The sequence below is a fragment of the Zea mays genome, chromosome 4 (assembly GCF_902167145.1).
Source record: "Zea mays cultivar B73 chromosome 4, Zm-B73-REFERENCE-NAM-5.0, whole genome shotgun sequence".
Taxonomy (NCBI): Eukaryota; Viridiplantae; Streptophyta; class Magnoliopsida; order Poales; family Poaceae; genus Zea; species Zea mays.
This window is the reverse complement of record NC_050099.1, coordinates 178,260,472-178,329,877: the sequence shown is the minus strand read 5'-3', so window position 1 is coordinate 178,329,877 and position 69,406 is coordinate 178,260,472. Positions and strand designations below refer to the sequence as shown.

The 69,406-nt window shown below is 48.3% G+C and overlaps 6 protein-coding genes, 3 long non-coding RNA genes and 1 pseudogene across 24 annotated transcripts in view; 5 read left to right on the top strand and 5 right to left on the bottom strand.

Moving 5' to 3' along the window:
- Positions 1-14,839: 14,839 nt before the first annotated feature.
- LOC109946068 (zinc finger protein 4-like) lies at positions 14,840-15,410 on the bottom strand (annotated as a pseudogene).
- LOC103654158 (peptide chain release factor PrfB1, chloroplastic) lies at positions 15,290-22,280 on the top strand. 12 transcript variants are annotated; one of them, XM_023302379.1, is made up of 13 exons: positions 15,290-15,397; positions 15,484-15,812; positions 16,085-16,280; positions 16,997-17,089; positions 17,424-17,471; positions 18,179-18,276; positions 18,370-18,547; positions 19,098-19,129; positions 19,957-20,037; positions 20,131-20,278; positions 20,953-21,168; positions 21,284-21,470; positions 21,855-22,280. In XM_023302379.1, the coding sequence occupies exons 7-13, from the start codon at positions 18,521-18,523 to the stop codon at positions 22,145-22,147; spliced, it is 984 nt and encodes a 327-aa protein (XP_023158147.1). In that variant the 5' UTR covers positions 15,290-15,397; positions 15,484-15,812; positions 16,085-16,280; positions 16,997-17,089; positions 17,424-17,471; positions 18,179-18,276; positions 18,370-18,520; the 3' UTR covers positions 22,148-22,280. The 12 variants fall into 12 exon arrangements, with proteins under 12 accessions (XP_023158147.1, XP_023158146.1, XP_035823338.1 ...); XM_023302378.1 differs by having other exon boundaries at positions 16,058-16,280; XM_035967445.1 differs by adding an exon at positions 19,671-19,785 and having other exon boundaries at positions 15,484-16,280.
- A 3,903-nt stretch (positions 22,281-26,183) lies between these two features.
- Positions 26,184-27,736, top strand: LOC103654159 (uncharacterized). Its single transcript, NM_001301463.1, has one exon. It carries the CDS (start codon positions 26,418-26,420, stop codon positions 26,913-26,915), a length of 498 nt encoding a protein of 165 aa, NP_001288392.1. The 5' UTR covers positions 26,184-26,417; the 3' UTR covers positions 26,916-27,736.
- Positions 27,507-28,030, bottom strand: LOC100284182 (40S ribosomal protein S30-like). Its single transcript, NM_001157078.2, has 2 exons — positions 27,933-28,030; positions 27,507-27,831 (listed from the first exon to the last, which is right to left on the bottom strand). The coding sequence occupies exons 1-2, from the start codon at positions 27,934-27,936 to the stop codon at positions 27,647-27,649; spliced, it is 189 nt and encodes a 62-aa protein (NP_001150550.1). The 5' UTR covers positions 27,937-28,030; the 3' UTR covers positions 27,507-27,646.
- Positions 28,031-28,135: 105 nt separating this feature from the next.
- LOC103654160 (uncharacterized) lies at positions 28,136-28,669 on the top strand. Its single transcript, XR_565938.4, has 2 exons — positions 28,136-28,332; positions 28,426-28,669. It is a non-coding gene; the product is annotated as an uncharacterized lncRNA (long non-coding RNA).
- Positions 28,670-28,731: 62 nt separating this feature from the next.
- On the bottom strand, positions 28,732-29,774 carry LOC100274905 (uncharacterized). Its single transcript, NR_147503.1, is given in 1 exon segment — positions 28,732-29,774. It is a non-coding gene; the product is annotated as an uncharacterized lncRNA (long non-coding RNA).
- Positions 29,775-30,519: 745 nt separating this feature from the next.
- On the top strand, positions 30,520-31,275 carry LOC100275260 (uncharacterized). Its single transcript, NM_001149392.3, has 2 exons — positions 30,520-30,808; positions 30,966-31,275. Exons 1-2 carry the CDS (start codon positions 30,569-30,571, stop codon positions 31,149-31,151), a joined length of 426 nt encoding a protein of 141 aa, NP_001142864.1. The 5' UTR covers positions 30,520-30,568; the 3' UTR covers positions 31,152-31,275.
- A 33-nt stretch (positions 31,276-31,308) lies between these two features.
- LOC100280316 (uncharacterized) lies at positions 31,309-43,610 on the bottom strand. Of its 2 annotated transcripts, none has more exon segments than NM_001153242.1 (11): positions 31,309-31,786; positions 32,383-32,479; positions 32,690-32,784; positions 32,905-33,065; positions 33,582-33,711; positions 37,400-37,575; positions 38,248-38,443; positions 39,325-39,446; positions 39,629-39,721; positions 41,235-41,303; positions 42,932-43,370. In NM_001153242.1, coding segments are annotated over 11 exon segments (1,254 nt in total). In that variant the 5' UTR covers positions 43,001-43,370; the 3' UTR covers positions 31,309-31,740.
- Positions 43,611-66,157: 22,547 nt separating this feature from the next.
- LOC103654161 (uncharacterized) lies at positions 66,158-67,867 on the top strand. Its single transcript, XR_565939.4, has 2 exons — positions 66,158-66,413; positions 67,518-67,867. It is a non-coding gene; the product is annotated as an uncharacterized lncRNA (long non-coding RNA).
- A 48-nt stretch (positions 67,868-67,915) lies between these two features.
- Positions 67,916-69,406, bottom strand: part of LOC100381886 (AP-1 complex subunit gamma-1) — a 14,130-nt gene continuing 12,639 nt past the window's right edge. For 3 of the 4 annotated variants that reach the window (XM_020551641.3, XM_020551640.3, XM_020551642.3), the window contains exons 19-20: positions 68,795-68,899; positions 67,916-68,360 (exon numbers count right to left, since the gene is read on the bottom strand). In XM_020551641.3, coding sequence (XP_020407230.1) covers positions 68,265-68,360; positions 68,795-68,899 — 201 coding nt within the window. In that variant the 3' untranslated portion in view covers positions 67,916-68,264. The remainder of the gene's footprint in view (positions 68,361-68,794; positions 68,900-69,406) is intronic. The other variant, NM_001318215.1, reaches the window with a different exon arrangement.

Sequence of the window (69,406 nt, the reverse complement as noted above, 5' to 3'; positions counted from 1 at the left end):
CTGTATGGCCTGCTCCTTCTCGCATCCTCCCAAAGTGCAAGAATCTGCCGGAGCCCTCAAGGGTGAAGAGGGGGAAGATGGTCCTGGCAGGGAGGAGTGAGATGGGCCACCAGCGGACAGCCCCGATGCCGCTGCTACTACCCCCGAGCTGAAAAACGGTCCAGCCACCAGGGAAAGTGGGCCGGGGTTAGAATCTGCACCCAAAGAGACATGAGTCATCACAGCCTCCACCATGCAGGCCTGACCATTTGTCCTGTCGTTGCTCTTTTTAATATCCACTGACAACTCAAGCATAGCCCCAATATTTAACTCCTTGAAAGCAGTGATATGCTCCTCTAAATTAGAGGGATCCTTCTGTTGGTCATCACCCAACTCATCCTCCTGTTGGTCACCACCCAACACTTCCTATGAAACAGCCACATGGCGGGGACAGATTGGCAGCGGCCCTAGCCTCTCATGCACGGGGCGCCGAACGGCTAACGCTCCAACAGGGCCTCCCTGCCCTACCAGAGAAGCTTGTTGCAGGCGACGTCGACGAGACCTAGTGTCCTGATCATCATCAGACGCCGGCGGCGACAGAGGAGGGGAAACATCGCCCGCCGGCGGAGAGATCAGAGACACCGAGGCCGTCACCCGATAAGCAAGAAGATGCTTCACAGTGGTACCCACTTCAAAACTCTGAACCGGCTCCGGAATCAAGAGATCAACAGCCGCCGGAATGAGCTCTGGATGCCGGCACCAACCAAGAACCCTGAAGGAAGAGAAGTCCAAACGAGCAGCAGTGTCAGGATGAAGCTCCAGAGCCGTGCAGTGCGCTCGCAACAAACTTCTTGCAGTTTCCAGACTCCATGCGTGCAGCGGGATTCCCTCGAAACTCACTGTCACGAAGGAAGGGAGGGAAACCGCTTCAGCGTGTGCAAGCTTTGACCACTTGATGAACTTGAAAGAACCAGAAGGGGAGTTGAGAACAGCTCCGTTGTTGAAGACACGCAACGCCGCTTGCTCATTTTGCATGATAATAGTGAAGTCTTCAGGCGCTGAACGGTGAACTGAAAAACTTGCAGGATCAAAATCATACTTCGCTGCAACTTCTACCGCCAAAAGCTCAGCTGACACCGGCGGCCGCGAACCAATGACCATGACAAACAGAGCACACCGTCGAAGATTGTTCTCCACCAGAGTTAAATCCCTTGCACGCTCAAGGACGCAAACCGGTCGTGCCGCCGAACCTGCAGACTTCACCACGGCCGGCTGATGGGAGGGTAGCCGAGCAGAGCAAATATCATCCACTGGTGGCACGCTAGCAGCGCCCCCAGAACGGGGCCTTCTCCCCCTGGTGCGATGACGACCCTTCTTGCCATGATGCAACGACTGTCCAGGCCCATCCTCAGCAGCAGCTTGTCGACCTTGATCCATGGGGGGGCGATCTTCCTCCAGACCAGCCTTTGCTTAGAGAACGGTTGTGAGGCCTCCACAGGTTGTCTGCCTAAACGCTCCCACACAGAGCGCCCGACGGACGGAGCTTTGGCCACGTCAAGCCTTTGATCGACGAGTGGTTGCAGGCCAAGACGTTCCCTCACAGCGCGCCCACCGGACGAAGCTTTGATCACGTCGTGCTTTTGAACGGCGCCAGGGCATCCAGCAGCACGGTGGCCCGGCCGTCGGCAGCGCAAGCAGCAAGACGGATGATGGCACTCAGCCGCACGATGGGACACCGCCAAGCAATTGAAGCACCTCCCCCGGAGATCCAGTGGGACCGGTCGACGGGGAAAGGGAGGGCGGGGGCGTTCAGCCAATCGACGACGACGACGAGACCACCTTGTCTCCACTTTAATCCTGCCCTCAGCGTCTGATGGTGGCGTGGCTCTGGGCTGTCGATGGCTATCGGGGTAGTTCTTCAGCCTCACGATCGGGAGGGGCCGCTCCGATGCGATGTTGGTGGAGGCTGCCGGCCGAGCACGAGCCACCGGCTGGGAAAGCACAGCCGCACAAAAGGTCTTTGCGGTGGTCGTCCCACCAGCACCAATGGGGTCGTCGATACGAAGCCTTCTCGCCGGCGAGAGTGGGTCGTAGTCCGCCCAACGCTGTGCCTTGGAGCGCCCGGCTCTGAGAGACGACCCAGCAGCAACGGACGACGAAAAAATAGGACCAGGCGCGCAGGGAGAAGAGGAGGCCACCGGGAAGGGAGCGGCGGCCGGGAAGGTGGTCACCGAACCCGGGGTGGGTGTCGGCGAGAGGCTCTGGGGAGGGCAATGGGCGGCTGAGAGCACCTAGAGGGGGGGTGAATAGGTGATCCTGTGAAACTTAAACTTATAGCCACAAAAACTTGTTAAGTGTTAGCACAATAATCGCCAAGTGGCTAGAGAGGAGTCTCAACAAAACACAATACCACAAGAGATCAAACACAGAGATGACACAGTGGTTTATCCCGTGGTTCGGCCAAGACCAACACTTGCCTACTCCACGTTGTGGCGTCCCAACGGACGAGGGTTGCAATCAACCCCTCTCAAGCGGTCCAAAGACCAACTTGAATACCACGGTGTTTTGCTTTGCCTTTCAATATCCCGTTTGCGAGGAATCTCCACAACTTGGAGCCTCTCGCCCTTACACTTAAGATTCACAAAGAAATACGGAGTAAGGGAGAAACTAGCAACGCACACAAGACTCAAAATCAGAGCAACAGCACGCACACAAGTCGCAACAAGAGCTCGCAACACCACTCAATGAGTTCACAACTCAACAAGAGCTCTAGATGCTATCACAATGAACCAAATGCGTGGAATCGATGTCTTGGTGCTTAGGAATGTTGTAGGAATGCTTGATATCCTCCTCCATGCGCCTAGGGGTCCCTTTTATAGCCCCAAGGCAGCTAGGAGCCGTTGAGAGCAAATCTGGAAGGCTGATCTTGCCTTCTGTCGACTGGTGCACCGGACAGTCCGGTGCACACCAGACACTGTCCGGTGCCCGATTTCTTTCCTTGAACGGCGTAGCCGACCGTTGACCGCCAGAGAGCCGTTGGCGCACCGGACATGTCCGGTGCACACCGGACAGTCCGGTGCCCCCTTCTAGTCGTTGGCTCGGCCACGTGTCCCGCGTAGATCACGCGGCCTACCGTTGGCCCGGCCGACCGTTGGCTCACCGGACAGTCCGGTGCACACCGGACAGTCCGGTGAATTATAGCCGTACGTCGTCGGCGAATTCCCGAGAGCGGCCACTTCGCTCGAGCCAGCCTGGCGCACCGGACACTGTCCGGTGCACCACCGGACACTGTCCGGTGCACCACCGGACAGTCCGGTGCTCCCAGACTCAGCAGAGTCTTGGCTGCTCGAGCCAAGACAATTCCAATTCGATTTTTTCTGTTTCCAGCACTTAGACACAATATATTAGTCCATAAACAATATACTAAGTCTGAGAAACATACCTTCATTCTTGATTTGTACTTTGTCCACCATTTTACACTTAAGCACTTGTATTGGACACTAAATCACCAAAATACTTAGAAATGGCCCAAGGGCACATTTCCCTTTCAATCTCCCCCTTTTTGGTGATTTATGCCAACACAACATAAAACAAGTAGAACAAATACAAAAACATTTCAAACAAGAACTCAAAATTGTTTTGGTTCAATTTTGGCATATATGGATCATCCTTTGCCACCACTTGGTTTGTTTTTGCAAATCAAAACTCAAATTTCTATCTCTAAGTCAAACACACATGTTAAGGCATAAAGAGAGTCATTTCAAGAGTATTTGATTCAAGATTCCAAAAACTCCCCCTTTTTCCCATAATCAGCATTTCTCCCCACAAGAAGCCAACTTTTGACACGATAGACAATAAAAGAGTTTTGACAAACAAAAAGCTCTATTCTACTATTTTCAAAATATCTCAAGTGGTAGCTGATCGCTCTATTCTACTATTTTCAAAATATCTCAAGTGGTAGCTGATCCATTTATCGCTTTGGCCTTTATTTTCTCCCCCTTTGGCATCAAACACCAAAACGAGATCAATCTTGGCCCTTTAACCCCATTGCCTCACCAACATCTTCAAATAAGAGTACAAAGGCAATAAGAGTTAAAAGATGAACTTGGAAAAGTTACTCTTTTCATCGGAGTGCAGTGGAAGTCTTGCATGGTCCAAGTCCACCTTTTCCCTTTTAATTCTCCTTCGAGACTAAAACACACAAACTCAAGCATATGGTTAGTCTCAAAGGGTCAAGTTGTAACACATCTCCCCCTAAAACTGTGCATCACTTTGCAACGGACTTGTGAGGTCCAGGGAGTGTTTGTACAACTTGAGCACCATACTAAACAACAAAATGCAAAAAGTAACATGATCAAGAGCATAAATACATGTATGCTACAATTCAATCCAAGTTCCACGAATCTAAGACATTTAGCTCACTACGCAGCCTGCAAAAGGTCTTCTCATCTAGAGGCTTGGTAAAGATATCGGCTAGCTGGTTCTCGGTGCTAACATGAAACACTTCGATATCTCCCTTTTGCTGGTGGTCTCTCAAAAAGTGATGCCGGATGTCAATGTGCTTTGTGCGGCTGTGTTCAACAGGATTTTCCGCCATGCGGATAGCACTCTCATTGTCACATAGGAGTGGGACTTTGCTCAGATTGTAGCCAAAGTCCCGAAGGGTTTGCCTCATCCAAAGTAGCTGCGCGCAACACTGTCCTGCGACAACATACTCGGCCTCAGCGGTGGATAGGGCAACTGAGGTTTGTTTCTTAGAGTTCCACGACACCAGGGACCTTCCTAAGAATTGGCACGTCCCTGATGTACTCTTCCTATCGACCTTACATCCAGCATAGTTGGAATCTGAGTATCCAACCAAGTCAAAGGTAGACCCCTTTGGATACCAGAGCCCGAAGCAGGGCGTAGCAACCAAATATCTAAGAATTCGCTTCACCGCCACTAAGTGACACTCCTTAGGATCGGATTGAAATCTAGCACACATGCATACGCTAAGCATAATATCCGGTCTACTAGCACATAAATAAAGTAAAGACCCTATCATTGACCGGTATGCTTTTTGATCAACGGACTTACCTCCTTTGTTGAGGTCGGTGTGTCCGTCGGTCCCCATCGGAGTCTTTGCGGGCTTGGCGTCCTTCATCCCAAACCGCTTTAGCAGATCTTGCGTGTACTTCGTTTGGGAGATGAAGGTGCCGTCTTTGAGTTGCTTCACTTGGAACCCAAGGAAGTAGTTCAACTCGCCCATCATCGACATCTCGAATTTCTGCGCCATCACCCTGCTAAACTCTTCACAAGACTTTTGGTTAGTAGAACCAAATATTATGTCATCGACATAAATTTGGCACACAAACAAATCACCATCACATTTCTTAGTAAAAAGAGTTGGATCGGCTTTCCCAACCTTGAAAGCATTAACAATTAGAAAGTCTCTAAGGCATTCATACCATGCTCTTGGGGCTTGATTAAGTCCATAGAGCGCCTTAGAGAGCTTACACACGTGGTCGGGGTACCGTTCATCCTCGAAGCCAGGGGGTTGCTCCACGTACACCTCCTCCTTGATTGGCCCGTTGAGGAAAGCGCTCTTCACATCCATTTAGAACAACCTGAAAGAATGGTGAGCGGCATATGCTAGCAAGATACGAATTGATTCTAGCCTAGCCACAGGAGCAAACGTCTCCTCAAAGTCCAAACCTATCACGTGTTCTCCCTTTAGAAGCTTGTGAAGATTCTTCATCCCCACATGTGCTAAGCGGCGATGCCACAGCCAGCCCATGCTAGTCTTAGCAATTAAGCATGCATCTAGACCGGCCTCTTCTTTTGCAAAATCAACTAAGTAAAGCTTGTCGTCTAATACACCCTTAAAGGCTAGTGAACCATCACTTCTTCTAAAGACAGACACATCTACATTTGTAAAAAGACAATTATATCCCATATTGCATAGTTGACTAACAGATAGCAAATTGTAACCAAGAGACTCAACTAAAAACACATTGGAGATAGAGTGCTCATTAGAAATTGCAATTTTACCTAACCCTTTTACCTTGCCTTGATTCCCATCACCGAATATAATTGAATCTTGGGAATCCCTATTCTTGACGTAGGAGGTGAACATCTTCTTCTCCCCCGTCATATGGTTTGTGCATCCACTGTCAATAATCCAGCTTGAACCCCCGGATGCATAAACCTGCAAGACAAATTTAGGCTTGGGTCTTAGGTACCCAACTCATGTTGGGTCCTACAAGGTTAGTGCAAATATCCTTAGGGACCCAAATGCAAGTTTTGTCTCCCTTGCATTTTGCCCCTAACTTCCTAGCAACTATTTTCCTATCCTTTCTACAAATAGCAAAGGAAGCATTTAAAGCATGATAAATTGTAGAGGGTTCATTCATTACTTTCCTAGGAACATTAACAACATTTCTCCTAGGCATATTATGAACAACATTTCTCCTACCAACATTTCTATTATGCACATAAGAAGAACTAGAAGCAAACATGTCATGAGAATCAAAAGCATCATATGCGTTACATCTCCTATAAGCTTTTCTAGATTGTCTCCTATCATGGTACATAAAGGCATGGTTCTTTTGCACACTACTAGCCATAGGGGCCTTCCCTTTCTCCTTGGCGGAGATGGGAGCCTTATGGCTTGTCAAGTTCTTGGCTTCCTTCTTGTAGCCAAGTCCATCCTTAATTGAGGGGTGTCTACCAATTGTTTAGGCATCCCTTGCAAATTTTAGCTTATCAAAATTACTCTTGCTAGTCTTAAGTTGAGCATTAAGACTAGCCAATTCATCATTAAGTTTGGAAATTGAAACTAGGTGTTCACTACAAGCATCAATGTCAAAATCTTTACACCTATTGCAAGTTTCAACAATTTCTACACACGATGTTGATTTACTAGCTATTTCTAACTTGACATTCAAATCATCATTAACACTTTTTAACTTGGAGATGGATTCATGACAAGTAGATAATTCACTAGAGAGCATTTCATTCCTTTTAATTTCTAGAGCAAGAGAATTTTGTGCATTAACAAATTTATCATGCTCCTCATATAAAAGATCCTCTTGTTTTTCTAGTAATCTATTCTTGTCATTCAAAGCATCAATCAACTCATTAATCTTATTAATTTTAGATCTATCTAATCCCTTGAATAAGCATGAGTAATCTATCTCATCATCATCACTAGACTCATCCTCACTTGAAGAAGCATAAGTACTAGCATCATGAGTGCTTACTTTCTTCTCCCTTGCCATGAGGCAAGTGTGACGCTCGTTGGGGAAGAGGGATGACTTGTTGAAGGCGGTGGCGGCGAGTCCTTCATTGTCGGAGTCGGAGGAGGAGCAATCCGAATCCCACTCCTTTCCGATATGTGCCTCGCCCTTGGCCTTCTTGTAATGCTTCTTCTTCTCCCTTTTGTTCCCCTTTTCCTGGTCACTTTCATTATCGGGACAGTTAGCAATGAAATGACCAATCTTACCACATTTGAAGCACGAGCGCTTCTCCTTTGTCTTTGTCTTGCTTGGTTGTCCCTTGCGACCTTTAAGCGCCGTCTTGAAGCGCTTAATGATGAGGGCCATCTCCTCATTATTTAGCCCGGCCGCCTCAACTTGCGCCACCTTGCTCAGTAGCGCCTCCTTGCTCCTCGTTGCCTTGAGAGCAATGGGTTGAGGCTCATGAATAGGACCGTTCAACGCGTCGTCCACATATCTTGCCTCCTTGATCATCATTCGCCCGCTTACGAACTTCCCCAGAACTTCTTCGGGCGACATCTTGGTGTACCTAGGATTTTCACGAATATTGTTCACCAAATGAGGATCAAGAACGGTAAAGGACCTTAGCATTAGGCGGACGGTGTCGTGATCCGTCCATCGCGTGCTTCCGTAGCTCCTTATTTTGTTGATAAGAGTCTTGAGCCGGTTGTATGTTTGAGTTGGCTCCTCGCCCCTTATCATTGCGAACCGTCCAAGCTCGCCCTCCACCAACTCCATCTTGGTGAGCAAGGTGACATCATTCCCCTCATGAGAGATCTTGAGGGTGTCCCAGATCTGCTTGGCATTGTCCAAGCCGCTCACCTTATGGTACTCGTCCCTGCACAAAGAGGCTAGCAACACAGTAGTAGCTTGTGCATTTTTATGAATCTGTTCATTAATAAACATGGGACTATCCGTACTATCAAAGTGCATTCCACTTTCTACAATCTCCCATATGCTAGGATGGAGAGAGAACAAGTGACTACGCATTTTGTGACTCCAAAATCCGTAGTCCTCTCCATCAAAATGAGGAGGTTTACCAAGTGGAATAGATAATAAATGAGCATTAGTACTTTGAGGAATACGAGAGTAATCAAAAGAAAAGTTCGAATTGACCGGTTTCTTTCTCTCGTATTCGTTGTGGTCGTCGTCCTTTTGGGAGGAAGTAGACTCATCGCTGTCGTAGTAGACGATCTCCTTGATGCGTCTTGTCTTCTTCTTCTTCCCATCTTTGCGTCTGTGGCCCGAGCCCGAGTCGTTGGACTTGTCATCCCTTGGCTCGTTGACGAAGGACTCCTTCTCCTTGTCGTTGATCACGATTCCCTTCCCTTTAGGATCCATCTCTTCGGGCGGTTAGTCCCTTTGTGAAGAGAACGGCTCTGATACCAATTGAGAGCACCTAGAGGGGGGGTGAATAGGTGATCCTATGAAACTTAAACTTATAGCCACAAAAACTTGTTAAGTGTTAGCACAATAATCGCCAAGTGGCTAGAGAGGAGTCTCAACAAAACACAATACCACAAGAGATCAAACACAGAGATGACACAGTGGTTTATCCCGTGGTTCGGCCAAGACCAACACTTGCCTACTCCACGTTGTGGCGTCCCAACGGACGAGGGTTGCAATCAACCCCTCTCAAGCGGTCCAAAGACCAACTTGAATACCACGGTGTTTTGCTTTGCCTTTCAATACCTCGTTTGCGAGGAATCTCCACAACTTGGAGCCTCTCGCCCTTACACTTAAGATTCACAAAGAAATACGGAGTAAGGGAGAAACTAGCAACGCACACAAGACTCAAAATCAGAGCAACAGCACGCACACAAGTCGCAACAAGAGCTCGCAACACCACTCAATGAGTTCACAACTCAACAAGAGCTCTAGATGCTATCACAATGAACCAAATGCGTGAATCGATGTCTTGGTGCTTAGGAATGTTGTAGGAATGCTTGATATCCTCCTCCATGCGCCTAGGGGTCCCTTTTATAGCCCCAAGGCAGTTAGGAGCCGTTGAGAGCAAATCTGGAAGGCTGATCTTGCCTTCTGTCGACTGCTGCACCGGACAGTCCGGTGCACACCGGACACTGTCCGGTGCCCAATTTCTTTCCTTGAACGGCGTAGCCGACCGTTGACCGCCAGAGAGCCGTTGGCGCACCGGACATGTCCGGTGCACACCGGACAGTCCGGTGCCCCCTTCTAGCCGTTGGCTCGGCCACGTGTCCCGCGTAGATCACGCGGCCTACCGTTGGCCCGGCCGACCGTTGGCTCACCGGACAGTCCGGTGCACACCGGACAGTCCGGTGAATTATAGCCGTACGTCGTCGGCGAATTCCCGAGAGCGGCCACTTCGCTCGAGCCAGCCTGGCGCACCGGACACTGTCCGGTGCACCACCGGACAGTCCGGTGCTCCCAGACTCAGCAGAGTCTTGGCTGCTCGAGCCAAGACAATTCCAATTCGATTTTTTCTATTTCCAGCACTTAGACACAATATATTAGTCCATAAACAATATACTAAGTCTGAGAAACATACCTTTATTCTTGATTTGTACTTTGTCCACCATTTTACACTTAAGCACTTGTATTGGACACTAAATCACCAAAATACTTAGAAATGGCCCAAGGGCACATTTCCCTTTCAGCGGCGCCAGCGAAGGAGGGGGTGGAAGACGAAGCGTGGGGGGTGGAGGCCGAAGCGGCCAGGGCGGGAGCCGAGGCGGCCATCTTTCATTCTCCCAATTAAATGAAATAAAAGTTTCCAACAAAAATAAGAGATCTTAGAATGACCTTAACCACCTCGTGGTCATCCCACTTCTTGCTCCCGAGACCTTAACCACCTCGTGGTCATCCCACTTCTTGCTCCCGAGGTTGCGCACTTGGTTCACCAAGGTTTTGAGCCGGTTGTACATATCTTGTGGCTCCTCCCCTTGGCGAAGACGAAAACGACCGAGCTCCCCCTCGATCGTTTCCCGCTTGGTGATCTTGGTGAGTTCATCACCCTCGTGCGCGGTCTTGAGAAGGTCCCAAATCTCCTTTGCATTCTTCAACCCTTGCACCTTGTTGTATTCCTCCTTGCTTAGAGAGGCGAGGAGTATGGTTGTAGCTTGAGAGTTGAAGTGCTCGATTTGGGCTACTTCGTCCGTATCATAGTCTTCATCCCCTACGGATGGTACATGTGCTCCAAACTCAACAACATTCCATATACTTTTGTGGAGTGGGGTTAGATGAAATTTCATTAAATCACTCCACCTAGCATAATCTTCGCCATCAAAGGTTGGCGGTTTGCCTAATGGAACGGAAAGTAATGGAGTAGGTCTAGATGTACGAGGATAGTGTAAGGGGATCTTACTAAACTTCTTGCGCTCTTGGCGCTTAGAAGTTACGGACGGTGCATCGGAGTCGGAGGTCGATGTTGATGAAGTGTCAGTCTCGTAGTAGACCACTTTCCTCATCCTCTTGTGCTTGTCGCCTTTCCGATGCGACTTGTGGGAAGAAGATTTTTCCTTCTCTTTGTGGTGTGAAGAAGAAGATCTTTTCTCCTTCCGTTTGGAGGAGTCCTTCTTCTTCTCCTTCCTCTTGGTGCGGGACTCTTCCGATGAAGTGCTCCCGCGGCTCGTAGTGGGCTTGTCGCCGGTCTCCATCTCCCTCTTGGTGTGATCTCCCGACATCACTTCGAGCGGTTAGGCTCTAATGAAGCACCGGGCTCTGATACCAATTGAAAGTCGCCTAGAGGGGGGTGAATAGGGCGAAACTGAAATTCTCAAAAATAATCACAACTACAAGCCGGGTTAGCGTTAGAAATATAATAGAGTCCGCGAGAGAGGGTGCAAAACAAATCGCAAGCGAATAATGAAGTGAGACACGCGGATTTGTTTTACCGAGGTTTGGTTCTCTCAAACCTACTCCCCGTTGAGGAGGCCACAAAGGCCGGGTCTCTTTCAACCCTTACCCTCTCTCAAACGGTCCCACGGACCGAGTGAGCTTTCTCTTCTCAATCACTTGGAACACAAAGTTCCTACAAGGACCACCACAAGATTGGTGTCTCTTGCCTCAGTTACAAGTGAGTTTGATCGTAAGAAAGAATCAAGAAAGAAAAAAGCAATCCAAGCGCAAGAGCTCGAAGGAACACAAGCAAATCTCTCTCACTAGTCACTAGGGCGTTGTGTGGAGTTTGGAGAGGATTTGATCACTTTGGTGTGTCTAGAAATGAATGCTAGAGCTCTTGTAAGTAGTTGAGAAGTGGAAAACTTGGATGACTTGAATGTGGGGTGGTTGGGGGTATTTATAGCCCCAACCACCAAACTAGCCGTTTGGTGCAGGCTGGCTGTCGTATGGTGCACCGGACAGTCCGGTGCACACCGGACAGTCCGGTGCGCCAGCCACGTCACCAAAGTCGTTGGGTTCCGACCGTTGGAGCTCTGACTTCTGGGCCCGCCTTGATGTCCGGTGGCGCACCGGACATGTACTGTAGGGTGTCCGGTGCACCAGCATGGGCGTGCCTGACCTCTACGCGCGCTGGCGCGCATTAAATGCGCCGCAGGTAGCCGTTGGCGCCAGAAGTAGTCGTTGCCCCGCTGTTACACCGGACAGCCCGGTGTACACCGGACAGTCCGGTGAATTATAGCGGAGCAGTTGAAATGAATTCCCGAGGCTGGCGAGTTCCGGGGCCGCTCTTCCTTGGAGCACCGGACATGTCCGGTGTACACCGGACAGTCCGGTGAATTATAGCGGAGTTGCCTCCGGAATTTCCCGAAGGTGACGAGTTTGAGTTGGAGTCCTCTGGTGCACCGGACATGTCCAGTGGCACACCGGACAGTCCGGTGCGCCAGACCAGAGGTGCCTTCGGTTGTCCCTTTGCTCTTTTGTTGAACCCAATACTTGGTCTTTTTATTGGCTAAGTGTGAACCTTTGGCACCTGTATAACTTATACACTAGAGCAAACTAGTTAGTCCAATTATTTGTGTTGGGCAATTCAACCACCAAAATTATTATAGGAAATATGTGTAAGCCTAATTCCCTTTCACCTTGCAAAAAAGTGCGACAAAAGCCTCCAAGCGAGTATTAACACTCCCTTCGAGGCTCGGGGGCTACTGTCGGGGACCATAATTAGGGATACCCCCAAGGCTCCTAATCTCAACTGGTAACCCCCATCAGCACAAAGCTGCAAAGGCCTGATGGGTGCGATTAAGTCAAGGCTCGGTCCACTCAAGAGACACGATCTCGCCTCGCCCGAGCCCAGCCTCGGGCAAGGGCAGCCGACCCCGGAGGATTTACGTCTCGCCCGAGGGCCCCCTCAAGCAACGGACACACCTTCGGCTCGCCCGAGGCCCAGCCTTCGCTAAGAAGCAACCTTGGCCAAATCGCCACGCCGACCGACCGTATCGCAGGAGCATTTAATGCAAGGATGGCCTCACACCTTATCCTAACGCGCGCTTGTCAGTCGACAGAGCCGAAGTGACCGCAGTCACTTCGCCGCTCCACTGACCGACCTGACAAGCGGACAGCGCCGCCTGCGCCGCTCCGACTGCTGTGCCACTCGATAGAGTGAGGCTGACAGCAGCCAAGTCCGGCCTCGGGCGCCATAGGAAACTCCGCCTCGCCCGACCCCAGGGCTCGGACTCGGCCTCGGCCCCGGAAGACGACGAACTCCGCTTCGCCCGACCCCAGGGCTCGGCCTCGGCCTCGGCCCCGGAAGACGACGAACTCCGCCTCGCCCGACCCCAGGGCTCGGACTCGGCCTCGGCCCCGGAAGACGACGAACTCCGCCTCGCCCGACCCCAGGGCTCGGACTCGGCCCTGGCCTCAACCGACGGTCTCCGCCTCGCCCGACCCAGGGGCTCGGACTCGACCTCGACCTCGGAAGACAGACTCGACCTCGACCTCGGAGGAGCCTCCGCCTCGCCCGACCCAGGGCTCGGACCGACCACGTCGCAGGAGGGGCCATCATTGCCCTACCCCTAGCTAGCTCTGGCTACGGGGAACAAGACCGGCGTCCCATCTGGCTCGCCCCGGCAAAGCAAATAATGATGGAGCCCCTCGTGCTTCATGACGACGGCGGCTCTCAGCCCCCTTACGGAAGCAAGGAGACGTCAGCAAGGACTCGACAGCCCCGACAGCTGTCCTTCCGCCAGGCTCCAACGCTCCTCCGACGGCCACGACATCTCATGAACAGGGTGCCAAAACCTCTCCGGCTGCCACGACGGCATGTACTTAGGGCACTAGCTCCTCTCTGCTAGACACGTTAGCACACTGCTACATCTCCCATTGTACAACTGGACCCTCTCCTTACGCCTATAAAAGGAAGGTCCAGGGCCCTCTTACAGAAGGTTGGCCGCACGGGGAGGACGGGACGGCGCGTGCAGGCCTCTCGCTCCCTCCCACGCGGACGCTTGTAACCCCCTACTGCAAGCGCACCCGACCTGGGCGCGGGACAAACACGAAGGCCACGGGTTTCCCCTTTTACGCCTGTCTCCCTCCGGTTTTTCCCCCTTCGCGCTCCGTCTCGCGCCGATCCATCTGGGTTGGGGCACGCGACGACAATTTACTCGTCGGTCCATAGATCCCCGGGGTCGAAACGCCGACAATTTTAATATGGCTAATAACTTTACTTAGTATCTTATTTTCATTTATACGCCTCTAGGATATATTTGAGTTCAGTAATTAATATATATTATCATAGGTTATCTTATATTTTACATATTATTTATAAGAATATTGATCAAAATAATTTATTTTTTTCTTGTCTTTGTTCGTAGTGTTATATAGCTGAATTTAAAATTCTATCAACTATATTAATTCTGTTATGATACAAAACTGTTAACAAACTAATAGATATATGTTATCTCCAAAATTAAGTAGATATCTATACTACCTATTAAGGCTCTAAGGGGTAGGCTGCCTCCCCTGTTCTGCCTTCAGCCAATCTACACCGTCCATCTATATGCGTCAAATCATCACCGTTCGTCCGTCGCCTCTGCTTGCGGGCCGTGCGCGTCGCGACCACTTCCACCACCTCCTCCACTCCCCTCCCGCTCCAACTCCTTCCCTAACGTAGGCGTCTCTGCGCTCGGCGCCCTCACCGCCTCTCCCTCCGCCTCTGCTCCACCTCCCCAGCCGCCCACAACCACGCGTCCTCGCCTCCCCGACCAGCCTCCACCGTGACATGGTTGCCGCCTCCTCTCACCTCCTCATCTCCCACTCCTCCTAGCGCAACCGACGGTGACAGGGATGAGGTTGGGTGCGGTGTGGTGCCGCTCGATGCGCTCTGCTCCTCGCCCACGCTCGCGCAACGCAGGACCTTCCCCAACCGCGACGACAGATCCTCATCCACACACCCGCGGGCGCCTCCACCTCCCTGGGTTCCCCTCTGCTCCTCGTGCCCCGCAGTAGAGCAGCCACATAATTAGGGTTCTTCAGTCTGATTGACAAAATGTCCACCTAGGGCTTTTCTCAATCTCAAATGCTGCGGAGGCAGGGAAATTTGTTGGCTTCCGTTGTGTTTTTTTGCTGTGAAATTACGGCCGACTGCGCGAGACCGCGAGTGACCGCCGGTCGAGCCCCGAGTGGTTCTCCTGCAGGCCTTCCCTCGTCTGGTCGAATCATAAAATGCTTACATATGATGACCTACTTCTTATTACAGTTTAATTTACAAACGTAGGGTTAGGTCAAGATTTTTCTCCATTTGCTTCTTGGACTCATCTGAACTTGCTGTGAAGCTTCCTGGCCATACTAACCCTCCAGGTTCTTCAACTGCAAAAGGCATCCAGCCACTCATTCGGCCTCCGTCGAATCTTGCTACGGGAACCGCAGCTCTTTCACCATGACCCTTCAGAATCGTGGAGTGCGAGTTCACTCTCGAAGGATGGAGAAAGGAAGCGGATGGAGGAAGGCCCATCATCATCTGAAGTCTGTATGTCTTTCTTGCTGCACACCTCCCCTCTTGTGCGCATTCTGGTGCCCACCGAGAGCCTGCGAACTGAAAAACTTTCTCATGCAGTAGTTGCAGGAGAAAGTCCTATGTGGAGTGCCCACTGGTTTCACCTCTTGAGGCTTGACTTCTTCACTTTTTGGCGCATCAAGACCCAACTTCAGCCACGGTACTGTGGTACTCTCATCAGCTAGACCAGCTTGGTTAACTTGGTCTGCTGACTTCTGCTCTTCCACCCCAGGTACTCTCTCCATTGCTCTGTTTAGATAGGGTTTTCTGAAGTTTGTGTTGTCATGCCTCCCCCTGCTTTGCTATTGCTATAAAAAGAAGCAGGGGTCTTCGGGCAGCAATAATTCAGCAGAAAAGGCGAGCCATCGGTACTTTGAAGTGGACCAGAGGATATGCTAGCTTCAGTAGTGGCAAACATGTTGGTCCTTGTTATTCTTCGAGATGATATACCTGTCATCAGTACTCAGTAGTGACCGGCTTCAACAAACTTCAGTTTCCTGTCCAGCTCACTCCCTATCAGGTTAGCACCTGCTCTAGATAGCAGCGTTATACATTTCTATCAGGTACAGTCCTGAAACCTCATGCAGGTGTTGTGCGCCTATCATCCGGGGAGCTACTGCTCACAATTATAATTTGTCTTTGTCGAGGTAAGTCTTTACTACTCCTTAAGACCCTAACGTAGGCGTCCACACTCATGCTTAAGTCGTGCAATTATGAATTAGTAAGCATATTTAATACTAGAATAGTTACTCTAGCCCTGTTCAAAAACCTGAGACTTAAATCACAATGCAGTGAGTTATATTCAACTTATTGCTCGACCTGCCATCCTATCGCTTTGCAAATTCGTGAGCGACCCGTCGTTGCAATCCAAATGTCGCCATGTTCCTTCCAGGATAACATGACGTGCTCCACCTCGTAGACGGACCTGTGCCACTACTCATCGTCAGCACGCCATGACAGCCGCAGCAACAAGGTCACCTCCTCTCGGAACGGTGGCCGGTTCCTCGCCTCCCGCCACAGGAAAATATCACTCTCAGATTTCTTCATCTATGGGTCGGCGCAATCCAAGAGTGACACACACCAGCAATGAATGGCTCTGGTATTGACCAAGATGAGTGAGTCTACAAACCCCTCGATCTAAAAATTCATGGCATATTTATTTTGACGAATACTAAAGAATTGCAACTACCATTCACTATACTTCAAAATGGAGAAGTTTCTACTAGCAAACATGGATGCAATTATGCGTCTTAACAAGCATGATGTGAAGTAACAATATACGGGCACCTGACTATAGTAGAGTTAAAGGTAGTTGATCATTTGATAGCAATGGTAATGCGGTATCCTCCCTGACTGGTATAATAACTCCCTCACGGGATGGAGTGTCTTTTAGATTGTGGTCGTCGTTCATTGGCCTACGTGCCGCCCTGTACGTATGCTAATGTAGTCTACTTTGCCACTCAGAGAGTCAAATGAAGGTTGCACCATGCAGGCATAGAAGGCAGAAATCAGAGATCCTTCGTGCCCAGTATGTTGACGTTAGAGAGCTCTGGTACAGACACCATGCATACAGATTTAGTCGGTCTAATAACATCGTTTCTTCTCCCATAATTTCTTTGGACTGAATTCGCATTCCTGCTACTCACTTACTCCTGAATCCGGAATTCCTGATATGGTGGTGACATGCCAGTAGCAGCAATCAGACTCAGCTGCTACTTGTTGGCCAGCTGAAATATGTAAAAGCATGCTACTTATTATTCTGTAGTTTGTAGTTTGGAGTGATGTTCTATCATTTAATCCGCAAAGTCTTGATAATACATGATCTGTGTAGGAACATGGAACATTGAGACGTATGTCAACCCAATGAATTGGATATTGAAGAATGGCTGGATATAGATGAACCAGCTGATATTTATGTTCTTAGGTAATTTTTTCACTCAGATAAACCTTCATTCTTTCATGTGAGTTAAACATGCTCTCGAATTTAAAAGGGGAAAAACAATAACGTAAACCTTTTATATATATTCTACTGATATTTGTGTCGTGCAATTGTGAATTAGTAAGCATATTTAATACTAGAATAGTTACTCTAGCCCTGTTCAAAAATCTGAGACTTAAATCACATTGCAGTGAGTTATATTCAAATCAGCACTAAATTTTTTCTTGCGATGTACTCATAGCAGTAGCACTAAATCTTTTAAGTGACTCATTCCATGACTTAAATGCATTTTTACTGATTACTTCCCATTTCTTGCTAGCTGTTTACGTGCATCTGTTCGATCTATGGCTTCTCGGCGCTCTCCCAGGTAATTTTCTCGTCTCTTCATTCGAACTCATAGCAGTATCACACAAGTTTTTCTTGATTAGTGGTATACTCAGACCAGTGGTATATTTAGAACAAGTTTTTCCTGATTAGTGTTATACTCAGATCAGCGCTTAAAAGTATAACAGACTTAAATCACATTGCAGAGAATTATATTCAGATCAGCACTTAAAAGTATCACAGACTTAAATCACAATGCAGAGAGTTAAACCCTAATGTCTCTTTATTTTTATTTTTGTATGCTTGATTATTTATTCTCTTGGTGTAATTTTCTTTTTTGTTTGCCTTCATCTGTAGTGAGACATGTGGCCTGCAGTGAGTTATATTCACTGCATCACTAGATTTTTACATGCAGCGTACTCTTAAAAGTTATTATTGTTATGTCTTGACCATTTGGTTTTATCATACTCTTAAGATGAATTCGATTGTTGTTAGATATAACCATTGAATAAACTTATTATTATGCCTTGACCATTTGGTTTTATCATACTCTTAAAAGCTACCTTTAGTGGATGTTTTTTGAAGCCACAATTATATTGAATTCATCTGTTTCTATATTGTTTGGCAGTCAAGTCAATGCCACAATTATGAGATATTGAAATCGATGGTAATATATGTTTTTTATCGACTAATTTATGTGTCTAACCGCACACACCACTTCTACGGTCGGCCTTATGGCTTCTCCAATAGGGAAGAATGTGCGCCTTCAAAGGAAGGTGAACTTAAGAGTAAAAGCAGCTAATGAGTTATAGTTTAACAAGGATGGCTCAGCTATCAAGAAGCTCCAGGTGAGCTCCACATTTTTTTTATTTATGATGATACAATGATGTGTTGTTGACCCTCAACCAGTCGCTAATCGTTTCTTTTTCCCTACATTTTAGACTGGAGTCAATAAGCTTGTTACTGCTACTTCCTAACTGGTGCATAGATAATTTAACGCCGCTTGTGCGGCAATCTCCATCTATATGTGACCTGCAAAAGATAAATCCTTAAATAGTAGGTCAATTGCGAAGCTTTGTTAGTGATGATCCGATGATCAAGAACCGAAGCACCTTCAAGGTACAGTTTCCTTTATTTGCTAAACTGTGTTAATTGTTTTGTTTTAGAAAAATAGTGTAGTCATGGCATATGTATGCATGCGGTGTATTAGGAAACCATGACTACAAAACAGTTATGGTTAAGTCCATATAACTTTTCTATGTGCTTGTTATCTGTTTTCTTATAGTGATCTTCTAATCTTTTTGTCGAACTCTACTGTAGAGAAAATAGAACTTTGATGTAAGTTACAAACAGGTGAACTAGACAAACCATTCTGTTGTAGTTGACAATCATGATATTTGAAAAACGAGCTCACAACTATATTTCACACAATTGATGCTCCAAATTATTTTTCTGTAATTGAAACCTAATGTAGGAATGTGTAGGATATTTGATTTGCCTATTAGAGAAAGATTTGATAGGATGTTTGCTTTGCTTGGTAGGGAAATATTTGATAGGATGTTTGCTTTGACTGATAGGAAAATACCAACATTCTCATCTTCTTATGGCCCTGTGCTTTTACTTCATGTGCTATCTGAATATAGAGTATAATGTAAAGCTATTTTTGCAGATTGGAACTGCAGAGTGGTCGGGTTCTCAGATGTAAGCTGCACAACATTAAGCTATCTCCCCATCGATATTGCACACTTTAACTTGTTACCATATTTAGTTCTTTTGTATGCCTTTATAGTGGCTTGTTAATTTACACTGCTGGTTCCTGCAACCTTTTACAAATTGGTAAAAATGAAAATTGAGAGAGGAAAATTTGTGCTGAAGCTTTATTCGTCCTTTGGTTAAGTGATTACTGAATGAAAACAAATTTAAAAATAGTAATAAGGTTTTTGTTCTATCAAACACAATCAAGATTTGTTAGCTTGCTTGCTGCTGCTTAGATCAATATTGGTTTCTCACATCAACTATGCTAATGTTGAGGTGATAATCAGTCTTTCACTAGCATAAGGATGTATATGCAGACTAATTTTTGTCTCCGTTGCATGGCATTTGTGTTGTTGTATACTGCTCAAGTACTGCTTATGAGATTGCTTGAACTTTATCCTAGAGCCTCAAGAGTTGTCGTTGGCCAAAGCTACATCTATCTTTCTTTCAGTGTTTTGCTGGAACTGATAACGTTTCGAGTCTGCAGAAGAATGAATCATAGAAAGTTAATGTGTGCATCCATGGTTGTGGTCTTGACACGGCGGAGCGGACCTCGCTCGGGAAGCTGCTGCAGCCGGTAGACTATTGATTGGAACTTTTAGGTACATAAGTTCTCCACATGTAGATGAGCGTTATCATCATAGATATGGGGTTTGTCATCAATCTTTGTTTATAAACATCCTATTAGTTATTATTTTTTATGTGCATTGTAATAATATGCTTGGAACTTATTACTTGTTTCTTTTCTTTATTTATTTATTTATTTATTATAGGTCAATCCCTGTTTTGTTCCCATGCTTGAAATTGATGGTCTTCATTTTGTTGGTTGTGACAAAAGTCAAAACCGGATGGAGGTACTAAGCAAACAACCTATGTTATTCTTGGGTTTTGAATTTCTTTTCCAAAAGAACCTGCTTGCACATATTAGCTGATTGTGGAGCTACAAGATCCCTTCTATTTAGGTGTTTAGTTGTGGAGCAGATTGCGGGTTTTGAATTTCTTTTCCAAATGTCGTCTTCACGCCCACCGCGGAGGGGTGGTGACCGAAGAGATAGTGGCAAAGGCGTCCCTTGTGGGCTCTGCTCCTATCTCGCGGTATGAAGCCTTTAACTTATGAGATGAGATAGGAGTCTGTGTTCTTATCCCAATATAAGGTCTACAATGGCACAATGCTTGTACCATCTGTTTTTGCGGTAACTTATTTTTATCATGCAGTGCATGTGATTTGAAACTTTGTGTTAGCCTTTATTGCTTTCTACCTTATGGCACCTGTAGTAGTGAACTGATGATATTATTGTGGACTCTGAAGCTTTGTTTGCTTAGAATGGTAATTTTGTTGTATTCTATTTCACAGGATAAAACCGAGTTGAGCAATTGTCGTTCATCTTAGTGCTAATTTATGGGTATTGCTACTTAACAATAACATTTCGTTATTGTTGTACGAAACCAGTGCTTCATGGTAACATATAGTATATTGCTACTTAAAAATGATTGCCAGTTTTCCACAACACCCATTTAAACAAGATCGACATATGTGATATATAGAAACCATAGCAACACACGTATATGGCTGCAATGTAGCGGTTCCGTTGCAACGCACGGGCACTCACCTATTAATTATATGGATCTGTCTGGCATGGTTGTGAAAAAATATAGTTATGTACTGACCTCATGAAAGAATGTCGATGACCAAAATTTTCATTTAAAAGCATTTGTTTGCTTACTCTGTGTGCTTGTATCCTACTAAAAAAATTGTTTGATCTATGCAGGATTGGGCTGACATGTTACTAAGGATGTATGTAAGATGGGGAGAGAAGCAGCGTTATAAGACACGAGTAGTTGAGAAATCACCTGGTGAACAGGCCGGTATAAAATCAGCAACTGTTGAACTAGAGGGGAGATATGCTTATGGCTATCTCTCTGGCGAGAAAGGGACACACAGGATTGTTCGTCAATCACCATTTAATGCTAAAGGGCTTCGGCAGGTAATATTTGCATTGCACTGTTCTAATTCTGTAAATTTATCAACATTTTGTCTAAGTTAAAGATATTGTACCTTTCTAATTTTCAGTTTTCTGCTATATGTGCTACTTTATGCAGACAAGCTTTGCTGGTGTTGAGGTTATGCCTCTTCTACCAGAGGAATCCATGGCTGTGGACATACCTGAAGAGGACCTGGAGATAAGCTTCACAAGAGCTGGAGGTAAAGGAGGCCAGAACGTGAACAAGGTGGAAACGGCTGTTCGCATGGTTCATATTCCAACTGGAATTGCAGTTCGCTGCTCAGGTATAATTTCACACCAGTTTGCATTTGCATTGTGGTGAACAACACATACTCAGTCTTCTCTATGTACATTGGATCTTAGGCAATCGATTACAAAAAAAGCAAAAAAAAGTAGTAAATGAATTGGTGGTAAGCAAAAGATGTGAAAAACTAATTGATGCCCTCCTGAAAGTACCAGAACTTCCTACCCCTGAATCGTGACCATAGTTGATAGGTAAAATCTTAGCTTTTACCAATGCTGGATTGCCACTCTTGCAGAAAAGCTATTTACAACTTTGTGTAGCCAGGATGTCTGAAATATCTTTGAAAATTGAAATCAAGAAGTCAAAGTAACTGCAGGTAATACGAGATAAATCTGGCATTTGTTTTTAATGTCCAACTTTGCAGAGGAGAGGAGCCAGCTGGCCAACAAAATAAAGGCCCTCAGCCGGCTCAAAGCGAAGCTGCTGGTGATCGCCCTGGAGCAGCGTGCATCAGAAATCAAGCAGATCCGTGGAGACATTGTGAAGGCAGAGTGGGGGCAGCAGATACGCAACTACGTCTTCCACCCCTACAAGCTCGTCAAGGATGTCAGGACAGGGTGTGAGACGTCGGACATCACTGGCGTAATGGATGGAGAGCTAGATCCCTTTATCAGAGCATACCTTAAGTACAAGCTAACTGCGGCAGCTACCAGCTGATTTTTGTTGAGGAGCATAGCGATGAGTGATACCTACATCCATTGTATTATGTTGTAGTATGAGGTTTTCATCTCTCTCTTGATTTAGTATAATTTCATAGCACTAGCAATCTAGCATTGTATTTATTGATCTAGGAATCGAAGTGGAAACATGGCAAACATGGGTTGCCATTCTGTGTTCTGTCATTCTCATTCCCCCTCCCCGCACTGTCTTTCTCATTCCCCCCTCCCCGCAAAGCCCATTCCCATTCCTTGCTGCCATTCCGTGTTCTGCCAATTCTCATTCCCGGCTGCCATTCCATGTTCTGCCATTCTCATTACCCCCTCCCCGTAAATCTCATTCTCATTCCCACGTGCACCTTACGCCTAGCTAAAATCTATACTACCTATTAAGGCTCTAAGGGGTAGGCTGCCTCTGCTTGTTCTGCCTTCTGACGATCTCAACCGTCCAATACACTTTAGAGTCTCTCAGCCGTCTGATGCGTCCGATGCGCGCACTCTCACCCCCACGCATCGCCCCGCCCCCATCGTCCAACCGTGCGAGCACCCCATCGTCCCGCCGCCTCCTGCCCCCCCCCCTCCTCCGCACGAGCCGCAGCCGGCCCCCGCAGATCGTGATTACCTCCCTGCACCCTCGCCGTTGTCGTGGCGTCGACCTCAGCCGCACCCCCGCGATCTCCATCCCGGCACCCTCCCCTCTCCCTCATGCTTGCTCTTCGGATCTCGGGAGTCGGGACTCGCCCCTCGCGCGGCCCCCGCTCGTCTGCCTCGTCCCCGACTTCTCCGACCGCGTCGTTAAGGCGCTCAACCTCTCCATCATCGTCCGCGACTGCCTACGAACTTCTCCGAACTAACTGCTCACAACCAAACTCTTATCTCAAACAAACAGGCGCTTAGAAGGCACGCTGGCCGGTGGATGACGATGGCGGGTGGCGGGGGACTGAACCGGTCTTCATCGAGGGGGCAGCTGCCGCCGTAAGAGCTGCTTGACGATCTCTGCAGGTATTTCACAACAATCCTGTGTGCTGAAAACAATGTAGATTACTTTTCAATTCTTTGGCTAGGAGTAACTTGTTGGTTGCTGAGGATGATGCTTTTAACCGTAACCGCAGGGAATGCGCTAGGCGGCTTATCAGCTTCCATACCCTGGCTCTGGAAAGCAAGCAGAAGGCGGTGTACAGGAAGTACTCCAAGCCCAAGCTCGGCTTCGTCGCGCTTCAATCCCCTGACAAGAAGCTATTGTCAGGTTGAGGCTCGCTGCTGCTCATTGTTTTGTATCATCGCTTCGATGGTACCATTTGTTTGGGTCGTGTGCTCTTTGCTTTTCTACTGAAGCAGATCCTGTGTTGGTTAGTCAGTTTGCTTAAACGACTACTGAACTCTATTTCTACTGAAGCAGAGCCTGTGTTGTATGTGTGTTGGGAGAACGTTGAATATGTGATGTCAAGCTCAAACTTCTTCTCATCCTTTCATGTCTTTAATATATATATATATATATTTTTTAAAAAAATCCAGTAGTTTCTAAATCTTTACTTAAAACAATAGATATATGGAAAGCGTTACAACATTTCTATTTTTGAATTGTTCAATTCATCCAGTAAAGCAACATAAGGTTGATCCGAATTCAGGTTCACAAGAAGTTCTATAAAGCAATACAATCCATGGGAAGAACACTGAAGTGCCCTGAGGTCTGTAGACCATGTGCATATATTTTTGTTTCTCTCAATTTATGCCTGGATATTCAAGGAGGAATGTTCTATTGGTACAAGGATCCTATTGTTGGACCAGGATTTTCCAAGGTACACACACTTACTAGATATCATTATATCACTAAACAGATTAAAAGCCTGAAATTACAAACCCTTATTAATTGTTAAATCTTGACTGAGAGGTTTCGTTTCAGCCATATCATTTTTTGTAATTTTGTTCATATGTTAATTATGAAACGTTTGTCTGATTATCCAGTAAAATGATCCGGTCGTAAAATGGCAAGGCGTGCAAGTTACATTTTGCAGCTTCTCTATGTAAATGAACATGATATTATCTGCTTATTGTTATTATCTGCTTATGGCCAGACCAATATATATTGAGTTTGAAAAAGAAGCTTGACAAAAAGGCTTTCAGATTTATGCTATAAACGTTCACATCGAAGCTACTTTTTATGCTCAATGAAATGCCCTGATCATACTCACCATAGGGATAGAGTGAAACTTATGCTTGAGTCTGCCCACTTGTGTTGTTTATCCTGTCTTTCCACTTTCCAGTGTTGCATACTGATGAATATATATCTAGCAGGTAACAAAGCATCAGCTACTGTTCAACCCTGCCTACTGCTCCATCATGATATAATTCCTAAATGATGTTCAGACACTTAATGATGCACTTCGTCTGTTCTCTACTCCCAAATCTTTGTAAGGACACAAAACAATTGATGAAAAGGTACATACCTTGTCACCTTTTTGTTTAGTATATTTTTACATTTAGTTTCATCACCACACAATACAAGTGGATTATGCAATACATTGTGGTTTGTTTTATCTTCAGATGCATTTTATCTTCAGATGCATTTTTAGAAGGTATTGGAATCTAACCTGCACCTCTTGATGTGCCCTAGATCTAACTTGCACCTCTTGTGATATATAAAACCTAACCTCTTGGGGACCTCTTGCAAATTCTTGTGCGGAGGGCCAAGAATTGGTATACATGCTTGGATTCAGGGAGTTCCTGCTGCGCTGAAAGAACTTAATGTCTGTATTCAATCCCGCAATTCTAAATCCCACCAATCTGATTGGTGAACTTTATTATTTTTAAAAAAACAGTGAACTTAAGTGTTGACTAAGTAGGTGCCCGTGCGATGCCACAGAACATAAATTGCTTCTCGATTTGTATATCAGCTATGCTTCCTGTGGAGCAAGGAAGCGAACGCAAGCCAGCCTTTTGTATTAGTGCATTCTGTTCAGTTCTTACTTGATCATCCCGTGTTCTCGCGTGTGCCATGGCCGAGTGGCAAGCTCAACACTGGTATTGTTGTCTTGTCTCAAATGAAGTCCGGTTCCACAAGTTAACCGAAAATCTTCATGGGTGATAGCTGTGTCAGATTCTTCCGCGCATAGGGCAAGTAATGCAAGTGATAGCTGTGTCAATTTACCCCCATTTTTTTGGGCATCACTTGTCTCAAATGAAGTCCATTGGAGGTTCGCAATTTATGTTCCGTGGCATCGCACGGGCACCTACCTATCTATTTTATATTAGTGTTCGATAACATATGTATTTGTATATAAATTAAAATTACAATATAGTAACTAATAGTGTAGTTTTCATGTTATTTTCGATGCCAATGTGATCCGAATCTATCTCATGAATAGGGGTGAGCATTTTAAAACCGAATATACTAAACCGAATTAATGAAATATATCGAATGTCTAACCCTACTCACGGACGAAGTAATTGAGTACTCTCTCGGTGGTAAAACCCTTGGCTTCACCTCCTCTTGTCTGACCAGCTTCTTTTGGCACATCAAGTCAGCAGGCCACCTGCTGCCGCTGGGCAGTGTCATTCAGTCACACCTCCACCTGCAAAAAGCGACACTGCTAGTAGTACCGGTGTCGTGTGTTCTTACGATCTGTTTGTGTTGTTACGGAACAAGTCGCGCCAAACGTATGTACCAGCAAAAAATTTAGCTGTACCCACCATCTTCATGTATTTAAAACTCTAATTTATAAATAGTGTTGTTTACAATATAAAATAGTGTTTTATATGATCACAACCTTTAGACCATCTCATGTTAATGAATATATTAGCATGTTCACTTGTTTTTAATTTGTACCGGCTTTTATTAATTTTACAGTATAAATTAGAGCTACATCAGTCAACTGGATTTAATCAAAGCGAACACCCTCGCCTTTGTGATTGCCATTGATTCTGTTCACCTCTTCGGCTCACTACCTATAGCAGCGCCCAAAATAGAATCGGATTCATCTACCCTGTAGCTTCGCAAGCTCTCTCCTTCTAGGACTCCAACCATTGTCTCCCTCACTCGCGAGGCTCCATCACCAGTTCTCTCCGATGTGATCCCTTCCACCTCCCCTATGCCCTCTTCGTCCTCCGCTGCAACGTCAGCGCGGCTGCGATGGACCTCCTCCTCCACCACCTGTCGTGCCCCAACAGCAGCGGTGCGCAGCAGATGAAGTCCATCCCCCGTCTTCGCCTGCACCGTTGTGCGGCTGCGGCGGACCTTCTCCTCGGCCGCCTCCCGTCGTCTCGCTGGAGCGATGGTGCGGATGTGGCCCCTCTCCTCGTTCAGTGTCTGTCGTCCCCCCTGCAGTGGCGGCGGTGCGGCAACGAGTCCTCTCCTACTCCGCCATGCACTGCTCGTCCTCCGCTGGTGCGACAGCGGCTCCTCTCTTATTCCACCGCCTCTCGACCTTTACGGTGATAGAATCGAGCTACTCCTCCGCCACCTTCCGTTCTCCGATCATCCTCCTCGTCCTCCAATGCCACAATCCCCGACAAGCAAATACAACCTTTACCTCAGTGGCGCGTACCCCAACCCCAACCCTCGCCCGATTGGAGAGAGCGATGGTCCGAAGGCTGCTGAAAGGAGACGGACGTCGATGTTACTCTTCCATAGGAGTGACATTTTTAAGCGATGTGGACCCTTAACCTTAACATATGGACACAAAGTCATTTTTGGTAATTCGATTCTTAAAGATCATGTTTGGTACAGTTTTTCCCGGTTTTCCAAAGCTATTTTTAGTTTCTCGTGTTAAGCTGTCTACAGTGGCTTATCCATTATATCTCATATCTCATCAACCACTTTAAACTTCACTCGGTGAACAGTATCTATCTGCCGTGCAAAAGACTTCACTTGATCAACCACTATTTTAAACTTCACTTGATCAACCAAACGAGGCATATAATAATAAAACAGGATTGCCATAGATGAATTAGACAGACACCACTACCAATTTCAGTGCAGCACAAAGTAAGCAGCAACCAATCAGACGGACAGTTCAGGTTCTAGAGCTCTGCTTCAGACAGACAGTTCACGTTCTAGAACTCTGCTTCTAAACAAGCAAATTATGAACCAGAAAGAACTCATATGTAAGGCTTCTGAGCAAAATGGCACAACTTATGTTACTAGACTCACGCCAATTTCAAGTGTGCCCACACAAATCAAACAAAACAAACTACACAAGCAGTACAATTTGCTCAGCCTACTTATCACAATTCACAATTGCACTCCACTATCAGCAGGACAAACTGAAACAGAATAGACCGAGACTCCTGTGTCACCAATTTCAAAACAAGACGAACAACATTCGAGACAACTAAAAAGATCGCCTCCACAGGCAACGTGATTAGCTCAACGATGCATACCATATTTCATAGTGTTGCAGTAACACATCGATACAGATAATAATAGCATATAAGTCTTCAGCAACTTGCCATCAGTACAAGGAAACTAGTGGGGGACCAAAACACAAAGACATGGCTATATCTACTTCTCCGAGGAGTTGGGGCCGCGTTTCTTGCCGAATCCGACGACGGCGGTGACGAAGCGGCGGTTGTACTGCATGCGCTTGTACGCGCGGCCGCGGGGCTTCTTCTTCTTGTCCTGCTTCGCCACCTTGGGCGTCTGCCCACGCACCTTCCCCGCGCGGGCAAGCGATCCGTGAACCTTACCTGCGCCACAAACAGATAAACCAGTCTAAGCGTACGGCAGCTATTGGCGGGCTGCACCTGCACGCAAGAAGAGATAGAAAGAAGGACAAGGAGATCGTTACCCATGGCGACGGCGACGGAGAGCTGTTGTGCTCGGAGGATCTGGGAAGAGACGAGCGACTCGGGCTTTTACGTCGGCGTCGGCGGCTGCTGCTGCTGCTGCAAACGATGCCCTAGACGGTTGAGAAGATTTATAAACGCCACGCTTTACTGGGCCGGCTGTTATGTGGCCCATGTAAATGTCCCGCGGGGCTCGCTAACTGGCAATTGAGCTCAGAAGTCTTCTGAGAAAACGGAACTCGGCCCATACTGGCTTCGATTCGTTAGCCAGCGGCACCAGCAACGTTTGTGCCTGCGAGGCGAGAAACCGAGGAGAGCGGCAACTCGGAGGAGAGTGAAGATGCCTCGGCCTGAGTTCCAGGCGCCGCCGGATGTGTTCTACGACGAGTCGGAGGCCCGCAAGTACACCACTTCCTGCCGTATCATCGAAATACAGTTTGATTTGAGCTTTGCCAATTTCGCGGTACTGATGCGAAGTGACGTACCTTCTTTCAGTCTAGGATTTCCGAGAGGGCGCTGGAGCTGCTCGCTCTCCCCAACGATGGCGTCCCCAAGCTGCTCCTCGACATACGTCAGCTTACTCTCTTCTGCAAGCCCGGCTTCATAAATCATGGCATATCGCGTTGGCTAGAACACCAGAAAGTATTTTACTTTTGACGGGGGCAAAAATACATTCTGTGGGAACTCTTCCTCTAATTGCAATGGGTTGGCATCTATGTTTGAAGATATGTTTACCTTAGATGACTTTGTGTGCTGTGATTACCAGGATTTGGTTCTGGACTTAGTGGTGAGACATTGACGGTGCAAAGACCAAGGGGTCTGGGCATCATAAATACGGCACAACACTCACCGCCGACACATAGTGTCTAAACAACACAGGCAGCGGCAACCCCAAATACAAAGCCCTTCCAGAGTCATTGTTGTTGAGCTCAACACAATGTACGACTTCGCCAGACGGGCCGCACAACGCCAAAAGAAACACGACGACGCATACACCAAAACCTTGGACAAAAGGAGGAAGACCGCGACGCGCCATCGTTGCGAAGCCTCGACACACCTACACTCGAGGCAGCTCTGATTCTTCATCAGCAATCTTGATCCAATACCCACCTCCGGTTATTTGCCCGACCTCCAAAACAGTCCAGACCACGAGGAAGGGGGGCTCGCCTCATGTCATCATTGCCGAGCCACATCCCTTAATGTGGCAGCTTCGACTTCAAGTTGCAGAAAACCCCACCTCCACCCACAAACCAGACGTCGAGAAGCGAAAGCATGAACTGAAGGTAACTTCGAGGTCAAGACGAACTGGAAGACATAGCAATGCGACGCCCTCAACAGGGGGAAGTGGCGTCCACGGATGTCACCATCGCCAAGGTTTTCGCCCAAGATGCCATCCAGCACATCGAAAGGCCAGGATCCCAGGTCAAAGCAGGTAGCCTCCGCCGTCTCCACTGCCCTAGCCTCTGCGCAAACCCCTCCAGAGGGGCACCGACGCACCGGTTGCCACAACAGCCGCAAAGCTGCGTCGACTGCCATCCCCTCCGGCTCGGCACACTTAACTAGGGAACACTTTGTTGTGCGCATCAGCTGCCGCCAGGCGCACCACCGCCGCTGCGCACCCACACGGAGGACGGGGGAGATCCATAGGCGACACCCTCAGCAGGGTAGAAGTGGCGAAGGGAGAGGCAGAGCGGGAGAGAGGGGAGAGGAAAGAGGGGGAGTAGGGGTCACCGGTTTTGTGGCACCACTGCGGGCCGGCGGCGACGGCGGCGGTTAGAGGTGGCGATGGCGACCGACGAGCTCGACTGGCTGAGACTAATGAATGAATGCTTATTGGTTAAATGGATTTGGAGGATTGCCCAGAGTACAGACATTTCTGTTGCCTTGGATGCAGTAGTTAAATACTGACTCGTTATGCTTGATCATGAATCTTTTGCAATGTCACAAGGTTTCTTATTTTTACTCCCATTTTTCGTGCTCTTATGATTGTTCTACCATGTGAACGTGCAGGGTGCATCAGTACTATGTACTATGCTAGCACTGGATGAAATTGTTTTATCTTAATGCAGGTGGGCATATATGAAAGGAATAGGCCGAAGAAGCGTCAGAAGACGAAAAAAGAACGGTAAAGAAAGAATTGGCTCTTGAGGAAAAAGGAGCAGATGAGAAGAAGAGGGCATGACGTGCCCGCGGACACCAAGTACACCGGGCGTAACGGAAAAGCTATTTCTAGCTCCTTGCGATGCCGATGTCTTGCCATGCCTGTGAATTGTGATGCTGATTGTTTAGCTGTACCGCTAGTTCATTTAGCAGAAACAAAAGGGTTTTGCAAGAGAAGCGCGGAGCCACCACAGATTGCACTGCTATTTGCTCGCTTCCCAGGCATTAAGCAAGCTTCGTTTGCCTCCCCTAACCGTAGCCTTAACTATCTCCAGCAGCTTAATTATCTTTTATTATCTCATTCTAAACCCCTCCACTAAATTGGAGATTGGCCTATAATAATGGTTTGGGCCGAAAATGAAGAGACGTTGGCAGCCCACTGGCCCTGTCTGATCCGGATAACGCCGCGCTCCGTCGAGCCCGTTTCCCATCCAGCTTCTCTCGCCTGTCGGCTGTCGCGTCGCATCGCATCGCATCCATGGCGGGAGCCTCCGCGGTCGCCGTGCTGCCCGTGGCCACTCCAGCCGCGCCGCGCCGAGGAGGCGCCGGGCCGTGCTCCTGCTTGGCGCCCGGAGGCAGCAGCTTCTACCGCCGCATGAACTGCCGGCGTGATAGCCCCAGCGCGGCCGCGCCTACGAGGCGACGCGTCGTCGCCCGTCTCTCCGGGCGCGACCCCGGCGAGGCCGGGACCGACGCGGGCGTGGGGCAAATCCTCAAGGTACCTCTGCATTCTCTTGTCAACATTCAGCAACAGCAACCATTGTGGCTGTAGATCCTTCATCCTTGTGAGCGACTAGTTCGATAGCAACATTTATTTGGATGCAAAGAATTTTATAGTCCGTTTCCTTCCTTTGTTATGATGTGTTGATGAATAGGGTGATGACTCCGGCTATCTGTGGACATTGGTGCTTGGGTCCCTTGGTGGCGCCGCGGTTATCAAGTACGGAAGCATCCTGCTCCCGGACATCACGAGGCCAAACATTGTGGTAGCTCTGCTGATGGTGTCCCTGCCCGTGGTAGCCGCAGTCTTGGCTTTGCTCAAAGCGAGCTCGGTGGATTGATAGTGATACGACGCGAGGACTCCACGAAACCTAGAATTCGAGATTACTGAAACTTGTTTCTAATGATAGCTTCATTGTAAGATGAAAATGTTTGAACTCTGCTGAATGATCTTTTTTTGGCATCGCTCGATGCAAGCTTTGCAGCTCCAGAAGAAATCAGAAAAAGAACGCCCGTTGATCTTGAATTTGATTAACCCAAAACCTCAAGTACAGAATCAGGAACAGAGACATATTTACAGTGTTGTCTAAGTCTCAAGGTTTGGGACCAGCAGCAGCATCCCATAACTTTCAGGGCGAACTTTCACTCTTTCAGACTGCTGCATGCACTTGCCAAACTGAAAATAACTCCAACTACATAAAAAATAATTGCTTTGCAAGAATGACAAGGGACCAATATGCCGACAGTATTAGTAGACAATTCTCACTCCCTCGGTTGTTACTCACAGCCTGAAAATCTTGAAACTCTCCAACAAAACAAAACAAAAATGTAAGAGCTCTTGGGGACCCCAATGAATCTAAGAATTGGAGATTGGACTACAGCACCATGGTAACTGAAGAAATCTTCTATCCTGCAGTAAATATTTACAGCCTACAGGTTTTCTTTCAGCCACTTTGCAGCACCATTAGCAATTGACCTGAAAGAATCCAACAACTTGGTCAATGGTCAGAATACAAGAGATAACCCAACTCAAAAAAAAAGTCTGATGAACTAGCAACATTTTTTTCCATTGAACTCACACAATAAGGTTGGTTCAAATTTCAACAGAAGTTAGGCATCTGCATTCAAACCTCCCATTACTACATTTGTAATTTCCCCTTTTAACAAGTACTCGCCATTGTAATGCGGTAACCAACAATATAATTTATTACAAGATTTAGTTAGGTTGGTTCAGATTTCAACGTAAGAGGCATCTGCATTCAAACTTCCGACTACCACATTTGTAATTTTCTGTTTTAATAAGGGATACATGAAAATGTAATGGCTGTCATAAACAACAATGTAGTTTACGTCCGAAAGATCACAATAAGAGTTCATACCACCAGAACAGAAAAAAAATACACAGTACAAAACCTATATGTTCTATATAATGATTTCTTTCAGCATGGCATTACCTCATTACCATAGAGTTTAAGAAAAACAGACAACACAAAACCTATTTTCAGCAGGATGAACAGACATAATTATCAAATTGTTTTTGAAATTTCAGTGGAATCAAATTTAAGAAGTTACCCAGCAAAATGTGTAAGTTTCTTCAACCAATCACCCGCTGCTTTAGATTTGTCTGTATCTTCTTGGCTAGCACCAACTTCTTTCTCTAGATGTACACCTGCGACAAAGATAACAAACACAGGACTTCAATTTTCTTTCAGGGCTAGTTTGGATACAGCCATTCCCCACGGCAATTTAGGGGGAAATTAGTTCCAATCCCCGTGGGGAATGATTGACCATAAGGATCCCTTAAGGAAATCGCCAAAATAAGAATAAATAGGGGAAGGGGAGAAATGAGGAAAAGAAACAGAGAGATTAGCATGTATACGTTTTGGCTGGGCAGGTTTTGGCTTGGCATCTGTTCGAACAAAGCCACCATTACTCAAAGATGCAAGTTCCTCCAGTAATTCCCTTTCGCGCCCACTGGAAGACACAGAAAATTAGTAATTAATAAATACTGGCTGAGAATTTATGGCTCACCAACTCTTGGATAGTGGTAAAAGTATTTAAAAGGTAGGATCAAGTCAGAAAGCATATTTTCACCTTATGCGCTTGGGTATTGCAACTTTAACAGTGAACAGATGATCACCACGTATAGTCGGCTTATTCAATGATGGAACCCCTTGCTTCGCTAAGGCAATTACATCACCAGGTTGGGTACCTGGAGGTATTCGAAGGTCATTGGTTCCATCAACTGTTCTGACCTGCTCATGAAAGAAATTGAAAGGAACGGTTACATGGACCGATATAATTTATATCAGAAGAACCATTTAAAAGACATATTTTCATATTTGAAATAAAATCTAGCGATAATTAGTCCTCTCTCAACCATATATGTTAGTTGAAAAGGCACTAAACTTGTATAAGTTTAAGAAAATCAATTTGGGCAGACTTTATATCACTGAAAGAGCAATCAACATTGCGTTAAACCACAAACACATTGCTTCAACAAATATTGTGTTAAAGCACAGCGAAAAGGGCTTTGCATACACATCAAATTGAAGGTTGCTGATTGCATCAACATTGGAATAAAGTAACCAGGCTATTTTTCTTATAAGGACACCAAGTTTTGCATGTTTCTGTTCTCCAGTTATCAAGTGAAGTGGATGAGTACCAGATATTTTTCTGCTGTATGAGGAAAAGCTAGCTGTTTACTGAACAAGATAGTGATCGCCGACTGAAACTAATTAAAGATCACAACTGATAATGAAATATCTTACCTTCTTAATGGTGCCCAAAATAGCTTCAAGATAGCTTATTGACACAGTTGAATACAAGTTTATACCATCCCTCTTGATATCTGATGGCTCCTCTATATCGAGGCAAACAAAGAGATCTCCAGGAGGCCCACTGTTTTCAAAAGAAAGAAATGATTGAATATCCATGCAAAGAGATATATAGAAGGCAGATGATAAGAAATTTGAACAAGATAAATTGCATTCAAGCTAAAGCAAGGCAGAAACACACACTGCCTTAGAGATATGTGAAGATACTTTAGTCTTTTTGTATGCTGCAGTTGATGCATAACTTCCTTTAATCTTACAACCACCTTGAAAAGGTAAATTAATACATACGCAACATAAGCCACTCTGCATTCATGTATGCTAATGATTATAGGCATATAGATACCTAAACATTTTTTGAGGTTTTTCTACACAGCAGTTGTAGCATAACTCCCTTTAATCTCATGGCCCCCTTGAATAAGTACATTTATGCATACACATTAAGCTACTCTGCATTCATGTCCGCTCATGATTCCACAAAATAACTTCTGCGGAAAGCACAGGCGCCAGACCTAATCCAAAATGCCAGACACTACACTTACATTCATCTACTTGGAAGAAGGAAGAAAAAAAAAATCAAACCTAGTATACAACTATGCATCTTGTTAGATTGTCAGTGTGTCTTGGGTCTAGAGCCCAGAGGTCTATTAGGGTTGTAACCCTAGGCCATAGAACCCTATCTCCTATCATTGCATCTGTACTGGACTTCCTTTCCTCTATCATGGTAGTGTGTCTTGGGTCTAGAGCCCAGAGGTCTATTAGGCTGTCACCAGCAACGTCCCCTAAATTTCATCCTCTAAAGGAATATTCTGTGTCATTTATAACACACTCTAAAAAACTCCATCCTCTATATTTTCAACATCTCCAGCAACATTCTCTAAAATCGGTTCTCTATATCTACAGTGTTAGCAGATTTCACAATACTTATTGTTTTTTATCGATCTTAAATACCAGTTCATATGTCGCGAAATTACATATTGATTTTATTAGGAAAACAATATTAGTTCATATTGAGGCAAATAATTACCAGACGTCTGCATTATAAGTTTTTGTTAGTCGTCTATGCAATACAAAAAATCATTTGTAGCATGCCAAAAATGATTTAGGAACTAGTTGAGATAATTACATTTTCTAACCTACATTACTAATTGTTTTTTCCTAACGAAGCGTACGGCTCCAGGAGGTACAGCGCGAGAGGGAGACAAAATCATTTGTAGCATGCAAAAATGATTTAGGAACTAGTTTAGATAATTACATTTTCTAACCTACATTACTAATTGTTTTTTTCCTAACGAAGCGTACGGCTCCAGGAGGTACAGCGCGGGAGAAATACAAAAAATCATTTGTAGCATGCAAACATGATTTAGGAACTAGTTTAGATAATTACATTTTGTAACCTACAGTACCAATTGTTTTTTTTCTAACGAAGCGTACTGCTCTAGGACGTAAAAGCGCGGGAGAGAATGGATGCCGATGGCGCGCGTGACTGAACAGTGTATAGCGAGCGAGAGACTTGCCGTCAGATATAGCGCATGCATGCCATCCTCTAAATTTTAGAGGACCTTTTATAGTCTCTTGTTGGAGGGATAAAGGATCTGACAAACCTCTATATTTAGAGGACATGAGCTTTTACAGGACCCTGCTGGAGCCAGCCTTAGGGTTGTAACCCTAGGCCATATAACCCTATCTCCTATCATTGCATCTGTACTGGACTTCCTTTCCTCTATCATGGTACCAGACGACATGCTCTCTAGAGCCTTGCAGCCGCCGCTACCACCATGGCCGGTGTGCCCCCTTCCTCCTCTAGTGCTACCGCATGTCCCTCCTCTCCCTCTAGTCGGCCCGCTGCCCCCTCCTGAGCCTCCATTGCGGCTGGCATGCCTCCTGTCTTCCCTACCGCCACCGGCGCTGCCCCGACTCTGGCTGTCGTTGTGCGCCGAGCCAAGGCGTGTGCCACTGTTGCCGCAAGCGTCGCCTTGGCTGCTGTTGGCCAGGGCCGTTCCTGACTTTTTAGGGGTCCGAGGCGAAATCCGAAATGGAGACCCCATCCATACACAATATATATAATATATAACGTATACAGATTATTATGCACTATTTTTAAGTTTATAAGATGAAAAATATAAAATATAGCCAAAAACACATACTTGCTATCCGATGTTATTAAAAATATCTTATAACATTTTGTGATACAAATCATCGCTTATACCATTAAGATCAATCCATCCAACAACTTCTTTTAGATACATATATAACCTCTCTTAAGTCATTGTTGACCTTAAATAGTTCAAAAAATATTTCAATTTTAAAAATCTTCTCTCCGTCGATGCAACCATCGTGTGTATAGTAAATAATACCCCTCTGTATCAAAATAGAATTTATTTTGCTTCTCTAGTGGATTCCTTATAGACATAAAAATCAAGTGTTAAAACAAATACTATTTTGGAACGAAGTGAATATTAGATAAGTAATTGAGACATTAGTTTAACAATATAAATGAAACTGATCAATAGCGTATCGCTCTTGCGTATTTATGTCTAGAGTAGATATGATTAGCGGGGAAAAAGTGTTAACGTCCAGTGACCAGAGGGGCCCTCTGTTTTGGGGGCCCGGTGCGGCCGCACCCTCGGCACCCCCTCAGGGCCGGCCCTGCTGTTGGCTTGGGCGCGGCTGCTTTCCTAGCACCCCTGCCACAGCCCCCTACTGCCGCTCTTCTCCGGCACGATGGCGCCCCACCCAGTGTCGCTGCGGAACGCTTCCCCCCAACGATGCCATTGTCGCCCACTTTGCCCTTGCGGTTGCCATCACCGCCGCCAAGTCCGCCATTGCCATTGCCCAAGAGCACGAGCATAGCACCGCTGATGTCAAGATGCATCTCTGTGGCACCTTGACTCAGACCATGTATTGCAGTCAGTTTCGTCAACTTGGCTCATCATCTACACCGACTAAGACCTTCTCCGACGTTCCTCACCAGTCGAGCTCGTCATCTACACCGACTAAGCAGGTTGCACAGACACGCATCTGTCCACCTTCGCCTACACCGTGTTCCATGGGGGTGTCCTCATCTCATGGTCGTCGAAGAGGCAACATGTGGTCTCTCGCTCGAGCAACAAGGCCAAATATCGTGCGGTGGCAAATGGTGTGGCTAAGGCGTCCTGGCTCCACCAGCCTGTGCAAGAGCTCCATAACCCACTCACCGGTACTACCCTTGTCTATTGCAACAACGTCAATGCGGTCTGCATCTCACTCAACCCTGTCTGGCACTAGTTCAATCTTCACTTCGTTCGTGAGTGTGTCGCCATCGGGGATGTTCAAGTCCTCCATGTTCTGATGACTTTGCAGTTCGCCGACATCTTCGGCAAGGGCTTCTCCTCCTCAATGTTTTTGGAGTTTTGATCTAGTCTAAACATATATCATGGTAGAGTTTCGATTGTGAGGGTGTTAGATTGTTAGTGTATCTTGGACCTACAGCCCAGCCCAAGAGGTCCATTAGGGTTGTAACCCTATGTTATGTAACCCTATCTCCTATCACTGCATCTGTACTGACTTTCCCTCTATCACATCTCATGGGTAATGTTGTTGGAAGTTATGCAGCATATGGCACAAGAGTACAAGAATGAGCATCTCAAATCAGTAGCATAATGCAAAAGATCCATTTAATTGTATCTATAATAGCAATGAACTCTTGAAGTATTTTTAAATGTTCAAGCATGAAAATCAAGAAGTTAAACATTATGTCTAAGTGATTTCCTTACCCTTTTGATCCTGCATCACCTTCCCCACGTACACGAAGAGTACTGCCTTTGCTCACTCCTGGAGGGATTTTTACTTTGATCTCCTTCCTGACACGGATACGCCCCTCTCCAGAACATTTCCTACAATACTCTGAGATGACTTCGCCCTCTCCTGCGCAAGTGGGGCAAATAGAAACCTACAAGACAAAAATAAAGAAATAAATAATGTAACCACCACCAATTGCAATAGAATCAAATCAAATTCAGGTGATCCAAAGGTTATAAGCATAGTTTCTTTTTGGCTAATGTTGAGACCTTAAGCTTGGCACCTTAATACACTTATTTATTGAACACATAGCAACACCTTAATACTCTTATCATCCTTGCTGCTTAGGAACTGTGGAAGCATCATAATGGCTGATTTTACCAATGCCACTCTGTAATTATGGTGGTCAGAAAAGTGATTGACGTAGGAACCAACTGGTGTGCTTCCAGTGTTGGGGATCTCAGGAACAGTGTTATTGGCTATTCTATCCCCCTCCCTGGTTCTTAGCACTATGTGCTGTGGCCATCCTTTTGTTGTCTGTAGCACAATTCTTCTAAGTTTCTAGAACCCGTGTGTGTTGCTACTGTAGTCTGTACCTTTTTTCCTCTTCAATCAAATGACACATAGATTTCCTGTGTGTTCAAGAAAAGAAGACCTTGAGCCTCCAGTCTTGTAGAAAACATAATTTAAATGCTAATGTTAGGATACTCGCACAAAACAAGCAGCATGAAAGCTGTCACATTATTGCAACCATGTCTTCACTGTAAATCTCATGAATAATGTTATGAAGTTAAACAGTTTGTATAGGATGTCACATGGTTACCTGGGAGAACAGACCAAATGGTGTTTGCTCAGTTCGCATTACTTGCCCTCGCCCACCACATGTCGAACATATTCTCATCTTGGAGCCAGCTTTTGATCCAGAACCACCACATGTATCACATGTTTCCAAATGAGATAGTATAATATATTTCTCTGTTCCAAATATCGCCTCTGTGAACCCCAAAACCACATCATATCTGATCAAATAAATTTGTGTCAGTTGAAGAATTACGCTGGTCCTGTAACTATTCTGTTCTTGAGCACAAAACAAACAATGTAGCAGAACTAGCACTAACATCAGTATTGATATATTTACAGGGTTGTAAATAATATAAAAAAAGATAGATGCAGGCAGACAAATGAACCAAACAGCGTTAGAAATGGCATGCGAGAACAGACTGCTCCCCAACCTACCCCACCCCACTTCACCTAGTTACTGGTTTTGGCACACATAATTGAAAGTATCGCTTTTACTATATTTTGGATTATTCTAGAATTCTAGAAGTATTTGATGAGATGTATTATTTGCAGAGCAGACAAAAGCTATATAAATCCAAGACTAGTTACTGGTTTTGGCACACATAATTGAAAGTATCGCTCTTACTATATTTTGGATTACTCTAAAATTCTAGGAGTATTTGATGAGATGTATTATTTGCAGAGCAGACAAAAGCTATAGAAATGCAAGACTCCGAGTGTATAGGAAAACAGAGTAGTATTTGCAATAGTGTGGCTGCCAGAATTCGAAAACCAACAGAGGGCAGACAAATATCTCAAAAAATCATCACAAGGAAGGTACGAAGGATACAGCTTGATTTTAGCATACTATGACCAAACAGCCTATTATTCTGGGGACCCAAGCATTTTGCTTATCCAGTATGGCAGTACCAAATAATGAAATAGTGCATGCTACATATTACATTCAGGCAAATAACACTGCACATTTGAGATTTTGCAGATACTAACTAGAACAACTAACAGTGAACTAAAAATTAGATTTGCCAGCATTTTCGAAGAAGAAACACAACTGATCTTAAGTATCATCTCATTTCAACATGTCTTGCAGGTGGCGACAAACCTGATGTCTTCACCCTGTAAAACAGTATTTTGCCTGCTTGTCCTAAACGTGCTCTGGTCCATGCCAGAAAAACCACCCATGCTGCCTCCAAAGAATGTCTCAAACAAATCAAATGGGTTGGTCTGCATGGAAGAAAAGATCGGTGAAAACAAAGAAAACTTAGTTAACCAAAAAGACCACGAGATCTAATAACACTTTTTATCCTCAAGCTAACAAACTTGAGTGCATAAAAATATAATCATGTTGAAAGAATGTAGCACAGTCATGCCAGATTCTTTTTTTAGAGAGAGTGGAAAAGTAGTACTGTGTAAGCTCCACCCGAGCCTCCAACCGCACTCTTAACCCCAGCTTCACCATATTGGTCATACAACGTCCTCTTCTTTTCATCTGACAGCACCTAATGACAATAAAATTCAGTAATCCAAAATGACTGAAGGAAGTAAACAGAATCAGGTCTCTGATTGAGTAATTCATCAAATAATGGAGAGTACATAATCTGAGTCGAAAAATATAGAACCATTTGATACAGGTGATGACGTGATGCAATCCAACTGAATATTAGGTTGACTGGATAAGAACAGTAGCACAGCACTAACCATACTTTTTTTCTCGAACAACACAGGAGAGTGGCACGTCATTTCATTTAAGGAGGAAAACAGCGGGAAAAGGTCAAAGCAATCGAACCCGAGTACAGTACATGCCCCTAAGGGGATCTACATAAAAGACAACATAAACAACCAGGACTTCCAGCACCTAACCAGATGGGGTTAGCGACCTACTAAGGAGCTCATGCAACTCAGAAGCTCCAGCAGCACACCAAAGGAGGCCCTCACTTCCTATCCTATGGAGTTGAACATTTTGCAGGGAGCCCTCAAACACACACAGGTTGCTGAATTTCCAGATTTCCCAGGCAACTAAAATACGAGTGTTAAGCCCCTTCCGCATAATTTTGGGCACCAGCTTGACAGAGCGTGCCCACCAGGGAAAAACGTGAATCAGACACCGAGTGGGCAATGTCAGCCAAGTTCAAAGATTGCAGGATCAGGACCCAGATCTGCCTGGAAAAGACACAACCGATGAGAATGTGTTGGAGGGTCTCATCAGCTTGGCCACACAAGGGACAGACCTCCAGATGAGGGAAACCACGTTTGGCAAGACGATCTACTGTCCAAAATATAGATGCAAAGCACCAAATATGTGGTCAGATACTTTGCATGTTTGAGTCTACAATGACAGCAGACTAGTGACAAGTTGAGAACAGAATAAGAACTTATAATTTTAAAGTAGATTGTCTACTATGTTAAAAATAGTTAACTATTGAATGGACAATTCACCATTTTCAGAAATAGTACCGCATATTCACAGCAATGGTATGTTACTTGGTGTCATGACCTTGGGGAAGTGACCAGATAGGATAGATGTGGGAGGTCGCCAGCCGTTCGGCCGCCGGTTTCCTACCCGTGGTGGCTGTGTCGAAGGTGAGCAGCAATGAGATGAGGTAACAAAGAAAGGGGGTGAGAATTGGATTGTCTTTATTGCTTGTTTATTCCTTGATCAGCCCTGATTATAAAGGAGAATACAGCATAATTCTCTCCTAGATCTTGCCTGCTAATTCAGGCTTTCGTGGTTGATCCTTTCCTAATTGATCTCTTAATACTCTCCTGCCTAATTGGCTCCTTTGACGGCGTCTATAGGTGCTGCCAACCATAACACTTGGTCAATTAATAAGCTGTGCATTAAATTTTTTAATCATCTGCGTCAGGAAGCCAGCTACAGACTGAAACCTCAAAGGCATGTAAGAACAACAGTTTTTCAGTCAATTTTAGCCAAAAGGCTATTCTCATAACAGTAGATAGAACATGTTAAGCAAAATACTGGATACCACATACTTGTTAAAAGGAATTGCATACCTCATATGCTGCACTTATCTCTTTAAACTTTTCGGTCGCTCCCGGCTCCTTATTGACATCAGGATGGTACTGAAGACAGAAAAAGATGTCATGATTTATTTTCCAGAAAAAACAAATCTATAGTATGTATTGAGAGCATCCAAAAACTAGAGACAAAGCAAGACTTTTCACTTGGTAGATTGAAAGATAAACAGACAGCTATGAATTGAAAGATTGTGTGCCTGCTAAGTGGGGTATTTTAGGTCCACTAACCTAATCTTGGAGTAAATAAAATACTCTGGTTGAAAAAGAGGGTCGTTCCAGGATACTAAGCATGCCGCTCTAGCTTCAGTCTTAATAACAAGGTTAAACGAAATGAGAACATGGGCAGGTATGGCAATACACACAAGAATATTTATAGTGGAGGTCTGGCCTTCTGCAAAATCACATTTTTTATCGTCCAATCCTTACAAGTCCTCCTACACAACTTAGGTGATTCCAAAAATAGAAGGTATAGGTGACAGTGTGACACAGGGACTGCATATGTAAGTATTCCCTAATAGTAGCCCAGGGTGGTCTAGGGCCTTAGGCTCCGAGTGTGATGACTAACAACAATCAGCAAAGGCACTGGCAGATCTTGGATGGCACACAGATGCCAGTAGGGGCCAGGGTAGAGCTTTTATGTATCTAAAATCAATCAGAAAGATTCTTATCCAATGAAGGAAAATATGTGATATCGACTAAACTGTTGAAACCCACACAAACTGTAAACATTATGGTGGAATGGCGCAAAAGTGTAGATGTTGTTAGTAAAATGTTACATTGTGAGCACAGGACTAAACTACAATTGTGAGTTTCAATTCTCTCCACTCATTGAAAGACACAGGATCAATGTACAATGCATATGGCTTCGCCTTGTACTGTACTGGTCTATTTTGGACCCACGTTTTTCTTCTTAATGTATTGATATGCAGTTCCCCTGCGCGTTCGAGAGAAAAAAATGTACAATGCATTGTTGAAATGTTGACCTGTGCAAAAATATAAATATCCAAATAACCTTTCACTGGTTCGACTGGTTTATGCTTCTAGAAATTTTATAGTGAGTGTCTGAGTGATCTGAATATCTGATCACAAAAACTAGCAAGGAAGCATGTTAGCAGGCCTTCAGGCTTCAAATATTTAGGTACTGGAGGTATACAAAAACTATAGCTAAGAGCACAATATCATTTATGGCATAAAAACAACCCTCGAACCCCCAAAAAAAACTAAACTGGATGAGCAAGCAAATTAAGTCACCAATCATTAGCAATGAAATACCCATGAGACAGACATTGGTTATTCAAGTCATGGTCAGGCCAGGATTTACAATGCAATGGTGAAAACTACAGAGTTATCAGTAGCAACTAGCTAGGCACTTCAGACCCATCGAAGTGATCGTGAATGTCAGATCCCCGCAACTGCCTCCACTTAGCCTTCTAGCACGTAATACAACACTCAAAAACAATAAAATGCGTTTCAGAAGGGAAAAAAAAAGAGGCCTTCCGGACCGGATGAGAGTTGGTATGATCTATCTGCTACAAACTTGCTGTTGGCACAAACCCCAAGCATATTAATCTCAGACAAATATAGTGAAAAATACTCCACGTGATTGGTTACCCGCACCATTTAATCCTGAGCTAGCGTATGCATTGACTTTATATAAGCACCTGTTTGGTTACCTGTATGTGCCAGACGTGAGCTGCACGAGTAGATGCAAAATAATTCATCTTACTGCTATTTTTCTGCATCCACCGGTACGCTCGAATCCTGCGTATGCGGCTGGCCAGGCTTGCGCGGACCCGGCTTCGCACGGCCGGCCAACCAATCAGCCCAACTATGCACGGTTGCCTCGCGGTGAGACGAGGAATGGTGGGGTTTGATGTGAGGCAAGCGTCGAGAACCTGGCGCGCGAGCTTCCGGTACGCGGCCTTGATGTCCTTGTTACTCGCGGCGCGCGGCACGCCCAGCGTCGCGTAGTAGTCAGCCGCTGCCCAGACCAGCAGGCCCCCTCCGCGCCGCCGCCTCGGAGCCCGTCCGCGGCACCGAGGCGCAGCGCACGCGAGCGGTTGGCCGCCGCCGCTCCTTCCGGGCGCGGCAAAGTGAACCCCACGAGGAGCGAACGCGGCGGCGGTTGAGGCGCGGGAGGAGTAGGACAGCGAGGTGTTGGATGGCGCGAACGGGAACGACGTGAGCGCCATGAGCCCATGACCATGAGCGGAAGGCAGTTTTAGGGATGGAGCGGAGAAGACATGGTCACATGGTGGATGGAACAATGTAGGCCCACCTGTCATTGCACCTGCTCGTGTGCCAGGCTGCCAGCGCAGGGGCGCCACGGGGTGATCACTGATCAGCAAAGATGTGGGGTAGTGTATGCATGACGGGTGTGTCCGGTGTCCGACTGTGGTTACAAAAGTTTGTGAGGTTTTGATTTTGTCTACTGACTATAAATATTAGTCCAATGGATTAGTTTTTTCTGGATTTCTTGATAGGCTTGGAGTCATTTTTACGCTTTAGAAACCTTATCAAGTATCTACCAGATTTTTATACTGACTAAATAAGTTGAAACCATCTCCAAAACAGTTAAATCCAGAGCAGGAACACAATTTAAATGGTTTTGAAAATTTTTAGGACAAAATGTCGGTTTTTAAAGTTTGAGCAATTTCACGCGATTGAATCGATGCCCTTCGCCCATTGAGTTTTTTGCTATTATAATATGTTGGGGACTTGTTCTCAAATGCTATGAGTTAAGAACAAGGCAACATAGAAAATGTTAATCGTTAAAGCCCTTCGTCCTTCGGAGCATTATTTCCTTTAGGATATAATGGTTTCTGGACGAAGGTTATGAAGGACGTATTTCCATAAATTCATCATACAGTGGCGAAGGATGAAATGTAAGGAATATAAAAGACAGCATAAACAATTATCTATTATTATTAAGCATAAACAGGAATATCATTGAATTACAAGTGTACCTTCAATTGGAAGGAGATGATAGTACAAGCGTGACGCAAAAAACGAATGCCAAGTCAGCGTTGTCGGGGACCATAATTAGGGGTACCCTCAAGACGCCTAATTCTCAGCTGGTAACCCCCATCAGCATAAAGCTGCAAAGGCCTGATGGGTACGATTAAGTCAGGGATCAGTCCACACGAGTGACTCGATCACGCTTCACCCGAGTCTAGCCTCGGCCAAAGGCAGCCGACCTCGAGAGACTTCCGTCTCGCCCGAGGCCCCCTTTTTATGGCGGACACATCACCGGCTTGCCCGAGGCCTTGGCTTCGCTCAGAAGCAACCTTGACTAAATCGCCGCACCGACTGACCAAATTGCGGGGGCATTTAACGCAAAGGTGGCCTGACACCTCTATCCTGACACGCGCCCCCGGCAGAGCCGAAGTGACCGCCGTCACTCCACTGCTCCACTGGCCAGTCTGACAGAAGGACAGCGCCGCCTGCGCCACTCCGACTGCAGTGCCACTCGACAGAGTGAGTCTGACAGGCAGTCAGGCCTTGCCAAAGGCGCCACGGCGAACTCCGCTCCGCCCGACCCCAGGGCTCGGACTCGGGCTAAGACCTGGAAGACGGCGAACTCCGCTCCGCCCGACCCCAGGGCTCGGACTCGGGCTAAGACCCGGAAGACGGCGAACTCCGCTCCGCCCGACCCCAGGGCTCGGACTCGGGCTAGCACCCGGAAGACGACGAAACTCCGCTTCGCCCGACCCCAGGGCTCGGACTCCGCCCTGGCCTCGGCCGAACGACTTCCGCCTCGCCCGACCCCTTGGCTCGGGCTCGGCCACGGCAACAAAAGGCAAACTCAACCTTGGCTTCGGAGGAACCCCCACGTCGCCCTGCCTAGGGCATAGACCGCCACGTCAACAGGAGGCGCCATCATCATCCTACCCCGAATCGACTCGGGTCACGGAGAACAAGACCGGCGTCCCATCCGGCCAGCTCCGCCGGAGGGGCAATGATGGCGCTCCGCAAGCTCTATGACGACGGCGGCCCCCGGCTCTCTTACGGAAGCAGGACAACGTCAGCAGGGACTCGACCGCTCCAACAGCTGTCCCTCCATCAGGCTCCGCCGCACCTCCGACAGCCACGACATCACGCCAGCAGGGTGCCCAGATCTCTCCGGCTGCCACATTGGCATGTACCTAGGGCGCTAGCTCTCCCTCCGCTAGACACGTAGCACTCTGCTACATCCCCATTGTACACCTGGATCCTCTCCTTACGACTATAAAAGGAAGGACCAGGGCCTTCTCAGAGAAGGTTGGCCGCGCGGGACCGAGGACGGGACAGGCGCTCTCTTGGGGCCGCTCGCTTCCCTCACCCGCGTGGACGCTTGTAACCCCCCTACTGCAAGCGCACCTGACCTGGGCGCGGGACGAACACGAAGGCCGCGGGACTTACACCTCTCTCACGCTCGACTCCGGCCACCTCGCCTCTCCCCCCTTCGCGCTCGCCCACGCGCTCGACCCATCTGGGCTGGGGCACGCAGCACACTCACTCGTCGGCTTAGGGACCCCCCTGTCTCGAAACGCCGACAGTTGGCGCGCCAGGTAGGGGCCTGCTGCGTGCTGACGAACAGCTCCCCGTCAAGCTCCAGATGGCCAGTCTCCAGCAACCTCTCCGGCCCGGGACGGTGCTTCGTTTCGGGACTCTTGAGTTCATGTCCTTCGACGGCAGCTACGACATGATACTTCTTCCACCGCCGCGCGACTACGACAATGGCGGCCGACAACCCGCCCGCCGGCGGCGGAATCGACGACGTCTTCCCCGCGTGGTGGAAGAGCAACATTCGGGCTCGCTCCGTTCCCTCCCCCGCCAACGGAGGAGGAAGCAGGGCCGTCAAGGCCAGACGGGAGGCCGCGCTTCGTCGGCCGTCGAGCGAATCGACGCCCCGACGGAAGGCACGCCGGACGTCGACCTCGCGTTCAAGACGGAGGCAAGCGCCGTCCCCCCCCCCCCCCCCCGCGCCACGCCGACCCCGAGCAAGAAGACGACGTCGGCGCGCTCGCGGAAAGCCTGCAGGACGTCGCCCTCGAACCGGAGATGATGGCGCAACCAGTCCCCGATGTGACTACATCGCTCCTCGTCGACCAAAAGGTAACGACTAACTCCCATCTTGCGTCATTTCGACTCGGCCTCAACCCGCCAAACGACTTCGTTTTGGTGGGCGCTCTCATTGAGGCGAGTGCAACCCCACTGAGGTTCCGTATGCGGTCGCCTTGGGACCGACTGACGGACGTCTCGACCTTCGGGCCCTCTGGGTCCGAGGAAGATGACGATCCCGACATCGGTTGGGATTTCTCCGGACTTGGCAACCCCAGTGTCGTGCGGGACTTCATGACCGCATGTGACTACTGCCTATCCGACTGTTCCGATGGAAGCCGCAGCCTTGGCGACGAGAGCTGTGGCCCAAGCCGCGAATGTTTCCACATCGAGCTAGGGGATCCCACCGAAGGCAACCATCTTGGCATGCCGGAGGATGGTGATCTCCCTAGGCCGGTGCCTCGCGCCGACATCCCACGGGAGCTAGTTGTGGTCCCCGCTCCGGCGGGGGGTTACGACCCACAACTCGAGCAAGTCCGCGAGGCGCAGGCCAGGCTCAACGAGGGAACAGGAGCGCTTGAGCCGATCCGTCGGGACGTCGGACAGGCATGGGTGGGCCAACCCCTGGCCGGAGAAATACGTCAGCTGCCCCAAGGTCTCCAGCACCGCGTCGCCAACGATGTCAGGATCAGGCCGCCGCCCGCATCCAGCGGGGTCGGTCAGAACCTGGCAACCGCAGCAATGCTCATCCGCGCGATGCTGGAGCCGTCAACCACCGAGGGTCAGCGAATCCAGGGAGAACTCAAGAATCTCCTGGAAGGCGCTGCGGCCCGGCGGGCCGAGAGCACTGCATCCCGAAGGCAAGGATATCCCTCGGAACCTCATGCCGCGACTTCCCGATTCATGCGGGAAGCCTCGGTCTACACCGGGCGCACGCGCAACACCGCGCCTGCGGCCCCGGGCCACCTCGGCAACGAGCACCATCGACGCGACCGTCGGGCTCACCTCGACGAAAGGGTGCGCCGAGGCTACCACCCCAGGCGTGGGGGGCGCTACGACAGCGGGGAGGATCGGAGTCCCTCGCCCGAGCCACCCGGTCCGCAGGCCTTCAGTCAGGCCATCCGACGGGCGCCATTCCCGACCCGGTTCCGACCCCCGACTACTATCACGAAGTACTCGGGGGAAACGAGACCGGAACTGTGGCTCGCGGACTACCGCCTTGCCTGCCAACTGGGTGGAACGGACGACGACAACCTCATCATCCGTAACCTCCCCCTGTTCCTCTCCGACACTGCTCGCGCCTGGTTGGAGCACCTGCCTCCGGGGCAGATTTCCAACTGGGACGGCTTGGTCCAAGCCTTCGCTGGCAATTTCCAGGGCACATACGTGCGCCCCGGGAATTCCTGGGACCTTCGAAGCTGCCGGCAACAGCCGGGGGAGTCACTCCGGGACTACATCCGGCGATTCTCGAAGCAGCGCACCGAGCTGCCCAACATCACCGACTCGGATGTCATCGGCGCGTTCCTCGCCGGCACCACTTGCCGCGACCTGGTGAGCAAGCTGGGTCGCAAAACCCCCACCAGAGCGAGCGAGCTGATGGACATCGCCACCAAGTTCGCCTCTGGCCAGGAGGCGGTCGAGGCTATCTTCCGAAAGGACAAGCAGCCCCAGGGCCGCCCATCGGAAGAAGCTCCCGAGGCGTCTGCTCCGCGCGGCGCCAAGAAGAAAGGCAAGAAGAAGTCGCAATCGAAACGCGACGCCGCCGACGCGGACCTTGTCGCCGCCGCCGAGTATAAGAACCCTCGGAAGCCCCCCGGAGGTGCAAACCTCTTCGACAAGATGCTCAAGGAGCCGTGCCCCTACCATCAGGGGGCCGTCAAGCACACCCTCGAGGAGTGCGTTATGCTTCAGCGTCATTTCCACAGGGTCGGGCCACCCGCCGAGGGTGGCAGGGCCCACGACGACGACAAGAACGAAGATCGCCCAGCAGGAGAGTTCCCCGAGGTCCGCGACTGCTTCATGATCTATGGAGGGCATGCGGCGAATACCTCGGCTCGGCACCGCAAGCAGGAGCGCCGGGAGGTCTGCTCGGTGAAGGTGGCGGCGCCAGTCTACCTAGACTGGTCTGACAAGCCCATCACTTTCGACCGGGCCGACCACCCTGACCATGTGCCGAGCCCCGGGAAATACCCGCTCGTCGTCGACCCCGTTGTCGGCGATGTCAGGCTCACCAAGGTCCTGATGGACGGGGGCAGCTGCCTCAACATCATCTACGCCGAGACCCTCAAGCTCCTGCGCGTCGATCCGTCCTCCGTCCGAGCAGGCGCTGCGCCCTTCCACGGGATCATCCCTGGGAAGCGCGTCCAGCCCCTCGGGCGACTTGACCTCCCAGTCTGCTTCGGGACACCCTCCAACTTCCGAAGGGAGACCCTGACGTTCGAAGTGGTCGGGTTCCGAGGAACCTACCACGCCGTGTTAGGGAGGCCATGCTACGCGAAGTTCATGGCCGTCCCCAACTACACCTACCTGAAGCTCAAGATGCCGGGCCCCAACGGGGTCATCACCGTCGGCCCCACGTACAAACACGCGTTCGAATGCGACGCGGAGTGCGTGGAGTACGCCGAGGCCCTCGCCGAGTCCGAGGCCCTCATCGCCGACCTGGAGAACCTCTCCAAGGAGGTGCCAGACGTGAAGCGCCATGCCGGCAACTTCGAGCCAGCGGAGACGGTCAAGGCCGTCCCCCTTGACCCCAGTGGCGACACCACCAAGCAGATCCGGATCGGTTCCGGGCTCGACCCCAAATAGGAAGCAGTGCTCGTCGACTTTCTCCGCGCAAACGCCGACGTTTTTGCGTGGAGTCCCTCGGACATGCCCGGCATACCGAGGGAGGTCGCCGAGCACTCGCTGGATATTCGGGCCGGAGCCCGACCCGTCAGGCAGCCTCTGCGCCGATTCGATGAGGAGAAGCGCAGAGTGATTGGCGAAGAGATCCACAAGCTAATGGCAGCGGGGTTCATCAAAGAGGTATTCCATCCCGAATGGCTTGCCAACCCTGTGCTTGTGAGGAAGAAAGGGGGGAAATGGCGGATGTGTGTAGACTACACTGGTCTCAACAAAGCATGTCCGAAGGTTCCCTACCCTCTGCCTCGCATCGACCAAATCGTGGATTCCACTGCTGGGTGCGAAACCCTGTCCTTCCTCGATGCCTACTCAGGGTATCACCAGATCCGGATGAAAGAGTCCGACCAGCTCGCGACTTCTTTCATCACACCGTTCGGCATGTACTGCTATGTCACCATGCCGTTCGGTTTGAGGAATGCGGGCGCGACGTACCAGCGGTGCATGAACCATGTGTTCGGCAAACACATCGGTCGCACAGTCGAGGCCTACGTCGATGACATCGTAGTCAAGACGCGGAAGGCTTCCGACCTCCTCTCCGACCTTGAAGTGACATTCCGGTGTCTCAAGGCGAAAGGAGTCAAGCTTAATCCTGAGAAGTGTGTCTTCGGGGTCCCCCGAGGCATGCTCCTAGGGTTCATTGTCTCCGAGCGAGGCATCGAAGCCAACCCGGAGAAGATTGCGGCCATCACCAGCATGGGACCCATCAAGGACTTAAAAGGGGTACAGAGGGTCATGGGATGCCTCGCGGCCCTGAGCCGCTTCATCTCACGCCTCGGCGAAAGAGGTCTGCCTCTGTACCGCCTCTTAAGGAAGGCCGAATGTTTCGCTTGGACCCCTGAGGCCGAGGGAGCCCTCGGCAACCTGAAGGCGCTCCTTACAAAAGCACCTGTCTTGGTGCCGCCGGCGGACGGAGAAGCCCTCTTGGTCTACGTCGCCGCAACCACTCAGGTGGTTAGCGCCGCGATTGTGGTCGAAAGGCAGGAGGAAGGGCATACATTGCCCGTTCAGAGGCCGGTCTACTTCATCAGCGAAGTGCTGTCCGAGACTAAGATCCGCTACCCACAAGTTCAAAAGCTGCTGTATGCTGTGATCCTGACAAGGCGGAAGCTGCGACACTACTTCGAGTCCCATCCGGTGACTGTGGTGTCATCCTTCCCCCTGGGGGAGATCATCCAGTGCCGAGAGGCCTCCGGCAGGATCGCGAAGTGGGCGGTGGAAATCATGGGCGAAACGATCTCGTTCGCCCCTCGGAAGGCCATCAAGTCCCAAGTGTTGGCGGATTTCGTGGCCGAATGGGTCGACACCCAACTGCCAACGACCCCGATCCAACCGGAGCTCTGGACCATGTTTTTCGACGGGTCGCTGATGAAGACGGGGGCCGACGCGGGCCTGCTCTTCATCTCGCCCCTCGGAAAGCACTTGCGCTACGTGCTGCGCCTCCACTTCCCGGCGTCCAACAATGTGGCCGAGTACGAAGCTCTGGTCAACGGATTGCGGATCGCCATCGAGCTAGGGGTCAGACGCCTCGACGCTCGCGGTGATTCGCAGCTCGTCATCGACCAAGTCATGAAGAACTCCCACTGCCGCGACCCGAAGATGGAGGCCTACTGCGACGAGGTTCGGCGCCTGGAAGACAAGTTCTTCGGGCTCGAGCTCAACCACATCGCTCGACGCTACAACGAAACCGCAGACGAGCTGGCTAAGATAGCCTCGGGGCGAACGACAGTCCCCCCGGACGTCTTCTCCCGGGATCTGCATCAACCCTCCGTCAAGCTCGACGACACGCCCGAGCCCGAGGTACCCTCGGCTCAGCCCGAGGTACCCTCGGCTCAGCCCGAGGCACCCTCGGCCCAGCCCGAGGTACCCTCGGCCCCCGAGGGCAGGGCACTGAACGTCGAGGAAGGGCAGAGCGGGGCCACACCAGATCAAGATTGGCAGGCCCCGTACCTGCAATATCTCCGTCGAGGAGAGCTACCCCTCGACCAAGTCGAGGCTCGGCGGGTAGCGCGACGCGCCAAGTCATTCGTCTTGCTGGGCGACGAAGAGGAGCTCTACCATCGCAGCCCCTCGGGCATCCTCCAGCGGTGCATCTCCATCGCCGAAGGTCGGGAACTGCTGCAAGAAGTACACTCGGGGGCTTGCGGCCACCACGCAGCGCCCCGAGCCCTTGTCGGAAATGCTTTCCGGCAAGGCTTCTACTGGCCAACGGCGGTGGCTAACGCCACTAGAATTGTCCGCACCTGCGAAGGGTGCCAATTCTATGCGAAGCGGACACACCTGCCCGCTCAGGCTCTGCAGACAATACCCATCACCTGGCCCTTCGCTGTATGGGGTCTGGACCTCGTCGGTCCCTTGCAGAAGGCGCCCGGGGGCTACACGCACCTGCTGGTCGCCATCGACGAATTCTCCAAGTGGATCGAGGTCCGACCTCTGAACAGCATCAGGTCCGAGCAGGCGGTGGCATTCTTCACCAACATCATCCATCGCTTCGGGGTCCCGAACTCCATCATCACCGACAACGACACCCAGTTCACCGGCAAAAAATTCTTGGATTTTTGCGAGGATCGCCATATCCGGGTGGACTGGGCCGCCGTGGCTCATCCCATGTCGAATGGGCAAGTAGAGCGTGCCAATGGCATGATTCTACAAGGGCTCAAGCCTCGGATCTACAACGACCTCAACAAGTTCGGCAAGCGATGGATGAAGGAACTCCCCTCGGTGGTCTGGAGCCTAAGGACGACACCGAGTCGTGCCACGGGCTTCACGCCGTTTTTCCTGGTCTACGGGGCTGAAGCTATCTTGCCCACTGACCTGGAGTACGGCTCCCCGAGGGTGAGGGCCTACACCGAACAAAGCAACCAAGCTAGCCGAGAGGAATCGCTGGACCAGCTGGAGGAAGCTCGGGACAGGGCCTTACTACACTCGGCGCGGTACCAACAGTCCCTGCGACGCTACCATGCCCGAGGGGTCCGGTCCCGAGAACTCCAGGTGGGCGACCTGGTGCTTCGGTTGCGGCAAGACGCCCGAGGGAGGCACAAGCTCACGCCCCCCTGGGAAGGGCCATTCGTCATCGCCAAAGTTCTGAAGCCCGGAACATACAAGCTGGCCAACAATCAAGGCGAGATCTACGGCAACGCTTGGAACATCAAACAGCTACGTCGCTTCTACCCTTAAGATGTTTTCAAGTTGTTTATATACCTCGCACCTACGCAAAGTTTAGTCGTCAAGGAAGGGTCGGCCTAGCCTCGGCAAAGCCCGACCCTCCCTCGGGGGCTAAAAGGGGGGAGACCCCCTCTGCGTCGAATTTTTCCTCGAAAAAGGATCTCTTTTTAGCAGGATTTCTTTCGTGCTTCCTGACTACTTCGGAAAAGCGGGTCCTGGAAACGACGAGGTACACGTGTGCGGGTCCTGTGCGGGAAGCGTAGGGCAAGGCCTGAACGGATCGCACGCGCGCAACGGCCGCCTCGCCAACCACTCGCCCCGTCGCATTAACTCCGCGGTGGGACACGCGGCGCCTCTGGCAGGAGGAGCGCGCGACGCTTCACCTTCGCCGTAATAACCGCGTCAGAAAAGGTACGCCACGTCGTCCGATTTCGTATCCTTTTCCGTTTTCCTCTTTCTCTATCTCTTGCAACAGGGACCGGGAAAGGGGGATACCCCGAAAGGGATCCTTCTCCGCGAAGGAACCGGGCTCCGAGCCCCCCATTACTGATCAGGGGTGATAGTCGCCTAGAGGGGGGGGTGAATAGGGCGAAACTGAAATTTACAAATATAAACACAACTACAAGCCGGGTTAGCGTTAGAAATATAAATGAGTCCGAGAGAGAGGGCGCAAAACAAATCCCAAGCGAATAAGCAAGAGAGACACGGAGATTTGTTTTACCGAGGTTCGGTTCTTGCAAACCTACTCCCCGTTGAGGAGGCCACAAAGGCCGGGTCTCTTTCAACCCTTCCCTCTCTCAAACGGTCCCTCGGACCGAGTGAGCTTCTCTTCTCTAATCAAAGCCGGGAACAAAACTTCCCCGCAAGGGCCACCACACAATTGGTGCCTCTTGCCTTGATTACAATGGAGTGTGATCTCAAGAACAAGTGAGAAAGAAAAGAAGCAATCCAAGCGCAAGAGCTCAAATGAACACGGCAAATCACTCTCACTAGTCACTAGGGCTTTGTGTGGAATTGGAGAGGATTTGATCTCTTTAGTGTGTCTAGAATTGAATGCTAGAGCTCTTGTAGTAGTTGAGAAGTGGAAAACTTGGATGCAATGAATGGTGGGGTGGTTGAGGTATTTATAGCCCCAACCACCAAACTTGACCGTTGGCTGGAGGCGTCTGCTCGATGGCGCACCGGACAGTCCGGTGCACACCGGACAGTCCGGTGCCCCTGCCACGTCATCACTGCCGTTGGATTCTGACCGTTGGAGCTTCTGACTTGTGGGCCCTCCTGGGTGTCCGGTGCACACCGGACATGTACTGTTTGATGTCCGGTGCACCGGCATGGGCGTGCCTGACGTCTGCGCGCGCTGCGCGCGCAATAAATGCACCGCAGGGAGCCGTTGGCGCCGCAGAGAGACGTTGCTCCGCTGGCACACCGGACAGTCCGGTGCACACCGGACAGTCCGGTGAATTTTAGCGGAGCGGCTGCCGCGCGAACCCGAGGCTGGCGAGTTCCTGAGGCCGACTTCCCTTGGCGCACCGGACACTGTCCGGTGTACACCGGACAGTCCGGTGAATTATAGCCGAGTCGCCTTGGAATTTCCCGAAGGTGGTGAGTTGGAGTCTGAGTCCCCTGGTGCACCGGACAGGTACTGTTCACTGTCCGGTGGCACACCGGACAGTCCGGTGCGCCAGACCAGGGGTGCCTTCGGTTGCCCCTTTGCTCCTTTGTTGAATCCAAAACTTGGTCTTTTTATTGGCTAAGTGTGAACCTTTTACACCTGTATATACTATACACTTGGGCAAACAAGTTAGTCCAAAGATTTGTGTTGGGCAATTCAACCACCAAAATTATATAGGAACTAGGTGTAAGCCTAATTCCCTTTCAATCTCCCCCTTTTTGGTGATTGATGCCAACACAAACCAAAGCAAATATAGAAGTGCATAATTGAACTAGTTTGCATAATGTAAGTGTAAAGGTTGCTTGGAATTGAGCCAATAAAACTACTTACAAGATATGCATGGAATGTTTCTTTCTTATTTAACATTTTGGACCACGTTTGCACCACTTGTTTTGTTTTTGCAAAACCTTTTGTAAATCCATTTCAAAGATCTTTTGCAAATAGTCAAAGGTAAATAAATAAGAGTTTGCAAAAGCATTTTCAAGATTTGAAATTTCCTCCCCCTGTTTCAAATGCTTTTCCTTTGACTAAACAAAACTCCCCTAAAAGAGATCCACCTCTTAGTGTTCAAGAGGGTTTTGATATACCATTTTTGAAATACTACTTTCTCCCCCTTTTGAACACAATAGGATACCCATTGATAAATACTTTTGGAAAGCACTAAGTTTTTGAAATTGGTGGTGGTGCGGTCCTTTTGCTTTGGGCTCATTTCTCCCCCTTTTTGGCATGAATCGCCAAAAACGGAATCATTAGAGCCCTCGAAGTAATTTCTTCCCCTTTGGTCATAAGTAACGAGTTAAGATTATACCAAAGATGAAGTCCGGTCCTTTTGCTTTTGAGCTTTTACTCTCTCCCCCAAGGATGAAGTCCTTTTTTTTGATGCTCATTTCTCCCCAAGGAATAGAGAGTTGCTCGGAGTGATGGCGAAGCATGAGTTACGGAGTGGAAGCCTTTGTCTTCGCCGAAGACTCCAATTCCCTTTCAATATACCTATGACTTGGTTTGAAATAGACTTGAAAACACATTAGTCATAGCATATAAAAGAGATATGATCAAAGGTATTTAAATGAGCTATGTGTGCAAGCTAGCAAAAGAAATTTCTAGAATCAAGAATATTGAGCTCATGCCTAAGTCTGGTAAAAGATTGTTCATCAAGTGGCTTGGTAAAGATATCGGCTAATTGATCTTTAGTATTAATGTAAGAAATCTCGATATCCCCCTTTTGTTGGTGATCCCTAAGAAAATGATACCGAATGGCTATGTGCTTAGTGCGGCTATGCTCGACGGGATTGTCGGCCATTTTGATTGCACTCTCATTATCACATAGCAAAGGGACTTTGGTTAATTTGTAACCGTAGTCCCGCAGGGTTTGCCTCATCCAAAGCAATTGCGCGCAACAATGTCCTGCGGCAATGTACTCGGCTTCGGCGGTGGAAAGAGCGACCGAATTTTGCTTCTTTGAAGCCCAAGACACCAAGGATCTTCCCAAGAACTGGCAAGTCCCTGATGTGCTCTTCCTATTAATTTTGCACCCCGCCCAATCGGCATCCGAATAACCAATCAAATCAAATGTGGATCCCCGAGGGTACCAAAGCCCAAACTTAGGGGTATAAGCCAAATATCTCAAGATTCGTTTTACGGCCGTAAGGTGGGATTCCTTAGGGTCGGATTGGAATCTTGCACACATGCAAACGGAAAGCATAATGTCCGGTCGAGATGCACATAAATAAAGCAATGAACCAATCATCGACCGGTATACCTTTTGATCCACGGACTTACCTCCCGTGTCGAGGTCGAGATGCCCATTAGTTCCCATGGGTGTCTTGATGGGTTTGGCATCCTTCATCCCAAACTTAGCAAGAATGTCTTGAGTGTACTTCGTTTGGCTAATGAAGGTGCCCTCTTGGAGTTGCTTGACTTGGAATCCTAGAAAATACTTCAACTCCCCCATCATCGACATCTCGAATTTCTGTGTCATGATCCTACTAAACTCTTCACATGTAGACTCGTTAGTAGACCCAAATATAATATCATCAACATAAATTTGGCATACAAACAAGTCATTTTCAAGAGTTTTAGTAAAGAGTGTAGGATCGGCCTTGCCGACTTTGAAGCCATTAGCAATAAGGAAATCTCTAAGGCATTCATACCATGCTCTTGGGGCTTGCTTGAGCCCATAAAGCGCCTTAGAGAGCCTATAGACATGATTAGGATACTCACTGTCTTCAAAGCCGGGAGGTTGCTCAACATAGACCTCTTCCTTGATCGGTCCATTGAGGAAGGCACTTTTCACGTCCATTTGATAGAGCTTAAAGCCATGGTAAGTAGCATAGGCCAATAATATGCGAATTGACTCAAGCCTAGCTACGGGTGCATAGGTTTCACCGAAATCCAAACCTTCGACTTGTGAATACCCTTTGGCTACGAGTCGAGCTTTGTTCCTTGTCACCACACCATGCTCATCTTGCTTGTTGCGGAAGACCCATTTGGTTCCTACAACATTTTGGTTAGGACGTGGAACTAAATGCCAGACCTCATTCCTCGTGAAATTGTTGAGCTCCTCTTGCATCGCCACCACCCAATCCGAATCTTGGAGAGCTTCCTCTACCCTGTGTGGCTCAATAGAGGAAACAAAAGAGTAATGTTCACAAAAATGAGCAACCCGAGATCGAGTAGTTACCCCCTTATGAATGTCGCCGAGGATGGTGTCGACGGGGTGATCTCGTTGGATTGCTTGGTGGACTCTTGGGTGTGGCGGTCTTGGTTCTTCCTCATCCTCCTTTTCTTGATCATTTGTATCTCCCCCTTGATCATTGCTATCATCTTGAGGTGGCTCGTCTTCTTGATTTTGCTCTTCATCATTTTGAGCCTCATCCTTATTTTGAGTTGGTGGAGATGCTTGCATGGAGGAGGATGGTTGATCTTGTGTACTTGGAGGCTCTTCGGATTCCTTAGGACACACATCCCCGATGGACATGTTCCTTAGCGCGATGCATGGAGCCTGTTCTTCACCTATCTCATCAAGATCAACTTGCTCTACTTGAGAGCCATTAGTTTCATCAAACACAACGTCACAAGAGACTTCAACTAGTCCAGTGGACTTGTTAAAGACCCTATATGCCCTTGTGTTTGAGTCATAACCAAGTAAAAAGCCTTCTACAGTTTTAGGAGCAAATTTAGATTTTCTACCTCTTTTAATAAGAATGAAGCATTTGCTACCAAAAACTCTAAAATATGAAATGTTGGGCTTTTTACCGGTTAGGAGTTCATATGATGTCTTCTTGAGGATTCGGTGAAGATATAACCGGTTGATGGCGTAGCAGGCGGTGTTGACCGCTTCGGCCCAAAACCGGTCCGGTGTCTTGTACTCATCAAGCATGGTTCTTGCCATGTCCAATAGAGTTCGATTCTTCCTCTCCACTACACCATTTTGTTGTGGCGTGTAGGGAGAGGAGAACTCATGCTTGATGCCCTCCTCCTCAAGGAAGCCTTCAATTTGAGAGTTCTTGAACTCCGTCCCGTTGTCGCTTCTTATTTTCTTGATCCTTAAGCCGAACTCATTTTGAGCTCGTCTCAAGAATCCCTTTAAGGTCTCTTGGGTTTGAGATTTTTCCTGTAAAAAGAATACCCAAGTGAAGCGAGAATAATCATCCACAATAACAAGACAATACTTACTCCCGCCGATGCTTATGTAAGCAATCGGGCCGAATAGATCCATGTGGAGTAGCTCAAGCGGCCTGTCGGTCGTCATGATGTTCTTGTGTGGGTGATGGACTCCAACTTGCTTCCCTGCCTGGCATGCGCTACAAATCCTGTCTTTCTCAAAATGAACATTTGTTAATCCTAAAATGTGCTCTCCCTTTAGAAGCTTATGAAGATTCTTCATCCCAACATGGGCTAGTCGACGATGCCAGAGCCAACCCATGTTAGTCTTAGCAATTAAGCAAGTGTCGAGTTCAGCTCCATCAAAATCTACCAAGTATAGCTGACCCTCTAACACTCCCTTAAATGCTATTGAATCATTACTTCTTCTAAAAACAGTGACACCAACATCAGTGAATAGACAGTTGTAGCCCATTTGACATAATTGAGAAACGGAAAGCAAGTTGTAATCTAAGGAATCTACAAGAAAAACATTGGAAATGGAATGGTCAGGAGATATAGCAATTTTACCAAGACCTTTGACCAAACCTTGATTTCCATCCCCGAATGTGATAGCTCGTTGGGGATCTTGGTTTTTCTCATATGAGGAGAACATCCTTTTCTCCCCTGTCATGTGGTTTGTGCACCCGCTATCGAGTATCCAACTTGAGCCCCCGGATGCATAAACCTACAAAACAATTTTAGTTCTTGACTTTAGGTACCCAAACGGTTTTGGGTCCTTTGGCATTAGAAACAAGAACTTTGGGTACCCAAACACAAGTCTTGGAGCCCTTGTGTTTGCCCCCAACAAATTTGGCAACTACCTTGCCGGATTTGCTAGTAAGCACATAAGATGCATCAAAAGTTTTAAATGAAATGGCATGATCATTTGATGCATTAGGAATTTTCTTCTTAGGCAACTTAGCATGGGTTGGTTGCCTAGAACTAGATGTCTCACCCTTATACATAAAAGCATGATTAGGGCCAGAGTGAGACTTCCTAGAATGAATCTTCCTAATTTTGCTCTCAGGATAGCCGGCAGGGTATAAAATGTAACCCTCGTTATCCTGAGGCATGGGAGCTTTGCCCTTAACAAAGTTAGACAAGTTCTTAGGAGGGGCATTAAGTTTGACATTGTCTCCCCTTTGGAAGCCAATGCCATCCTTGATGCCAGGGCGTCTCCCATTATAAAGCATGCTACGAGCAAATTTAAATTTCTCATTTTCTAAGTTGTGCTCGACAATTTTAGCATCTAGTTTAGCTATATGATCATTTTGTTGCTTAATTAAAATCATGTGATCATGAATAGCATCAATATCAACATTTCTACATCTAGTACAAATAGATACATGCTCAACAATAGATGTAGAGGGTTTGCAAGATTTTAATTCTACAACCTTAGCATGCAGCATATCATTTTTAGTTCTAAGGTCAGAAATTGTAACATTGCAAACATTTAGTTCTTTAGCCTTAGTAATCAACTTTTCATTTTCTACTCTAAGGCTAGCAAGAGAAATGTTCAATTCTTCAATCCTAGCAAGCAAATCATCATTATTATCTCTAGGAGTGGAAATTGAAACATCACAAACATGAGAATCAACCTTAGCATTTAAAATAGCATTTTCATTCCTAAGGTTGTCAATTATTTCACGGCAAGTGCTTAGCTCACTAGATAATTTTTCACATTTTTCTACTTCTAGAGCATAAGCCTTTTTAACCTTAACATGTTTTTTGTTTTCTTTAATTAGACAATCCTCTTGGGAATCCAAAAGGTCGTCCTTTTCATGAATAGCACTAACTAATTCATTTAATTTTTCTTTTTGAGCTATGTTGAGGTTGGCAAAAAGGGAACGCAAATTATCCTCCTCATCACTAGCATTATCATCACTAGAAGATTCATATTTAGTGGAGGAGTTGGATTTAACCTTCTTCTTTTTGCCATCCTTTGCCATGAGGCACTTGTGGCCGACGTTGGGGAAGAGGAGTCCCTTGGTGACGGCGATGTTGGCGGCGTCCTCGTCGTCGGAGGAGTCGCTTGAGCTTTCGTCGGAATCCCATTCCCGACAAACATGGGCATCGCCGCCCTTCTTCTTGTAGTACCTTTTCTTCTCCTTTCTTCTCCCCTTCTTGTCGTCGCCTCGGTCACTGTCACTAGATATAGGACATTTAGCAATAAAATGACCGGGCTTACCACACTTGTAGCAAACCTTCTTGGAGCGGGACTTGTAGTCCTTCCCCCTCCTTTGCTTTAGGATTTGGCGGAAGCTCTTGATGACGAGCGCCATCTCCTCATTGTCAAGCTTGGAGGCGTCTATTGGTTGTCGACTTGGTGTAGACTCCTCCTTCTTTTCTTCCGTCGCCTTGAATGCAACGGGTTGAGCTTCGGATGTGTCGCCAAGCTCGTTGATTTTCCTCGAGCCTTCTATCATGCACTCAAAACTTACAAAATGCCCGATAACTTCCTCGGGGGTCATTTTAGTGTATCTAGGATTACCACGAATCAATTGAACTTGAGTGGGATTTAGAAAAATGAGAGATCTTAAAATAACATTTACCACTTCGTGGTCGTCCCACTTCTTGCTCCCGAGGTTGCGCACTTGGTTCACCAAAGTCTTGAGCCGGTTGTACATGTGTTGTGGCTCCTCCCCTTTGTGAAGCCGGAACCGACCGAGCTCCCCCTCGATTGTTTCCCGCTTGGTGATCTTGGTGAGCTCATCTCCCTCGTGCGCAGTTTTGAGCACATCCCAAATCTCCTTTGCATTTTTCAACCCTTGCACTTTGTTGTATTCTTCCTTGCTTAGAGAGGCAAGGAGTATGGTTGTGGCTTGAGAGTTGAAGTGCTCGATTTGGGCCACCTCATCCTCATCATAGTTTTCATCCCCTACGGATGGTACCTGCGCACCAAACTCAACAACATCCCATATGCTTTTGTGGAGCGAGATTAGATGAAATCGCATTAAATCGCTCCACCTAGCGTAATCTTCACCATCAAAAGTTGGTGGTTTGCCTAGTGGGACAGAAAGTAAAGGTGTATGTTTGGAAATGCGAGGGTAGCGTAGGGGGATCTTACTATACTTCTTGCGCTCTTGGCGCTTAGAAGTGACGGAGGGCGCATCGGAGTCGGAGGTCGATGTTGATGAAGTGTCGGTCTCGTAGTAGACCACCTTCCTCATCCTCTTGTGCTTGTCGCCTTTCCGATGCGGCTTATGGGAAGAAGATTTTTCCTTCTTCTCTTTGTGATGAGAAGAAGATTTCTTCTCCTTCCCTTTGTTGGAGGAGCTCTTCTTCTTCTCCCTCCTTTTGATGCGGGACTCTTCCGATGAAGTGCTCCCTTGGCTTGTAGTGGGCTTTTCGCCGGTCTCCATCTCCTTCTTGGCGTGATCTCCCGACATCACTTCGAGCGGTTAGGCTCTAATGAAGCACCGGGCTCTGATACCAATTGATAGTCGCCTAGAGGGGGGGTGAATAGGGCGAAACTGAAATTTACAAATATAAACACAACTACAAGCCGGGTTAGCGTTAGAAATATAAATGAGTCCGAGAGAGAGGGCGCAAAACAAATCCCAAGCGAATAAGCAAGAGAGACACGGAGATTTGTTTTACCGAGGTTCGGTTCTTGCAAACCTACTCCCCGTTGAGGAGGCCACAAAGGCCGGGTCTCTTTCAACCCTTCCCTCTCTCAAACGGTCCCTCGGACCGAGTGAGCTTCTCTTCTCTAATCAAAGCCGGGAACAAAACTTCCCCGCAAGGGCCACCACACAATTGGTGCCTCTTGCCTTGATTACAATGGAGTGTGATCTCAAGAACAAGTGAGAAAGAAAAGAAGCAATCCAAGCGCAAGAGCTCAAATGAACACGGCAAATCACTCTCACTAGTCACTAGGGCTTTGTGTGGAATTGGAGAGGATTTGATCTCTTTAGTGTGTCTAGAATTGAATGCTAGAGCTCTTGTAGTAGTTGAGAAGTGGAAAACTTGGATGCAATGAATGGTGGGGTGGTTGAGGTATTTATAGCCCCAACCACCAAACTTGACCGTTGGCTGGAGGCGTCTGCTCGATGGCGCACCGGACAGTCCGGTGCACACCGGACAGTCCGGTGCCCCTGCCACGTCATCACTGCCGTTGGATTCTGACCGTTGGAGCTTCTGACTTGTGGGCCCTCCTGGGTGTCCGGTGCACACCGGACATGTACTGTTTGATGTCCGGTGCACCGGCATGGGCGTGCCTGACGTCTGCGCGCGCTGCGCGCGCAATAAATGCACCGCAGGGAGCCGTTGGCGCCGCAGAGAGACGTTGCTCCGCTGGCACACCGGACAGTCCGGTGCACACCGGACAGTCCGGTGAATTTTAGCGGAGCGGCTGCCGCGCGAACCCGAGGCTGGCGAGTTCCTGAGGCCGACTTCCCTTGGCGCACCGGACACTGTCCGGTGTACACCGGACAGTCCGGTGAATTATAGCCGAGTCGCCTTGGAATTTCCCGAAGGTGGTGAGTTGGAGTCTGAGTCCCCTGGTGCACCGGACAGGTACTGTTCACTGTCCGGTGGCACACCGGACAGTCCGGTGCGCCAGACCAGGGGTGCCTTCGGTTGCCCCTTTGCTCCTTTGTTGAATCCAAAACTTGGTCTTTTTATTGGCTAAGTGTGAACCTTTTACACCTGTATATACTATACACTTGGGCAAACAAGTTAGTCCAAAGATTTGTGTTGGGCAATTCAACCACCAAAATTATATAGGAACTAGGTGTAAGCCTAATTCCCTTTCAAGGGGTTCGAAGGCTGGCCCTCCGAAGGGTTCAACAGTCGCCTCAGATCGCGTGGGCCCGACACCACTACTGGTCAGGGGTTCGAAGGCCAGCCCCCCGAAGGGCTCCATAGCCGCCTCAGGCTACTCGGGCTCCGCGCCCATTACTGATCAGGGGTTCGAAGGCTGGCCCCCGAAGGGTTCACAGTCGCCTCAGACACCGAGCGAGGGATGACCAGGGGTACGTTCGATACATAACCAAGGCTCGGGCTGCGCTCCCGAGGTACCCTAGGACATTTCCGAGACCAGCGGGAACGATCTTGTAACGGAATCCCATCGGAGGGAGGCATCGAGCCCTCGGACCCCGTCGCCAGGGGACCGGCTCCGGCAAATCACCCGCAGGTACTTTTGGGCGTGCCTCTGGGCCCCTAGCCGACCCCCAACGAACGGGGCACGGACGTCCACTCGGATTACCCGCTTGCAGCTCACCGGAGACACCATGTTCGGTGCCCATCGAGGGTAACATGGCGCACTCCCCCCCTCCTCCTTGCGGAAAGGCGACGTAGGGGCGTATGTAAAAAGTCGAGTCTGTCCCTGATCGTCCTCTCGCCCTGTGCAGAGGCTCGGGGGCTGCTCTCGCAAAAACCGGCTCCGGCCAAATCGTTGACAGCGTCAACATACCAGCCCGAGAGCTTGGGCCCCGACCGTGCACCCGGGCTACGGCCAGTTCGCATGAGGGAACGACCAGACCAGCCGAAGCGTTAAGCGAAGTATTAAGACCTCGAAGGAGTGTAACCACTCCTCCGAGGCCTCGGGGGCTACACCCGGCGGGTGCGCTCGCGCGCACCCACCGGAACGAAATGCAACCGAGAAAGGCTGGTCCCCTTGCAAAAAAGTGCGACAAAAGCCTCCAAGCGAGTGCTAACACTCCCTTCGAGGCTCGGGGGCTACTGTCGGGGACCATAATTAGGGGTACCCTCAAGACGCCTAATTCTCAGCTGGTAACCCCCATCAGCATAAAGCTGCAAAGGCCTGATGGGTACGATTAAGTCAGGGATCAGTCCACACGAGTGACTCGATCACGCTTCACCCGAGCCTAGCCTCGGCCAAAGGCAGCCGACCTCGAGAGACTTCCGTCTCGCCCGAGGCCCCCTTTTTATGGCGGACACATCACCGGCTTGCCCGAGGCCTTGGCTTCGCTCAGAAGCAACCTTGACTAAATCGCCGCACCGACTGACCAAATTGCGGGGGCATTTAACGCAAAGGTGGCCTGACACCTCTATCCTGACACGCGCCCCCGGCAGAGCCGAAGTGACCGCCGTCACTCCACTGCTCCACTGGCCAGTCTGACAGAAGGACAGCGCCGCCTGCGCCACTCCGACTGCAGTGCCACTCGACAGAGTGAGTCTGACAGGCAGTCAGGCCTTGCCAAAGGCGCCACGACGAACTCCGCTCCGCCCGACCCCAGGGCTCGGACTCGGGCTAAGACCCGGAAGACGGCGAACTCCGCTCCGCCCGACCCCAGGGCTCGGACTCGGGCTAAGACCCGGAAGACGGCGAACTCCGCTCCGCCCGACCCCAGGGCTCGGACTCGGGCTAAGACCTGGAAGACGGCGAACTCCGCTCCGCCCGACCCCAGGGCTCGGACTCGGGCTAAGACCCGGAAGACGGCGAACTCCGCTCCGCCCGACCCCAGGGCTCGGACTCGGGCTAAGACCCGGAAGACGGCGAACTCCGCTCCACCCGACCCCAGGACTCGGACTTGGGCTAAGACCCGGAAGACGGCGAACTCCGCTCCGCCCGACCCCAGGGCTCGGACTCGGGCTAAGACCCGGAAGACGGCGAACTCCGCTCCGCCCGACCCCAGGGCTCGGACTCGGGCTAGCACCCGGAAGACGACGAAACTCCGCTTCGCCCGACCCCAGGGCTCGGACTCCGCCCTGGCCTCGGCCGAACGACTTCCGCCTCGCCCGACCCCTTGGCTCGGGCTCGGCCACGGCAACAAAAGGCAAACTCAACCTTGGCTTCGGAGGAACCCCCACGTCGCCCTGCCTAGGGCATAGACCGCCACGTCAACAGGAGGCGCCATCATCATCCTACCCCGAATCGACTCGGGTCACGGAGAACAAGACCGGCGTCCCATCCGGCCAGCTCCGCCGGAGGGGCAATGTTGGCGCTCCGCAAGCTCTATGACGATGGCGGCCCCCGGCTCTCTTACGGAAGCAGGACAACGTCAGCAGGGACTCGACCGCTCCAACAGTTGTCCCTCCATCAGGCTCCGCCGCACCTCCGACAGCCACGACATCACGCCAGCAGGGTGCCCAGATCTCTCCGGCTGCCACATTGGCATGTACCTAGGGCGCTAGCTCTCCCTCTGCTAGACACGTAGCACTCTGCTACATCCCCATTGTACACCTGGATCCTCTCCTTACGACTATAAAAGGAAGGACCAGGGCCTTCTCAGAGAAGGTTGGCCGCGCGGGACCGAGGACGGGACAGGCGCTCTCTTGGGGCCGCTCGCTTCCCTCACCCGCGTGGACGCTTGTAACCCCCCTACTGCAAGCGCACCTGACCTGGGCGCGGGACGAACACGAAGGCCGCGGGACTTACACCTCTCTCACGCTCGACTCCGGCCACCTCGCCTCTCCCCCCTTCGCGCTCGCCCACGCGCTCGACCCATCTGGGCTGGGGCACGCAGCACACTCACTCGTCGGCTTAGGGACCCCCCTGTCTCGAAACGCCGGCAAGCGTGAACAGTACGGGAGTACTGTTCACCTATTTATAGGCGCGGGACACAACCCATACAAAATTACATTCATGCCCTTTACAGTTGATAATAACTCTATAGTAATCTGTCGAGGTCTAAATAGTCTTTTCATCTTTAAGTCGGTTTCACTTTCTGCTGTCACGCCGAAGCTTTCCTGCTCACACCTTCGGCGCTGTACCAACCTTCGTATTATTCTGGTCTACTGTGATGCCGACTTGAGTCCGAAGATACCTGTTCACACATTATACTCCAGAAATACTGTTAAATCCTGTTTTTGAGGACCTTCGGATGCCGAAGGTCCCCAACATAATACTTGTTTTATTAGACTTCTCTAATCTGGTACTCACAGTTTCTACCTCTCCCCCCAGTAGAACTTACAAGTGAATCCATTCTATAAAATAGTAATCTAGCCTCTTTTAGATTGTTTTTGTTTTATTTTCTTATTTCTTTCGACAAGCGTCTTTCCGATATACCAGTTTAGGTATCGTACAATTTCGTGAAATTATTTATAGATCGCTCACATCATAGTTTAACTAGTACATTGCGCTTGCAATGCGGCAAAACAATTTTCTGCACCCATCAGAACGAGAAAGCAACCTTTGATCAGTCCTTAGTCGTTATCAACAAAGATTTTGCCAGAATATTTCGTTAATGATATTTAAGCTGTCAGACAACCCACTATTGAACGAGAGCTTCTAGTGTATTCAAGTTGTTGATTAATCAGAGTGATGTTTCCTGAATTTCACTTGATTGTCTAAATTAGTGTTGAGGAGACTCCAGCGAGCTATGAACAGCTAGATTACTCTGCATTAATCACAAGCGAATTTAAGTGGTGAAGAAATAAAAAAAGAATATAAAAATAATTAAAAAGAGGTCAAAGTATTATTTTAAAGAATAAGTTTACTTGTAAATGATATTAGACAGAAGTTAAAATTGTGAGTACTAGAAAATAGAAACCTAACTAAATTAGTACTATAATAGCAAAAAGCTCTCGCCCACCGAGTCGGCAACTGGGCATGGCCGCATGGCCCATCTCTTGTCACACTGGCTTCTATGAGCCCAAGAGCCGCTTCGGCCTTCCGCTCTCCGTGTTGCCGAGCTGCGGCGGGCGTTGCGCCTCCCTCGCCTCGCCAGTCCCCTCGCCTCTTTCTCGTTTGCGGCGGCGTCCACAGCATCTGCGGCTCCTGCCACCACGTTTCGGCTGCGACCCCTTCGCCCGAAATACGAATGGTACGGTACCAGTGCCACGTCCGTCTCCAACCTTCTCTTTGCCGCAACGCAACCATCTTCGTGCATGCCTACACGGCCAAACCCTAGCTTCCACCTGGTATCTAAATTTCTTCACTGCTGTTTTTTTTTGAACGATTCGTTACCTAATAGCTTGTTAGGCGCTACTGCTGTATGATTCCACCCAGCCGAGGATCTGGTTTGCGGTGATTTATGCTCAATGAGTGGGATTCACTTGTATGTTTACAATGCGAGTAGATTTTCTGAGGCTGTTTACATCCTTTATTTTTTTTCTTTATTTTTTTATGCAAAGGCGAGGTACAAAGAACGTTATGCCGGATCTGTTTCCTTAAACTTGGATGCTCCAGTGATGACCAAATTTACTTCTAATGTCGTTCCGATTCCTGAAAGCAGCTCCAGTGAGACGCTGCAGTGCTGCACGCTATGTGGAGATGAAGAGACATCTGAGGAGCCGAGTTCGTTTCTTGAATAGATCAATGTTTGGGCTACTCTTGTTTGTCCGCTTCTTATTCTTCTTCTTCTCGATGCTGCACTGTTGCTGCTTAATTAAGGTTGAGTGCTCCTGTGATGATTTAAATTGGCCTCCTATATCGTTCCAATTCCTGAAAGCAGCGAGGTGCTGCTCATTTTGTGGAGATGAAGAGACATCTGAGGAGCCTATTTTGTTTTTCTTAATTGGTGTTTTTGGGGAAACATTTGTTGTCAGTTTCTATCAAACATTTTGTTCCATTTCAAACTATTTATGCATGTGAATTTTGGTTTAATTTGATATATTTGAAGCACTAGGATCTGTTTACACAGTAGGAATTTCGTAGGAATATTACAGGAAACAGCGATTGCCTTTTGATTTTTACGTGGGTGCTGTTGAAACTTTGCTTTGCTATTTGGGTGCATTGTTCAAGCATTACCGTATTCAGGACTGGATGCATTTTTTGATAACCCCAAGTTTGGATTATTCTTTCAGTTGTAGGACATCATTAGAAACACCAGATGTTGAAAAGTTTGGGGGCATATTACTATTTTCCATGTTTATATCTTGTAAGCTTCAATTCATCATTTGAGAAACCGTCATTTTCTTTATTGCAGATGAGAGCAGGATAAGATAAGCAAAGCAAATTATGCGCTGCAGAAGTCCTTTGCATTGCAGTTTTCCACTGGAAGGTTGTGATGCAAGGTACAAAGATAAACTTGTAGACAGAAACCATAATGCCTGACCCTGCTTATTCGATCTCAATTATGGTCAACTAGAGTAATTGTCGTGGTTCAATGTACTGTACTTGTTATAAGTTCATATGGTGCAATTGTTGTAAGAGGTTACTCAGCACTCAGCAGCGCTGTCCAAGCTTGACGAGCACCAGCGCCTGCACCTGACCGACCTGCTCGATGTACAGACCAGCGGTTTAAAAATTAAAAGGCAGTTGAAAGTTTGCGCATTACGATAGAAATCCGCGCGTTCGGCATCCCATAATTTGCACGGCCGCAAATCAGAAGTGCAACGGTACTGGCAGAATATGCTACAGAATATGCTACCAGTCTCTACTCTCTAGTGTACAAGAAAAACAGAAGCTAGTTTTACAATGATTGAGGAGCTGAAGAAAGTTTGCTCAGACCATCCTTTAGCGTGGTGTCGAATACATCACGATGAATTTGAAGATCACATCGCTGCTGGAATAATATACAATATACTTAGTACAGGAAAACTAACCGCCGGAAAAAACATTTTCTCTAAGCACCCCGACAAATCCCCAGAATAATTAAAAAATGAGGTAGAGGGTAAAACAAGGCTTCGTTCTATATGCCTGTCCCCGACACGTCATAGTATACAGAAACGGCCTATAGTCCAGAAGGAAAATTGCTGACTTGGCCTTGTTCCAATCTGTCCTCGCCATTCACTTTATAAGACATCCGGATCCGCATTGCAAGCGGTTTCTGCCCAGCAGGATAGAGGGAAAAGAAATGTCAGATATAAGCCTAGGAATATGGAATGAGAAGATGAACCTTGAAAACAATGCTGGATAAAGTGGTTACAGGATTATCATTATCAAGGTTTAAAATTATGTACATACAGAGCATCGGTGTACAATCAAAGTCTCTGACTATGGCCTATTCCTGTCCTGCGCAGGGCTCATTTGATTTGTTAAATTCAAGAGTTCATCTAAATTTGTCTCATCCGTTATGACAGTGACCCAAAATAAAGTTTAGCAATTTGAATTGAAAAAAAATACACACTTTCAACTTCAAATGTTAGCACTTCTACTAAACCATTGTAAAACACATTGATTCGAAGACGACTAAAATGAAATCAACGAAAAGATATACAAAAGAAGCTGAACTCGAAGCGAAGGGTGCAGATCTTCATATACCTGTCCCTGTTGGTTATTGGTGATGTTGAGCCCTTGTGTGACTGAACCACTTCCATTAGCTGGAACAGTGTTGCCACTAGCCGGATCCAGTCTCAATTGGATGAACTGCAAGAATAAAAATTGTCAGCATATCAAGTACTCCCTATGTTCCAAAATAAAAATCGTTTTAGCTTTTTAACAAATTCATTCAATAATTAATGTATGTGTTTTATGTGTCTAGATTCATTGTCATTCATTTGAATATAGACATAAAAATGAAGACCTAAAACGACTACTAATTTGGTACAGAGGGAGTATAAAACTTAATGTTTAAAAACACAAAGAACAAAGCACAAAACGATGATCATGCTAGACCTCTTTCCACTGCTTTACGTTTAAGGTGAAGAAAAATGGTAAGGATCGTAGCACAGAGTCATTCAAAACTCAAGCTATATAATTTGTGAAAAACAAAAGAATGATCAACAGCTTCAGACATGGGTAAGCTGAATAAAAGATTTGGGCTTTAAAGTATAAACTATCGTGGAGTATCATCGTTTATAAGTGTAGAAACTATGGGGGTGTTCGGAAGCAAAATATTTTTGGAGATTTAAGATAAAACCATAGTATTGAAGA

What these genes read in the sequence shown, in the direction of transcription:
- LOC103654158 (XM_023302379.1), top strand. Translation starts at nt 18,521, where the DNA reads ATGATCAAGAACCGAAGCACCTTCAAG. An exon ending in AGAACCGAAGCACCTTCAAG is followed by an intron (nt 18,548 to 19,097) that starts GTACAGTTTCCT and finishes CTATTTTTGCAG; the next exon opens with ATTGGAACTGCAGAGTGGTC. An exon ending in GGCTCTGCTCCTATCTCGCG is followed by an intron (nt 20,279 to 20,952) that starts GTATGAAGCCTT and finishes TGATCTATGCAG; the next exon opens with GATTGGGCTGACATGTTACT.
- LOC103654159 (NM_001301463.1), top strand. Translation starts at nt 26,418, where the DNA reads ATGGTGCGGATGTGGCCCCTCTCCTCGTTCAGTGTCTGTCGTCCCCCC.
- LOC100275260 (NM_001149392.3), top strand. Translation starts at nt 30,569, where the DNA reads ATGGCGGGAGCCTCCGCGGTCGCCGTGCTGCCCGTGGCCACTCCAGCC. An exon ending in GCGTGGGGCAAATCCTCAAG is followed by an intron (nt 30,809 to 30,965) that starts GTACCTCTGCAT and finishes GTTGATGAATAG; the next exon opens with GGTGATGACTCCGGCTATCT.
- LOC100280316 (XM_008678930.4), bottom strand. Translation starts at nt 43,543, where the DNA reads ATGACAGGTGGGCCTACATTGTTCCATCCACCATGTGACCATGTCTTC. An exon ending in GCTCGGGTGGAGCTTACACA is followed by an intron (nt 39,447 to 39,628) that starts GTACTACTTTTC and finishes TCTTCCATGCAG; the next exon opens with ACCAACCCATTTGATTTGTT. An exon ending in AAAACCTGCCCAGCCAAAAC is followed by an intron (nt 32,480 to 32,689) that starts GTATACATGCTA and finishes TCTTTGTCGCAG; the next exon opens with GTGTACATCTAGAGAAAGAA.